We start from the raw sequence: 72,089 nt of genomic DNA, 5'->3' as shown, positions 1-72,089 counted from the left end.
GTCCCTGTTGCTCTGTCATTTGAACCTCAGGCTCTCCGTCCCCCACCTTCATACCCAAGTGGGGCCAGTTCTGTGGTGGATGTCTCACAGCTAACCCTCTCCCCCAGTGGTCTCCACTGTTTGCATCTCCACTGTGGTCTGTTTGTCAGTGGAGCCGGTGGTTGTGCACACGTCCATCCAACCAAGGGGCACTGGCACCTCTCCCATGCCAGGCGCTGCTTTGGATTCAGCAGTAGGATAGCAGAAGCCCCTGTCGCCTGGACAAGGCAGGAGAACGCACACAGGAGCATTTTCTGCATGGAGAGAACCTGCAGGCTGGCTCTGCCCCTCGCTAAGCAGCTGGCTCTGGGCAATTGTGTCAGCATCCTTACCTAGCAAAAAATTTAAAAAAAAAATTGAAGCCTTTCTACAACCCAGGATTGTAGGAGACAAAACGAGGGGCAAAACTAGCCCTCGACTTGATCATGATTCCAGGCTCATTAGTGGTTCTGGGACACCAGAGGTGGCAGGACAGCAGGGTCCGGCTTCCCAGCGCCGGATCTGAGGACAGGCGCGCCTGGGGAGCCTCCCGGCGAAGTGCTCGCAGCACCGGAGCGCTCTCAACCGCTCAGGTGGGAGCAGCTGCCAGGTCTTATCTCAAGGGCCATGTGCTTGGCACTAGGTCTGGTTCATAGGAACCGCCGAGCACTCTGGACAGGGGCGTTTACAGACCCAGAAAATCCTCCACACTCTTTTGGATTTTTTTCTTCTCTCTGGAGAAAAGCAGGAGTTAAGAGATTTATGGGGCCCCAGCCAGGCCCTCTCCCCGCTCTCCTGGCGATCCCATCGGCTCTGGCTCAGTCCTCATCCCTGCCACCGTCCACAGCCAAAGGGCAAGGCTCACAGGGGAAGGCAGCCAGAGCTGCCCGGCCAGTTCTCTGGAGAGAAAGAAGGCGCTCCCCGAATGGCCAGAAATCATCGGCGGGCTCTAAAGCCACAAGCAGTGGTGATAGCACCCCGGAGCTTTGGACAAGCGCTCCAGCCATCCAGGATCCCCCCTGGCCTGAACCAGCCTAGCCCGGCCCCTGCCCTGGGGGTGCTCGAGTTGGCTTCTCCTGTTCCTTAAGGAATCCCCCACTTGCCGCCCCAGCTTAGAACATCATCAGGCCCGATTTGCCTATTCCCAACCTCTGGAAAGAGCTTAGAAATTAGACAAAAGATTTTGAGCAGCATTTGAGTTTGCTTCTGAACAGCAGAGGTATTGCCATCCGGGACCTGCAACCTTGAGGCAACCACAGGCAAGTCTGGAGAACAGAGGAGGGCATCCTTTTATGGAGGGGCGGTGGGAGGTGGGAGGGCTTGTTGGGAACAAATTTCACTGGAAGAAAATGAGGCCTTGAAGTGGCTGCTTCTCACTGGCTGCGGAGCTGCTGGGCAGAGAGGAAAGCGCACCTGTCCCTTTGGCGTCCCATGGATGGTGGTGCGTGATGCTCTCTCTTCACCACTTGTCCACTCTCCAGCCAACAAGGTTTCCTTTATCCGCTCTCACAGGGCCAAATACACACAGGTGCCACGTCAGCCTGTGAGTCCTACCTCCCCTTGCAGATGCCTGCAGAGGCACAATGTCAGGCAACACAGAAGCTCCCACCACGAAAGACCCACATGGGACTTCCCTGACTGTGACAGCAAACATGCTCATACGTCTGGCCCTGCTCTCATCCATCACTGCTATGCTGTAACTCACTTTTTCCTCACAAACACCCAACGGGGGATGTGTTGTTACTGTGATGTGGGAAAGGAAGCACAGATGGTTCTGGTTGGTCTCGTCCAGTGTCACTAGCAAGTACAGAGTGGGGATCCCTCTGCGGTCCCTCATTTCCCATCCAGAACCCTGTCCCCTGCTCTGCAGGACGATGAGTCCCAGGGCCCTCACCTTAGACTCCAGTGAGTATGGGTCTGACGGCTTCCGAGGGCTTGCAGGATCCCCTTGCTAAGGCTGTGGGATGAAAGGACTTGGGCTGAGCATGAGCATTTTTCTCTGGTTAGACTGTCCATTCTTCTCTTTCAGCACATACCCCGTTTCTGTCTTTCCTCTTCCTTTCCAGACCCCCAGGAGCCAGAAATGAACACACAGTCTTTGCACCGATGTAAATAACCATTGGTTCTATTGAACTCATCTGCTCAGGCTGTTGGTTGAAATCACAGCTCTGGAGTGCTCACCAAGCCCCCCTCAGCCATCAGGAGGTCTAGCTGCTTCCCTATCCAGCACGTTTGCTGTGCTCCCTTCCAGAAGGACCCACACTACAGAAGCTGTGTGTTCATTTTCTTGGTAGCCTTAAAACCCAATGTCTACCTATCTTGTCCTCGCTAACAATCACTTTCTCTCCTCTTCCCTCCCCCATCACCCCAAAAAGCTATCTCCTTCCTCCCAACCTGGCAGACCGCGTGGCCCCATCATTCTGTCCTGGGACCTTAGGTTTGAAGGCAGATAGAAACAGCAGGTACAGCCCGTAGCCATCACCCTTGGAGCCTGCCAGCCTCCCCCTCCCCCCTTCTCTACCTTGAACTGGAGCTCCCCTCACTTCTAATCGCTGTAACAATAACAGCTCAATGGACCAGGCACTTGTTATGTGCTAGGTATTTCTAGAAGCCTCTGCAAGTATTCTTTTGTTCATCCTCATAACCACCTCCAAGAAACAGGCACAGATAGAGGTGAATAATCTGCACAAGATCATACAGCTGGTAAGAAGAGATAGACTCTGGGGTCTCATGTGAAGCTTGCGTGGCAGATCTTTTGTCTTCTGGTTGAGTTGCGTTTTGTTTTCTGGGCTTTGCTGTGTTCTGTTTACATCTCTCCCTTATCTCCAGTACCCCCAGTATTGCTCATGATTTGATGCTTTATTATAGTTAGTGGCCTTAACCTTACTTTCTCTTCTTTCTCTTTCCCCCCGCATCCACTTAGTAGTCAAGTCCTGTGGATTCATTCATTTCAGAAGTATTTAGTGAGAACCTACGATGTGCCAAGCATGTAGTAGGTGAACATGATAGATGGAGTCCCATGCAAGTGGCTCTTTCAGGCCAGTTGTTCTGCGTCTAACCCCCAAATCTCCCACCCTCTGCCTAGGCCCTCATTCATACTGATTTCCACGCTCATCTGTGGAATTGCTCACTACCCCTCCCTGCTGAGCATTTTATGTCCCTCTGCTCATGACTGACAAATCTCACATAAGCCTACTTCAGATCAGGTTTCTGCTAGTGGCCTTTGCCTGGAGCTCAGACTCCAGTATTACCCACAAGATAACATGCCAGATCCGCAGTCTGGAGCTCTGGGCTCATCTAGGCTTGTTGGTTTCTACTTGCCCAAACATAATCCCCACTGCACTCCTGGGTTCAGGGACAGGATGGCATTTCTCAGTGGGCGACCCCTCTGAGCGCTGCATCAAGTCACTTCATGTGCCCCAATGAGAGTATATTATACTCTCCCCCCACCTTCCACATCAAAACCTCCAATGGTGGGATCCAGGAGCCTGGCTCTGAACCAGTTCCCTGGTGATTGGCATGCACTCCGCAGTCTGATACCCACTGGCCTAGGGGACAGCCCCTGGGCCCCACAGCCTGGCTTGCTTGCCAGGCCCAGGTTCACTCTATTGCATACACTGGGACCCACATGCCAACCCTTCCACCAAAACTCCATCTCCAAATCCTGTCCATCCTTCAAGGTACACCTCAGTCCCGCCTAGATTCCTACCACCCCTCATCCCAGTTGAAATCTTTCCTCTTTTGCTGTAAGAATATTCATAGGATTTGAGAGTTTCTTTGCATTTTCTACTTTCTAGCTTATGTTATTGTTATGTAATGTATGTGCCAGTCTTCTCTCTGTGATGAGATTGTAAACATTTCAAAGTGCTATTTCTTAATCAACTGACCAGGGTGTCTAAACACTGCAGCCAAAGCAATCCTTTAAAAATGTCTCAGTATGCCATTCTTCTGCTCAAAATCCTCCAATGGCTCCTCACGGCATTGGGAGTAAAAGCCACGTTCTTGTGATGCCCCATTAGGCCTTATATGGTTTGGTCCCCTTTATCTTTGTGACCTTCCTGATCACCACTCAACACATTGCCTCCTTGCCAGTCCACCAGCGTGCTTCTGCCTCAGGGCCTTTGCACTGGCTGTTGGATCTACCTAATGCCCTAATACCATATAGCACCTGGCCTACCACCTTACCTCCTTTTAGAATTTGTTCAACTGGCATTTTCTCAACAATACCTAACTTGTCTACCCTCTTTAAACCTGCAACTCATTCCTACACTCCTGTCTCCCTGCTGTACTTCATATCTTGTCCATAATAATAAGCATCATTGACTTATTATAAGTGGATTTATTATTATGTACTGTTTCTTTCTTCACTCCCCACTGTACTATAAGCTCCATGTGAATCTTCATTTTGTTCCCTGCCACATCCCATGCACTGAAACAGTGCCTAGCATAGAAAAGGTGCTCAATCCATATTTGGGGAATGAATGAATAAGTGAGTGGAAGAATGAGCTGTACATCTTCAGCCCCAGTTTAATGCTTTGCTCATCATAGGTGTTAAATTACTGGTTACTAATGAGAAGACCCCAGCATAGATCCAGTGAACTTTCTGGTGGCAGCTGCTCTGGACCCACTGGCACAGATTTGGACCTCATTCTTTCGGCTTGCATTTTTAGGACCAAACAAGAATCCTGGACAGACCCTCTGTGCGGTATAATAATAACAAACATGCTTCTCCCTGATTATATCGCAGAGGGTCCATCCGGGATTCTGGGGAAGAAGGCATGTTCAGGGCTCACCTGGCACCCTGTCCTCATGTCCATCCAAGCCAGCAGGTGGGGTGTTTCCTCTCTACTTGTCCCCACTCTGGGAAAAGTTCTCACTGCTGACCAGGGCCCTAGCTTTCAAACTTCAGTCTGATCTGGCTTCACATCTTGCTCTAATCTTAGCAACCATACCTCTTCGTGGCTGGTTTCAACTTCTAGGCCCATTCAGCAGCTGCCTTCTGCTGTGCTGTCCCCAGAGCCCATTTCCAGGCATTAGTTCCAGTCTTCCAGGCCTGCTCCTGCCCTTCTCTCTTCTTCCCAGTATCTGACCTCTGATTCCATTTCCCTGGCAATTGTTGTCTGAAACACCAAGACCCATAGCTCAATAGCTCCCAAAGAGAACCACCAGTCTGATTTGCAGTAGGCTCCCTGCACTGGACACCGTAGCTGCCTATCTCATCCCAGACCACGGAAAGAACAGGGCTCCTGGGCTCTGCATTGCCCACAGCTTAGCCTGTATCCAGGCCCTGCCTTTCTTCCTCCATTTATAATAATCAATCGACCACTAATCTGCTTTCCAGACTCACACTTCCTTGGTATCCTTACCTTCCTGGTGTGCTCCTGAATCTAGAATCCCAGCCTTAGCCTGTCCTGTGGATTCCAGACTTCTGTAAGTTGGGTCTCAATTTTATTCTGATTCTATTGTTATTCAACACCCACATGCATTTGGATCCTGGGAAGCTGGAGGGAGGTATGGAGGCAGAAAATGGAGTTGCAGGCCTGGGTGGGGCCTGCTCAGTGCTTTCCAGGACAAGAATCAGGACCAAGAACAAATAGAGTTTTGTGTGCTATTGGTAGGAATATAAATCAGCACAGCAACTCTGGGAAACAGTATATAGAGTTTCCTCAAAAAATTAAAAATAGAATTATCGTATGATCCAGTAATTCTGCTACAGGGTATTTACCCAAAGAAAATAAAAACACTAATTCAAAAAAAAATGCAACCCTATGTTTATTGCAGCATTATTTACAGTAACTATATGGAAGCAACACAGTGTCCGTGCATCGACAAAAGGATAAAGAAGATGTGGTGTGTGTGTGTGTGTGTGTGTGTATAATGGAATATCACTCAGCCATAAAAAAAGAGTGAGATTTGCCATTTGTAACAACATGAACAGATCTAGAAGGTATAAGGCTGAGTGAAACAAGTCAGAGAAAGACAAATACCATATGATTCCACTCATATATGGAATTTAAGAAACAAAACAAAGAAAAGAAAAAGACAAAAAAAACCAGACTCTTAAATACAGAGAACAAACTAATTGTTATCAGAGGGGAGGTGGGTGGAGGAATGGGTGAAGTGGATGAAAGTGTTAAGAATACACTGTGAGGGACAACGTGGTGGTGCAGTCAGTTGAGTGTCCGTCTTTTGGTTTTAGCTCAGGTCATGATCTCAGGGTCATGGGGTCGATCCCGGCATTGGGCTCTGCACTCACTGTGGTGTCTGCTTAAGATTCTCTCTCCCTCTCCCTCTGCCCCTCCTGCTTGTGCTCACTCGCTCACTCTCAAATAAATTAATTTTTTAAAAACTTTTTAAAAGGACTACACTTATTGTGATGAGCACTGAATAATGTATAGAATTGGCAAGTCACTGTGTTATACACCTGAAACTAATATATCACTCTGTATTAATTATACTTCTATAAAAAAAAGAAAGAAAACTGGGGATTTACCCCAAAGATAAAGATGCAGTGAAACGCCGGGACTCCTGCACCCCGATGTTCATAGCAGCCATGTCCACAATAGCCAAACTGTGGAAGGAGCCTCGGTGTCCATCGAAAGATGATGGATAAAGAAGATGTGGTTTATGCATACAATGGAATATTCCTCAGCCATTAGAAACGACAAATACCCACCATTTGCTTCAAAGTGGATGGAACTGGAGGGTATTATACTGAGAGAAGTAAGTCAATCGGAGAAGGACGAACATTATATGGTCTCATTCATTCGGGGAATATAAAAAATAGTGAAAGGTATTAAAAGGGAAAGGAGAGAAAATGAGTGAGAAATATCAGAGAGGGTGACATAAGAGACTCCTAACTCTGGGAAATGAACAAGGGGTAGTGGAAGGAAAGGTGGGCAGGGGGGTTGGGGTGCCTGGGTGACGGGCACTGAGGTGGGCACTTGACCGGATGAGCACTGGGTATTATGCTATATGTTGGAAAATCAAACTCCAATTTAAAAATATACAAAAAAGAAAAAAGAAGAAGAACAAATGGAGTTTCAGGGTATAATATGAGCCACATCTTTTCAGTCCTGTCCTAACAGGTTAGAAAGGATGAGAGTGGGCCTATACCTGAAGTAGTGAAGGTAACTGTCAGCATCTTCTGAATCTGATGTCATTAGACCAGAAAGCTATAAGTCTTCACCTGCCTCTGGCCAACTTTCCTTGGGCTTTGCTAAAGAAGGGAAAGGGGACATAAAGTGTCAGCATTGGTGGGGAGAGGCAGAGAGTGGCCTGGGCTCCCAGAGTCAGAGTGCTATCTGCATGTATGAGCTTCCTGTTTGCCGCTCTAACAAAATACCACAAACTTAGTAGCTTACAACAACAAAATTTGTCATCTTATAAGTGTAGAGATCAGAATTCTCACCGGCCAGTCTAGATGTTGGCAGAGCTGGTTCCTTCTGGAAGCTCCAAGGGGAAAATTGTGTTGTTGTTGTTGTTGTTGTTGTTGTTGTTGTTGTTGTTGTTTTCAGCTTCTAGTGACAATCTGTAATCCTTGGCCAAAGCACCCTGCTCCAACCTCTGGTCCATTAGCACATTGCCTTGTCCTCTGATTCTGACTGTTACCTCCTGCCTCCTTCTTATAGGGACCCTTGTGATCACATCAGGCCCACCTGGATAATCCAGCATCATCCCTCCATCTCAAGATCCCTAACCAATCACATGTACAAAGCTCCTCTGGCTGTGTCAGGTAACATTTGCAGGTTCAGGGATTAGGCCATGGACATATTTGAGAGACCATCATTCAGCTTCCCACAGTCCCTGTGGGGTCAAGGCCCACCTCATCATATAGCTGGGCCCACTCATCCTTCCCTAGGTTTATCTAGGAAATTCATGTCAAGGTGAACCCCCGGGTTGGAGAGGAAGTGAAGTCCCCTGGGAATCTATCAATAAAGGGATCCATGAGAGAGACAAGTGGCCATCCCAGCCCTCCTGCTCAGGTCTAGGAACATCTCACATGTCACTTGGCCCTCCCACTTCGGAAAACCTCTGGAAGGATCTTCTCTGGTCCATGTCCTCCCCTGGCTGCTATGTGATCCTGATGGAAGAGGAGGCCAGAATTCAAACCCGGGCAATCTGGCTGCCCAACTCCAGCACTGGGCCATCCCACCTTTCCTGCTCAGGACTTAACACCAAAAGATCATTCTGTGTGTGGTTGGGAAAGAGGAATGACTAGGAACACAGAGGATTCTTAGGGCAGTGAAAATGCCTAGCATGATACTATCTGATGGATACATGTCCTTGTACATTTGTCCAAACCCACAGAATGTACAACACTGAGCCTGAACCTATGGGTGACAAGCACATGTCCATGGTGGATCATTGATGGTAACAAATGTCCCGCTTTGGTGGGGGCTGTTGATAATGGGGAGGCTGGGCATGTGCAAGACCAGGAGGTAAGTGAGAAACCTCTGCGCCTTCCTCTTAATTTTGCTGTGAACCTAAAACTTCTTGAAAAACATAGGAACATAAACTTAAAAAAAAAAAAAGTCAGGGCAACTGGGTGGCTCAGTGGTTGAGCGTCTGTCTTCGGCTCAGATTGTGATCCTGGGGTCCTGGGATCAAGTCCCGCATCAGGCTCCCCGCAGGGAGCCTGCTTCTCCCTCTGCCTGTGTCTCTGCCTCTCTCTGTGTATCTCTTGTGAATAAATAAAATCTTGAAGAAAAAAGAAAGTAAAGTAGACACCAATGAAATGAGGCAGCCTTCAGTTCCTAAGTAATTACCCAAGAGAAGTGAAAGTGCACATCTATAGAAATACTTGTACCTGAGCGTTCTTAGCAACTTAGCAACTCGTATGTGTCTGTACTTTTTCACAATAGCCAAACAACGAAAACAGCCCAAATGCTCATGTCACAGGAAAAGATCAACAAACCGCAGTATATTCAGATAATGGAATATTACTCAGAAGTAAAAAGAAATGGACTATTGTAATGCAGTAATATATATATATATATATATATATATATATATACAATCTCAAAAATCATTCTGGCGGGAGGGTGGATGGTGAGGGGGAGCAAGAGAACAGAGAAGTGAATCAAGAGGATCTTGTAGCTTCAAGGTAAAAGACGTGGGTGGCAGGCCTGCAATGGGAGCAGCAAAAACAGAGAAAAATGAATGGTCTTAAGGTAGACTTGAGATCTGGAAGAAATTCGGCAGATTCCTCGGTTTTGAGCCTGAGCAATAGAGTAGATGATGCCTTTCCTAAGAGAGGACCAGGGTCCCTGGGGCTGGTCCCGGAGCCCCAGTATCCTGGCCCCTGGGTAGCCCCTGAGGCCACACCAGCCCTCAGCCCCATTCTCGAGAAGGCCCAGCACCCGGACGCCAAGGTTAGCCTGTGTTGGCGGGCCTATGCCAAGAACCACAAAAGCCTCATTTTATTTAAAACACAGGGCTTGGCCGAATTCCCTACCTAGACAGAGACAAGCCCATTACTTCATCTTGTGAGCTGCATTACAGCCTCTGTTTCCGTGTATCTATTAGCCAGGCCTCTGAGCCGAAAATCCAGCCAGTCCATCAATCACTCCTCCCGATGCCCACAGACCCGGCAGCAGAGGCCAGGATCCCAGCTGACATCTGACATCCGTCGACGTTGGCGCATGGGACCGAACCCCCAAGACTTTCCTGCTGGCGCGGAAGGGGGCCTCGCTGCTTTATATTTTTAATTAAAAGCAGATTTTTATCAAACTCCCCCCAAATCTATTGGGGGAACTGTAATTTTGCTTCCAATCTTCCTATTTAATACTCCCCTAATGCCCATAAAAAGCTTTGGAGTTTCAGCTCATGATTTGAATCTTTACAGATAATTAGCTGGTAGGATGACTTGGAGAGAGAAGCAGGTATATATTTTCACAACTTGGTCGGGAGTGGGTGGGTAAGCTGTGGGAAAAGCGTCCCCAGGCAGTCTTGGCACATCTCCGCTCCTGAAACATAAACATGCAATTCATTTAAAGGCACATTCATTTAGGTTCCTTAATTGTGGCCATAAAAACTGCTTTCCCCTCTTACTTCTGCGGCTCCTTATTATAATGCCACTTGGCTCTCCCTGCTTCGACATCCCCCTGCACGACCCTCAGTATTTCACCCACCCTGCCCCTTGCCCCCTCCACTCACCCCTTGCTCCCTGTGGCCCCTTAGCAGTGGACAGGCCTTTCCTGTGTCTCCCTGCCCTCCTGCTCCTCCAGCCCCCTGCTCCTCCCTCATCTCCGTTTCTCTCCCACACCACCCAGCGACGATCACCTTCTGCTGACCGCCATCTCTGTGGGTCAGGAACTATGCTTTCACACATGTACTTACAAGCCTTACCACAATCACATGAAATGGTAGTGCTACACACACACACACACACACAACCACACATGTACTCACACCACACACACACACACACACACACAATGTGCGCATATATTTCTTTGACATTTGAAGAATTTGAGGCTCCTAGAAGTGGCATGGGCCCCTGTTTTCTCTTTATCTTTTGTCCCTTTCCACTCCTCTCTCTCATATTCTTGATAAATAGATGATAGATAGATAGATAGATGATAGATAGATAGATAGATAGATAGACACAGAGATACATAAATAGACATATGCACAGACAGGTACACAGATGGACAGACTGACAGAAGGGTGAATATGAGGATAGTTAGTAAAAACAAGACAGGTATAGACACACAGACATAGACATAGATGATGTAGAGATAGATGATGGATGGATAGATCTATTAGACTAGATAGATGATAGATAAATGGATGGGTGGATGGATGGATATATCTATTGGTGGATGGATGGATGGATGGATGGATGGATGGATGGATGCATGCATGCATAGAGAGATAGAGAAAGAGAGAAGGTAGGACAACAGCAACTGGGAAAATTAACCCAATACTTCATTTCCCCTTTCATACATCTTCCCATGCAACCTTCTCAGTCACATTTCTCCTTCCACTTGCCAGCCCTCTGCTCTTCTGCTAGCTCAGTGAAAACTCCATGAGGTAAATGGTAAAGTCTGGAAACAACAAGAAAGTAACTAAGAGGCTGCGTGGCTGCCCAGGTGTGAATCGGGACACACGAGACAGTGGGTGTGAAGGCTCTATCTTGACACACAGTAATTGAATAGAGTCAAGGTCCCAGGGAAGGTGCTTACCCCGTGGTTTCCCACCTTACTGTGCATTTGAATCACCCAGATGGCTTCTCAAAACACAGTTTGTTGATTCTGATTCAGTAAGTAGGGCTTGAGAACTCACATTTCCCACAAGTTCCCAGCTGGTCCAGGGACCTCACTTGGAGAAGCTTTGCTGCAAAGCAATGATCAGAGGTTAACGTGGCTATTACAGTGATGTTAAATCATGTCTCTTTTAATTAAACCATGTAATCTGGCATATTTGAAAATGAAGGAAACAACAGTGGTTTGATTGTTTTCAAGGGTGGGTCAAAATGTCAGAGGATAACTGACTTGAAACGATCAACTGAACACCCCGCCCCATGACACTATCTGTAACTCTCATCCCCGCTTACTGTGGTCCTACCCATCTGCGTCCTTGTCCTGCACAATGAAAACAAAACCTTGCCTGTCTCATTTTCCACTGGAACTCTGAGGCCTAAAACTCTGTCTGAAATTCTGGATGTGTGTGTGTGTGTGTGTGTGTGTGTGTGTGTGTGTGTCCCTGTGTGTATCTGTGTACCTGTGTATGTATGAGTGCTGCGTCTGGCGAATGAGCCAGTGAATGGATAGGTTGCCCTATAGAGACTGCCATGAAATGGGCAGGAGAGTGGGCACAGAGCCCGCCCACCCGGGCTGGAGGCCCAGCTTCACCATGTGTACCAGCTCAGAGTCCTGAGCAGGAAATCTCTGAAATATCATGCTCCTTCCCTAACAAGTCCTCCTTCCCCAGGCAGAGTCCTGAGCAGCTCGCACAGCCTCTGGAAGTACACTTAGCTCCTCAACTGAGGCATCTGACTTCCCCAGCCCTGTTCTCGTCGCTGGCACCAGCTCAGAAGAGACCCAGTGAAGGGGAAAGTCCTTCCATCAGTACTAAAAATAATCGCATTGATCTCCTTCTTACTGTGGCATCCTTCCCCCCACTTCGGGTTTTTCTTGCTCTTCTTATTTAACATACCCTCCTCTGGGCTTTACACTTGGTACGAGATCCTTCTGGCTTTGATAAGAGATCGTATGACCCTCCCTGCGATGTCACATTCACAACTGTTCCCCTCAACCAGGACCTAACTTGCACGGCCCGATGCAAAATGAAAATGAGGGCTCTTTTGTTTAAAAAATTCTTAGGAATTTTAAGACAGGGACAGTGGAGCATTAAACCACCATACAGAACCCTGTAAGTGTGGGATCCTGAGCTACACGACACAGTTTGTACAGAACCCAAGTTTCTAGTAGATAGAGCCCCTCACCCACTCCAGAGGAGTTCTGTCCTCGCTTGACATTTTGTCTGTGGGATTATGAGTGATCCCTGAGTTCGCATCCCTCCTGGGCGTTCGTCAACTCCAAGGCAAATATTCTATGCCCTCTACTCCGGTGGGGTCCCTGTAAAGTAATTTCTCACGTGGCCTTCCCTGACCCAAAAGAACACTCAAACAGGTGGGTAAAAGAAACCCCTTAGGGAACTGCTTGCACCCCTTTCCTTCCCCCATCCCAATCGCTGACTCCTAGCAGAAAGCAGGAGTATTCTCTCAGCAGAGCAGTGAGCACTGTGCAATGAACTTGCATGGAGTTGCACGCAGGTGCCTGCAAGGATGGGCATTTCCTCTTGGAGTGAAGGAAGCAGTGAAGTCTTAGGAACCACACCCTGATTCTAAAAATGGGTCAGCTCATTATTGGCAGGCGTTCTCAGAGGCCTCGAGGGCAAAATAAGTCAAATACAAAACGGCTATTAACTTCCTCAAGTTTCGAACCAGCTGGGGAAATTAGAAAAACTAACATAAAAATAGAGCTTGCAACCCTGACAGTGACTTAACTGAAAAGCATAAAGAGGACATCAGTCACAGGGGAAGGGTCCTTTCCCTGGCACAGCATCTCTCTAGCGGGACTGAATTTAGAACTCCGCTGGGGCAAGGTTAAAGGAAATTAAAGGAGTTTTTGGAATTTGGGCTGTGTTTTAAAATCACGGCAGGAGCTTTTAAACCAAAACTAAAGCAAAACAGCCCAGGCGCTATGGAGGGCAATTCAATAAGAATTCCTTCTGGAGGAAAAGTTACTTTTGTAACTTTTTATGTAGAATATTTTAAGAATATACAACATAGAACTCTATGCTCAAGGCTCATCCAATATCAATAATTAATGGGTCAGGACCAATCTTGCTTCCCCGCCCTCACCTCTTCCCACCTCCCTCCTCAAAATACAATTTTTTTGAAGCAAAACACCAGATGTCAAACTTCAGAATGTATCTCTGAAAGACTCTTTTTTTTTCTAAGATTTTTATTTATTTATTTATGAGAGACACACAGAGAGAGAGAGAGAAAGAGAGAGAGGCAGAGACACAGGCAGAGGGAGAAGCAGGCTCCATGCAGGGACCCCAGTGCGGGACTCGATCCCAAGACTCAGGATCACGACCTGAGCCGAAGGCAGACTTTCAACCACTGAGCCGCCCAGGAGTCCCAAGAGATATTGTGGTTTTAAAACATAACCACAATATCCTATCACACCAAAAAAAAAAATAAAAATAAGTAAATAAACTCTCTGTAATAGTAATTCTTCAAATGATTCCTCAAATAATTTTTCAAAATCTGATTCTCCCTGTTTGATATATTTCTTTACCATTGACTTCATTCATTCATTCATTCATTCATTCGTAAGGGGATAGTTTATTGAATACACCACAAGGGAGCAGTGGGCAGGACAGCAAAGGAGAGGCTGTCTGCACGCTCCTAAATTCTTTTAATCTGTAAGTTCCTGCTCTCCTTTTTATTAAGCGATTTCCTTTTTACTTTTTCAAATGAAGAAATGAAGACAGGCATCCTGTGGAGTTTCTCACTGGAAAACATACTGTCCTCTCCTTTCTTAAATTAACGTAGAGGACCACACTTTTACCCTGTTTTCTCTTTAGATAAGCTCTATGCCCAGCGGAGGGCTTGAGCTCAGAACTCCAAGATCAAGAGTCACATGCTGTACTGATTGAGGCGGCCACGTGCCGCCCCCAATATTTTTAGCTTTTTTCACTAACTCCTGGAGTTTGCTTCCTCCTGCAATGTAGAGAGGCTCACTCCCTCCCCCGGGTGCCTGGTACTCTATCATGAGGATGTGCCACAGCTCCTTCTGGGTTATTTCTAGTTTGTCGCTATTACAAATAGAGCTGACGTGTAGAGCCTTCTGTGTATGACTTCTCATAGTTTCAGACTCCTTAGTAGATCCAGGGTTGAGAACTTCTGATCTAGAGAGAAAAGCAGATGGTTAAGAGACCTAAGTTTGGGTCCCAGCTCTTATCTCACCTTCCTCCTTGTAAGATCTAGATCATAGTATCTGGAAAATATCTGGATAATAAGCTACCTCATAGAGGGTGGACAGGGTTTAATGAGATAATGTATGCAAGGTAATCTATCCTCAGCACAGTTTAAGAGGCTCGTGTTGCTGTTATTGTTGCTGTGAATCTTTAAATTTCTTATTTAGCCTCCCTGTTGGGTTCCTCGGCTATCCTGACCATCTCAGATGTCGGCACAACAAAATCACATTGTCGCTGCAAAATTTCTTGCAACAGCTATGATCTCTGAGAATGCAGAAAACGGTACTGTCTGCATCACCAGGATCACAGAGGGGGGCCCCACGGGAGATAAGGAGCTTCAGGGTGGTGGCACCCTCACCCCGGGAGCTGTCCCTACAGGGCTTCTTGCCTCAACTGAGTCAGTAGGACAACCTGTCAATTCACTCAAACCACTAATTTAATTGATTTTTTATTTTCTACTAAATTGACAGACTGAGTAAATGGACCAGATTGATTGGCTGTTTTGATACCATTTAGATCCAGCTTGAGTGGAGCTAATCATGAAGAGGGAAATAATTATTATTGACATTGCTGCAGTGATCAGACACCCTGCGAACAAGGACCAACAGAGGAGCGCTGGGACCCTTCCTGTGTCAACCTCTTCACGTTCCACCCGGTCCAGGCTCGGAGGACAAACCCTGCCCAATGCACTGTACTGCGTTACAGAGGAGACCAAAATAGGGGGCAGATGGGCAGGAGGGAGGTGCTTTGGAAAGGATCGATCAATACTTACATGTGCATGATTATCCAATTCTGCATGAATAGAAGAGCTAACAGATCTGAGGGGACACAGACACTCCCCACGACAGGGTGAATAATGGCCCCCATAGTCCCGGGGACCAGTGAGTGTTATTTAACTGGAGGTGTGATTAAATTAAGGATCCTTAGATGAGGAGATTTTACTGGACTATGTGGGTAGGCTTAATGTACCCAGCACTGTCCCCATAGGAAGGAGGCCAGGAGGGGATTTGGCCATGGACGAACAGTAGGACAGATGAGGATGGAAGCAAGAGGTAGCAGGGCCGTGAGAAGGCCCACCCACACTGCAGGCAGACTCCAGAAGCTGGAAAAGGCAAGAACATGGATTTTCCTCTAGAACCTCCGGAAGGAGCCAGCCCAGCCGATGCCTCGCCTTTAGCCCAGTGACACCAATTTCCAACTTCTGGCCTCCAGAACTGTGAGAGCGTGAATGGGTGCTGCTTGAAGCCACCAAGTTAGTGGTGTTTTCTGACAGCAGCCACAGAGAACCAACACACTCCCACCAGTGGTCTGCTGGCTGCAGTCCTCAGTGGGACACTGCAGGGCAGGAGGGGAGGCGGAATGACCAGCAGGGGTCCAAAGCCATGCTGTTTTCTTTTCTTTTTTTTTTTTAAAGATATTATTTATTTATTTTAGAGAGAGAGCGAGAGAGATCACGAGCTGGGAGGAGAGGGAGAGGGTGGGATTGTGACCTGGGCCAAAGCCAGATGCTTCACTGACTGAGCCCCCCAGGTGCCCCTGCCGTTCTGTTATCAATGTGGGTTCCATGTAAGATTACATTGAGGGAAAAGAGATTCTTCTGACCTGGGGGGAGACAGCAATCTGAAATTGAAAAAGTTGATATTTGTGCATCCAACATGCGGAAAACTCTTGGATCGGTGCCTGGCACACCGTGAATGTACCATGACTGTTTCGCGGCAGTGGCCGAGGCGGTTATTTCCTGCTCCGACTCCTTCATGGCACAGATGATAATACAGCTCCGAGCAGCTGGGTGACTTGCCCATTGGCAATCGGCTCTTAGATGCGGAGCTGATACTAGAACCCTGGTCTGTGTAACCACAGTGTCTCCTGCAGCACCCCCCCCTTGGGGTTTCTCCCAAATAGTTAATGCCACCAGCTGACTGTGCCTTACGTGAAAATTAAACTTGCTGCATAAAAGCTGTTTTTCTCCTATGCCTTGTGTCTGTATACAGAGCCACTGCCAAATTCCAAGGAGGGCTGAGCACTCCGGGAGCTCCCAGTGTTGCCCATCCCTTTGGTGGGCTCCAGGGCCAACAGGTGATCTCGGATGAGCAAAGGGAGAGCTGCTTCTGGTCCTAGCGCCCCCCCAACCCTGTACCCAGCAGCCAGAGAGGAGAACGCGGTCTGCCTGCAGAGCAGATTGCTGCGGAGATGGGAGCAGCCAGGCCGGGGCTGGTGAGGCGGTGGCAGGGACAGCTGCCGGCCCATTAGGAGCACCCCAGTGCAGTCTGGGCCCCACCACAGCTGCTCACAGCTGGGACGCCCCTGAGCAGCGCAGCAGAGGCAACAGTCTCCGGCCTCTGGAGCGGGGGGCTCTCGCCGCTCAGTCACCTGCTCTGATGTCCTGCTGAGGAGGTGTCCTGTGGGCCAAGCACCAAGCATGAGGAGGAGGATCTTTCAGCCCAGCCAGTGCTTCTCTGTCATCGCACCGCGGAGCATAAGGGAGAAAGAAAGCACAGGTGCGTCAGGAAGACACAGCCCGGTGTCATCCCACTCCCAGGGCGCTCGTGGCTTCACCTAGAGACGCATGGCCTCTTCTTGAAATAAAGCTCCTCACCTGCGATCAGGGTTCTCAACTAGCCGGTCCCTACTCACCGCGCAAGCCTTCCTTCTACTTGTCCATTCTGCCAAACGGGATGGGTTACTCACTGGCCCCCAAACATGCCATCCCACTGGAACACAAGCTTCATGACGGAGGTGACTTCGAGTGTCCTTTCATTGCTGTGTCCCATTCACTGTGGGCCTGGCTCACAGTGGGCCCTAGAAATATCTGTGGAGGAATGAGCACCACTCATTCGGTGCCTGCTAGGATGTCCCTAAGGCTAAAACTCAAGACAAATCTACGTAATGCCCTCAAGGACATCTTCTACCAGTTAAAACATAAAATATCAGTATTTGCTGACTATAAGAATACCCTATATAACATTGGGTTAATAACATGTTTGTAGTTGTCACATCGGGTATCAACTATACTTCAATAAAATAAGCTCACAGGGTAGATGTGAAAATCAAATGAGATACTCTGTATAAAGCACTGAGCCCAGTCACTGACAGAGTACAGCCCGGTCGCTGTTAGCTATTATTATATTGCTGTTTTTACAAAGATTACTAAAACAGCATTCAACGCAGGAGACAAGTCAACAACTTCAATCCAAAATGAGAGGTGTTGTCACAAAAAGGTATGGACAAGGCTCTGTGTGTTCTCAGCCTCTCTCTCTCTCTCTCTCTCTCTCTCTCTCTCTTATTTATTATTTGACAGCGAGAGACAGAGACAGAGAGAGAGACAGAGAGAGAGAGAGCAGGGCGAGGGGCAGAGAGAAAGAGAGAATCCCCAGCAAACCCCTGCCAAGTGTCGAGCCCCACACCGGGCTTGATCCCATGACCTGAGATCACAACCTGAGCCAAAATCGAAAGCTGAACACTCAACTGACTGAGCCACCCAGGTGCCCCAGACTCACACTCTTAACATGTATCTAGAACCACAGCCTTGTCACACCGTGTCCATCAGCCCCATTCTAGTCCAGGCTGCCCACGTTTCTCACTTACGTGATTTCAGTGGCCCTCCCAACTCTTCTCTCTGCCCACCCCAGCACCCCCAGTCTATTCTTAACCCAAGAGCCAGGGGTTCTGCTAGAACTTCAGTCGGCTCAGATTGCTCCTTTGTTGAAAATCTTCCAGTGGCTGGCAATCTTTCTCCAAGTAAAAACCAGTTATTACTGCCTATGGCAGTGGTTAATTTTATGTGTCAACTGGGCCACAGGATGCCCAGATAGCATTTTGAGTATGTCTGTGAGGGTGTGTCCGGATGAGATTAACATTTAATCAGTAGACTGAGTCAAGCAGATAGCCCTCCTTAATGTGGGTGGGCCTTGTCTAATCTGTCGAAGACCTGAACAGCCCCAAAAGGCTGACCAAGAAGGAACTCTACTTGCCTAAATTCGAGCTGGTACATTGGCCTTTTTCTGCCTTGAGACTCAAACTAAACCACTGGCTTGGGCCTCAAGCCTCCTGGCTTTCTGACTGGAACTGCATCGCCAGCTCTCCTGGGTCTCCAGCTTGCAGATGGCAAATTGTGGGACTCCTCAGCTCCATAACTGTGTGAGGTAATTCCTCACAATTCTTTTAATTATATATAAATACATATAACATATACTTATATGTTAATATTATATATACTAACCTCTTCCAATATAAACATGGATTTATATCCTATTGATTCTGTTTCTTTGGAGGACCCTGCCTAATACACCTAGAGAGCCATGGGTGGTCTGCCGCCTGCCCCAACTCTGACACTGTCCTCTATACTACCATCCTTCTACTTCCCCCTCCTCCTCGGTTTTTCTCCAGCCATGTTGGACTTGCTGTTCCCCGAACATGAGAAGCCCTCTGCCTAGAATGCTCTTCCCTCCAGGATATAAGGGCCTCATGTCTTCTTTCTAGTCTCTATCCAAATGTTATATGACTATGAAGTTTTTCCAAACCTACTTACTTGTGTATGTACACACACACACAAACACAGTCTTTTTACTTTATTTCCTCTAAATTGCTTTAATGTTCTCTATAGCACTTATCAATATCTGACGTGCTACATGTTTACTCATTTGTTTAATACCAATCCATCCATCTTTTCCAACTAGAATACAAATTTCTTGAGAGTAGCAACTTTGTCTCACTCATGGCTCTGTTCCTATCACCTAGACTGGCACCCAGCACTGGTACCTAGTCATGCTTTATTGTCTATTTGTTGACTGGATTAATGAGTAGATTAAAATTTCAAGCTCCACTGTAGAAGGAGAGAAAGGTATTCTACATCGGTGGCAATAGAGGATATATAGAAGGTTGGTAGAAGATCGGGGTTTTGCTGAGCGCTGCTTGGGAACCAGACAACAAAGGATTCAGGGGTTTGCCCTCCAACAGGGACCTGGAGGACAGTCATCCATGCTGCTGATTAAAGGCTGATCTTTATGCTTTAACAGCCTGCAGAGCAAAGAGCATGTTTGACATCCTCGCCTATAAATTAGGGAGCCCAACCAGGATATAAGCTTGAGGTGAGCTGAGTGAGTAGCCCCATGAAGGGCCAAGATTGTCCTCAGAAAACAGCTCTGGGCCTGCTCCAATACCAAGATAAATTAGAGGCAGAAGCCCTAAAGTTCAATGCCAATGAGAACAGCTGCAATATTTTTAGTTGGAAATAGCCCACCAGAGTCATAAAATCTCAATGAAGAAATCAAACATAGAAGGCCTAGTTTTAAGCAATGTGACATCCTGGTAAAATCTCCAAGAGAAGCTGCTGGTGAAATATTGCCCCAAGTAAGTAAATGAGTTGTCTCACAAAAAATGGTTGTCAGAAGAAAGAAGTTGAGAAAGCTAAAGTTACAATGTACTTTGTGGACAGAAAGGAAAAACAGGTGCTGGAACTGGAGAGCGCTGGCCTGGCTGTGCTAGAGGAGTAACCAACCGGGGGACCCAGCGCGCGCTAATCATCGTCACCCATGAAATGAGGTATTAATTGCTCTACCCTATTCCATAGGGTAATAAGAGTCCAATGAGAAAAGTTTGCAGAAAAGACTTAAAGAATTATGAGCCCCATTTAAGTGTGAAATAAATAGCAGTGGTCTATCAGCAAGGAGTTTTAAACGAGATGTTCCACAGATGGAAGTTAGGTGGACAAGGATTCCTGCAATGGATTAACTACTACTAGGGAAGCAAGAGTAACTTAATACTACATCTATGACACAGCTCGCATCATGAAAGGGCTTCCTTCCTTCCCGTCTTTGCTACCCATCCCAGTCTTGTGTCAATCAACATCACATTGTCAAACTAGACATGGACAACAAGACACCTCCTAGAGTCCTGCTGGCAGTTGTAATCAGCAACCACTGATTATAAATATCATACATGTTCAAAATGACGTGTGTTCCAGGATATTTATCACAGCCTTGTTTATAACAACAGAAAAAGATCTATTACGGTTCAGTGTTGATTTAAAAACACAAGATACCTCAAAGAATGAAATTCTATGCCACAATTCCTAAGCTCTAAGAAGCTCTTTCTATACTGATATGACATCATTGCCAAAATACATGAAGTTTAAAAAAAAAAGGAACAGAATGGTGTGTGTGTAGTTTGCTACTATTTATATAAGAAAGGGAGAGGAAAAGAAGATACATGTGTGGGGGTTTTTGCTTGGATCCACAGAATATCTCTGAACATATACCCATGAAACAAAGAATGCTGTTGCCTCCAGGGAGAAGGACTAGACATGAATGAATTAATGAATGAATGAACGAACAGGAGACAGGTCGAGCGATAGATTATTCATTATATATCCCTAATGCCTTTTGAGTTTTGTCCCACATGAATGCATTTCCTAAAAATTTAAATTAAAAATAAAAGGCCAATGTAAAATACACGAGATGTGCTCATTGAAGAAAATTTCAAAGCAGCAAAATATACAGAGAAAATAAGTATGACTCCATAGTCTCATAACTGGAAATGCTTATTATTAATGCCTGATATATTTCTTTCCAGCTGGGTTTTTTTTTGCATATTTTGCATAACTTTGATCACTTGGCCTATAGATTTATATCCTATCCTAACATCATATCATAAGCATTTTCCCATAACACTAAAATGTTTAATGGATGATTTCTACTCCATCTGATGCAAGTAGCATGATTTAACTAGTACCCTCAAACATTTAAGCAGTGTTCAATTTGTGGTAATCATTTTTGGGCATTGATCTCTGTGGCTCTGATCATATCTGCAAGCTGAATTCCTAAAAATAGATTTACTGGCTGGAAGGATATGAATTTTTTTTCAGTTCCTTCATACAGATTGCCAGAGTCCCTCCAGACACTTGTACCAATTTACACCCTAGCAGCAATATACGAGAGCGCCCTTACACGATGACCCAGGGCTGGCTGATGTTACGGCAGGATGCCAATTCTAGCCATTCATTCTCCAGCTTTGGATCGGAAACCAATAGAAAGAACAAGCTTTCTGAGAGCCTGCCTGCAGGCATAAATTATACAAGTTTGCTGATTTCTAAAACATCTTCTCTGGATTCCTGAGGAAGGTATCCAGAATTGATAGATATTCATAAAGAATGACACTGTTCCAAGTATTTTTGGAAACACTTGCTGAAAGAAAACACTATTTCATAAGGCAACTTTCTCTACCTACAACCAACCACTCCCAGCTTTAAATGAAGCCACACAACTGTGCCTCAAAAGGATACCAACAGTACATGGATTTCAAGTGGTTTGAGAAGCCAGACTCCTGGTATGAACATGGCTACACCAATAAGGATCCATCTCCTGCTTCTCATTTTACATCTTCCCTCACTAAAAATCACACAAAAGCCAAAGGAGCATTTAATCTGCACAAAATGTAGTTTCTACAGAATTCAGAGATGGATATAACCCAGATTCCAAAGGGCATACAAAGGACACCCAGACTGGGGGTGCTTGGGTGGCTCAGTGGTTGAGTGTCTGCCTTTGACTTAGATCACGATCCCGGGGTCCTTGGTTTGAGTCCTGCATCAGGCTCCCTGTGAGGATCCTGATTCTCCCTCTGCCTATGTCTCTACCTCTCTCTGTGTGTCTCTCATGAATAAATAAATAAAATCTTTTTTTTAAAAACCCCCAGATTGGCTGAGGTTGGGCTGTGAATTGGGGGAAGGGAAGAGCAGAAGAAATAGGGGTGACAGGAATGCCCAGTGGGATAAATTTCAGAAAGTACCACCTAATTGACATGCTCAGAAGGTAAGGGCTATTTACAGGGACCAAGTGAACAGAACTGGTGACTTGGGCCCTCTGGGGCCCAACTGTCCCACTGCAGCAGACAGGAGAGAAGACGCACAGAGAATCACGGGCTGAGCCATGGCCAGTGGGAGTCCGTCTCCAAGGAACAGAGAGGCCGTCTGGACCCCTCCCCACACAGGATCTTCTAGCAAATAGTCGGCCCAGAAAACCCAACCCATTCTGTGGTGAATTACATGAATGAACAGCAACAACAAAAGCATTATTATTACCAGTCATTCCTGGAATATAGATAATAATACAGTTGCCCCTTGAGCAACATGGGTTTGAACAGCTTGGGTCCATTTATATGAGGTTTTTTTTTTTCCAATAAATTCAGCACAGTACACTCTAAATGTATTTTCTCTTCCTTATGATTTTCTTAATAACATTTTCTTCTCTCTAGCTGACTTTATTGTAAGAATACAGTATAGAATACATGTAGCACACAAAATATGCGTTCATCAATTGTTTATGTTATCAGTAAGGCTTCTGGTCAATAGTAGGCTTTCAGTACTTAAGTTTTTGAAGAGCCAAAAGTTACAAATGGATTTTTGACTGCCTAATCCCTCCATTGTTCAGTGGTTAATGTAGTAGTCATAGTATATATAACATCAGATAGATTATAAGTAGATAACAACGGCTATAATAATAATATAAAAAACTGGTTTGGGGTGCCTGGGTGGCTCAATCGATTAAGCATCTGCCTTTGGCTCAGGTCATGATCTCAGGGTCCTAGTATCAAGCTCCCCCATCTGGCTCCCTGCTCAGCAAGGAATCTGCTTCTCCTTCTGCCTCTGCCCCTCCCCTTGTTTGTGCTCTCTCTCTATATATATATCAAATAAATAAATAAAATATTTTTAAAATAATAATAATGTAAATAAATGGTTCAGCACCAACAGAGACTCTATAAGAAAAAATATGGTCAAAGGGCAGAAAAATCACTGATTTTCAAAAAATTCTCAATGAAATGTGGCTGGCAAAACTCAGGAAAGAATTAGAAAAAAATAGAACAAACATCACAGAAGCCTGATCACAGGAGTGAAGTGAACACAAAATAAAGAGGTACAAAAGGGAGAAGATGCTGCAAAAAACGTAAAAAGGGACATGATGGATTTGCCAAACTTGAATAAAGCCACAAAATGAAACAAGGAGTCGCAGCACCCAAGAGATATGAGCACAGATATAAAAGACAGGAGAGCCAATATTAGACTCCCTTAAAAAAAAAAAATAAAGTGAGCCAGAACAAGGAAGGAGAACAAATATTTAACAATACAACTCAAGAAAACTCTTCTGAAATAAAAGGCTTGACACTGCTAGCTGAAAAGGAATACTGTGGTCAGGGAAATCAACCCAGACGAGTCAACACTGACACATCTCCTTGGCAAAGCCATTGGACTTTAAAGGTAACTTTGATCTGGTGTTTAAAAGTTTGATTACAAGAGAGAGAAAAAAAAAACAGGTTGACTTCAGATTTCTCCCCGGCAAGGGTGTCGTCCACCCTTGACGACACCAGAGAGCTACCGAAAGCTCCCCAGGGAATCTCTGTCTCAGCCAAGAATTTTCTATTTATCCAAATAGTCCTCCAAGTATAATGACTGCAGACAAACAGTTGTGACCCTGCACACACCCCAGGATCACTGGCCTGCAGCCCTTTTTGAGGAAACTTCTAGAGGTAAATTGCAATCATGTGAGCTATGTCTGAGGTGCCAGAGCAAAAGAATTGGCTGAGTCTTACATACACACAGCTCCGAGCAAAAAAATGAAACACACACAGATTTGGATGACAGAGGAGAATATGAGTGTCATAAGCCCTGACGATCTAGGAACGATACAGGAACAAAAAAGTGGACAAGAGAAGACAAAGACAAAAGGCGGTGGATTAGGAAACATAATGTTACTGACCAAATTTAGGAGAAGTCTGAATTAAGGAGAAGAAAGGAAGGACAAAGGGACAGAAACACATTAGGTTTATTACATACTGGGAAATCATTAGAGACTGTAGAAAAATCGGGGCTAAGAGAATTATATAAAGCTATAATTAATTTTATGAAGGTAACAACTAGAACAAAAATACCAACCCTTCTAAATATCAGAACTACACACACACACACACACACAGCAAAGATCACAGAGTAAAATACTTAAGAAGGAGCAATTATAAATACTTGAGAAGAAGGACACATAAAATATGAAAAACTAAACCCAAACGGACCTATCTGTATGTAAATGAGTTTCAATCATTCTTGAGAGTAAAAGTTTTTCAGGTCATAGCACAAAGAAAATCCAAACTCCAAGCTGAAAAGAGGCAGATGTAAAACAAAGTAATTAAAAAAAAAAAAAAAAAGCCTGGGGGCTCCTGGGCTACTCAGTCAGTCAAGTGTCTGACTTTTGATAGTGGCTCAGGTCATGATCTCAGGGTAGTGAGATCGAGCCCAGCCCTGCGTGGGGCGTGGAACATGCTTAAGATTTTCCCTCCCCTTCTGCTCCTCCTCCCTCCTCACATTTACTTTCTCTCTCTCCCTCTCTTTAAAAAAAGAAAAAGAAAAAAGAAAAGCCTGGACAAAGGTATACCAAGCAAAGGCAAACAAAATGAAAGCCAGGTTTGTGATCTTAATATTAGACAAAGTGGAATTGAGGCCAAAAAGCATTACATGATTTAATGCTAAAGAGTGCAATTCACAATTAAAATATAACAGTTATGAATATGTATATATCCAATTACCTAGCAGCAATATTCCTAAAGCAGAAGTTACTCAGACATATAGAAAAGGAAGCAAAAACCTGCCAGCAGCAGAAGACTTTAACTCAATTCTCTCAGTCCGTGATAGAGTAAGTCAGCAAAACATACGGTAAATCGTTGGTCCTTTACACCCAGCCATGCCAACTCTGGGGTGTATCCTTCAGATATCCTTATGCCCACACAAAATGACATGGGCACAGGCCATTTAATTCAGCAATATTTACAAAGGTGTGACTCTCCTTCTCACCAATAAGGGACTAGTTAAATATTATGGTATAACAACTCAATGAGCTGTACCATAAAGAAAAAAGGGACGAGGGTCTCTATGTATTGATAGAAAGAACTCCAACTCCACTATAGGTTTAAGGGAAATAGAAAAATCACAACGTACTGAAAAGTGTGTGTGATATACTACCTGTGGTGTAAAAGAGAAATAAGAAGAGAATTTCACATTTGCTTTTATATATACATGAAGGGACTCTAAAAGGAGACCCAAGAAACTAGTACTAGTGGTTAGCTATGTGTGGTAGAGGGGAGGGGAGGGGAGGAAGTGAGCCAGGGAAAGGGGGGCACTTTTTACTGCAAACCACACACATACACACACACAGAGACACGTGCACGCGCGCGTGCACGCGCGCGCACACATACACATGCACACATACACATGCACACATACATACGCACACACATAGGCATCTGGCTATGAACATGACTGCATTACCCCTTTATTTAAAGGCCACAAAATCCTGTGTGCAAAAGGGCTCTCGGCATAGTTTCTATCTGCTAATAGATAAAAAGTAAAATCAATGTCAATGTAACCCTCTGCTTTGTTTATAAATACTTATCATTCCCCTCTGAAACGTGAGCGGGCCCAATTAAACAAGCTGTAGCAAAAAAGCCTGTGGCGTCCCCTTAACCCTGTCCCTAGAAAGCCAAGTCTTATTCTCGAGGCCTCTAATCCGGGCTGTACAATTTGGCTATGATTTGAACGGTAGCTAGCTCCAATTGAGATGTGCCGTCACTATAAAATACACTCCAAAGTTCAGAGGCTTTGGATTGGAAAAAAGAGTATAAAACACCTCGTTAATTTTTGACATTGATTACATGTTCAAATAATAATATTCTAGATATATTGGGTTAAATAAAGTATGTTATTTCAATTACTTTCACCTGTTTCTTTTTACTTTCTTAACTGGGCTGCTGGAACATTCACCATCACAAACGTGGTTCAGTGGGTGGCACTGCTTTTGTGGGGGAAACGTAAGCAAACAGGCTAGATGAGATCATGCTGCATAACAAGCAACCCTAGAAATCACACTGACTACGACAATGCTCATTTCTTAGTCCTAATACAGGAGCAATGTGAATCAGCAGGGGACTCTGCTTCTGCATCGGGTGAGGTACCCAGGCTGACAGAGGTGCCATCCCAACACATACGCTCCTAGTCACAGCAACGGTGAGAAGGGAGCTCAGTGAATCACACACTGACTCTCAAAGTTTCCTCCTGGAAGTAACACGCATCACCAGTGCTCATATTTCATTGGTCAAAGCGAAGCCCATGAAAATGTCTGATTTCATGGTGAGCGGAGAGGTGTGATCTTCTTACATGATGAGAAGAAAAAGACAGAAATACCTGATGACAGAAATACCTAATGAACCGCACACGTGACCAGTCATCTCACTGTATGTCCTATGCAAGGCTAAAGATGATGTCTACTCAGCCACAGGTGTTGATCCCAAATGACTTGATCCTGTTTTTTAGAGTTGACTTCCATTCAGAAAGAAAATAATTTGGGGGAATGCACAATGACATGAAGCCCTCCTAAGTCCTCTCATTTGACCTGCTAACACTTAAATACTTCCAGTAACTGGGGTGTCCACTCAATCAGAAAGAGATCCAATGCCATGTTTGGCAGCCTGTTTTTACAAATTTATGCTGAGCCGAATCTGCTTTGTGCTTTGGACGCTAATTCAGAGCCATGCAGTATATATTTCATCCACCTGTCACCAAAGAGCTTTCAAATATGTGGTGACATCTACCACTTCAGAAGCTCTCCGGGCTATCTCAACTGTTCCTTGTAAAATGGTGTCATATCTTCCCACTACCTTGGTTCTTGTACTAGAAGGCCCCCATCTCAGATAGGACATTGTGCATTCAGGTCCACTGCCATGTGCTTTGTCTGGGCCTAGCCACATCACATGCAAATAGAAGCTTTTTATGCGATTGCAGAGGTCTGCTCAGATCACATGATCTTCCCCTCTGTCAAAAGCATTGGACACATCTACACTGGGGCTACCTTCAGCCTGGGCCCCAGAGTGATAAAATGCACGGAGCAGAGACCCACAGACCCACAGCAGCACACCTAACACATAAGCGAGAAATCACTATTTGCTTCCGGATGCCACTGAGGTTTGAGTCTGTTTATTGCATGGGCAAAGCTTCCCAATACAAAAATAATCCCAGAGTGGCTGTGTTAAGAAAGGTTGGATTTTTACTATATGTCCCACTGGAAGGAGATTTTCTCCAAATGATACTTTGAACCGCAGTGCAATACCTAATTTTATTTATTTATTTTATGAATATTTATTTTATGAATATTTATATAGCAGTGACTATATGCCAAGAACTATTCTAAGCACTTTATGAAATTCATTTACTCAAGCTTCAGAGAACCCTATCAGGTGAGTTCTCTTATTATCCTCATTCACAGATGAGAAAATTGAGATAGAGAGAAGTCCAGATCACAAAGCAGGTAGGCACCAGAGTCAGAGTTCAGACCCAGGCTGTCTGGCCCCAGAGTCCATGTCCTTAACCACTACATTACGCGATTATCATAACCGTTAATATTTATTGAGTTAATTTACACTAAGCACATTCAATCTTACTTGATTCCCATAATAACCCCAGGAAGCTGAGAGAACTGAGGCTCAGAGATACAAAGTTACTGACCCAAGGTTACCGAGTGACCTTGATGGCAGTAAAGCCCATACTCTGCGGAGAAAACTCTTTTTCTGTAAAGAAGAAACTTCCGAATACTAATGGAGGCAATCAGATGAATTCTTTCTGTTCAAACCTGGCTGGGGGCACAGAAGAATCCACCAAATCTTACTACCTCTACATTTCCAAGAATTCTCTTTATGTGTATCACCGTCACTGTCACAGATAAATGTGGCTGTTGCTGGCTGTCTACCCAGGGGAGGCACTGTGCTAGGCTCCCTTGCCCCCATTAAGACTGGAGGAATAGGCTGGTGCTAATTAGGCCTGACCTGGTGACAGATGAAATAAACAAACACCGCCGTGGTTGGGGAGGCATCCAGCACCCCGGTCAGGTGGCTCTGGTTTTCACAAGATTGCACAGCAGCCAGCTGCCCCAGACGGTAGCAGGGACAGAAAACACAAGATTCCCATCCTCCTCCTATTATTATCTCCAGGGAGGGCCTCGGCATTAACAGAGCCGTGTGAAATGGACAATTCACACATCTTCCGAGTTTCCCAACAACATCGGTCCCCGCTGTTGCCACAGCCACCTCCAAGTCTTCTAGCAACAAGAAGAGTATTAGACACAGACCAGCAGGGAAGCTCATGCAAACAGGCGGTGTGCATGTGTGTGCATGCATGCACCACACACACACACACACACACACACACACTCCCTACAGTCCTTTATCCGCTCCCCAGAAATGGCAAGGGATATGGAAAAACAAGGAAAAAGGCAAACATTCGAGGAAGGGCTCCTCTTTCACTGGTGGGGGCTTCAGAAGAGCAGGTGACGTCTGCAGCCCAAGGTGACAAGTCAACAGCTCAGAGAAATCTCCCTTCTCCAGACTCTTTCGTCAGGGTCAGACAGACCGCTTCTGAAACCAGGTGGCACAAGGCCTTCCGAGACCTTGACCAGTACACTCACCACCTGCAGACAGAAGAGAGCCTGGGAGAACTAAGGCCCACCTTGATGCCTGCCCTCCTGGAGCCTCCTGGTCTCACATGAAGGCTCAGCCCCTCCCAAAACTCTGAGCTACTCTTGCCTTTAATTAGGGAAAATTAAGGAACTCTGGTCCCATACTCTGAGCGTTCAGACTTCAGACAGTTCTGCCCTGATGATGTACCCTAATTCCTAAAACTGAGTATTTTTCCCCATTGGCACCTATATTAGAGTTCTCCAGAGAAACAGAACAAATAGGATGCACACATACGTATCTATACGGAGAGATCCGTGATGAGGAACTAGCTTATATGGTTATGGAGGCTAAGTCCACCATCTGCCACCTGCAGGCTGAGGAACCAGGAAAGCCGATCGCATGGTTCTAGTCAGAGAACTGGGAACACGGACCATGTAAGTCGAGGTTCAAAGACAGGAGAAAACCAATGTTGCAATCGGGCAGACAGGAAGGAAGCAAAAAGGGTGAGTTCCTCCTTCCTTCACCTTTTGGTTCTTTATGCAAGCCCTCAAAGGATTAGATGATGCCCAGCCACATTGGGGAAGGCAATCTATCTTGCTGAGTCCACCAACTCAAATGCTAATCTCATCCAGAAACATCCTTACAGACACACCCAGAAATAATATTTGATCTGGGCATCCTTCACCCCATCAAGGTGGCATATCATATTAACCATGACAACACTTATACCCCAGCCTCTGGCCCCCAGACACTGTTGGATAAACTGCACCACCAGTTCCTCCAGGTTGGAGACCCACTGTGTTTTTGCCAAGCTCTCCTCTCAAGGCCAAGTTCCTCGTCATAGAAATCCACCTGATTACTTCTTGCTGAATCACTGGTTGCCTGCCAGTCATTGTCATTTTATTGGGTCCTGGGGAAGCACATTTCATACTGTAATAAAACTTTGAGGTTACATGTCCCCCACCAAACCCTAGAGTCTCTAGAGCAAGGGCCATGTAGGTTCTGGGTCTTATTCATCTATGTATCCCTAACACCCAGCCTCCCCGGACGCCTCCAGCAATTAGTTACTGAATGAGCCCCCTTCACCAGCCATGGCAGTCCGGCATTCCCAGCTGGGTGGCCAAGATGCAAAAGGTTGGAAGGTTGAGGTTGGCTCAGGAGAGTTACCATCAGAAGGCAAAAGACACACCTGCCTCACAAAGCCCAGCTGAAAGAGACTATAAGTTTTGCCATTTCTGTCACCGTTGCTATGGGAATAGAATGCCTCATATGTGGCGCATCCATGTAAGTGGAATATTTCTTACAAGCATCATCCTGAGTAGAATTTCCACCCCTGGGCAGCATCTGATGCCGTTATAATTATAGGCCCTTAAATCTCAAAAAGGGGGGACACATCTCCCCCCCCCACTCTTCTGCTCTCTCCTTTTCCCCCTCAGTCTGGTCCCCTCATCTCTGTCTCCCTTCCTCTCCAGCCTAAATGCTCAGATAACTAACTGGCTTCTCTGAATCTTCTTTCATAAAGATCAGCATCTGATCTGTGCAGAGGAGGTAACAAAATCACCACCAGGTCTGGGGGACATTGCAGGCAGTTTTATCTGCTCCGTAACAACAACGGAGGCGATGCTAACATAGCTGCCCTCACTAGCTACGGCCTGGGTGGTGGACAGGTGCAGAGAAGGGAGGAAGCAAACAGTCACGGAGCAGCTACTTGGCGCTACTCTTTCCAGCGGTGTATTTTCTTATTCACGTAGCAAGTCCAGGCAAGAAGTATTACTGCCTCCATTTTTATGGATGAAGCAACTGAGCCCTAAAGATCTCAGGTAACAAGGTATAAAGAAAGCCAAGACTTGAATTTAACTTAGAGTCTTTGTGTCCCCATCGGGTACTCTTTCCACGAAGCTTGAGTTGCCTCCCACAAGTAATGAGGGAGGAATATCCCCACCAATACTTTCCCCTCCCATTCCCCTTCCATTCCATCTTCGGATCTTCAAATTCGGTGCCTTCGGTTTAACCTCTGGCCTCCCTCCTTCCTTCCCTCTGTATTGCTGGGATAGCCAAGGGTTGGGAAGGCAGAAAGTGAGGGGGAAAGGATTGGCCACACCATGTTATGGGTTCCCTGGTCCTCATTTATTGGCTGGTGTGAGGTCATGTTTCCAACCCACCTGCCGTGTCTGGGAGGTTTTGATGGACACTCTGTACTATTTGGGGGTCCCTGCCTCCCCAGCCCCATTCTCTTGTTCTGGTCCCTGTTTCTGCTCTGCCCTATCTAAAGGCTAAGATTCTCAAAGTGTAGTCCCAAGGCAGCAGCCTCAGCATCACAGAAGAACTTGTTAAAAAGACACATTTTCGGGGCGCCTGCGTGGCTCAGTCGGTGAAGCATCCTACTCTTGGTCTTAGCCCAGGTCATGATCTCAGAGGTCATGGGATCAAGCCCCATGTGGGGTTCTCCACTCAGCAAGGGATCTGCTTGTCGCTCTCCCTCTGCTCTTCCTCCTGCTTGCTCTCTCCCTCTCTTTCAAATAAATAAATAAAATCTTTTTAAAAAGATTTTTTAGACCCTACCCTGGACCCAGTGAATCAGAAGCCCTGGAGGAGGGGCTTACCCCCCAGCAAACTGTCTTTTAACAAGTGCTCTAAGGGTACCTGGGTGGCTCAGTGGTTGAGCGCCTGCCTTAGGCTCAGGGCCTGATCCTGGGGTCCTGGGATCGAGTCCCACATCGGGCTCCCCACAGGGAGCCTGCTTCTCCCTCTGCCTGTGTCTCTGCCTCTCTCTCTCTCTCTTTCTGTGTCTCTCATGAATGAATAAATAAAATCTTAAAGAAAATAAATAACAAGCACTCCAGGTGATCCCCCAGCACTCCCAGGTTTGTGAGCCCCTGATTTTAAAGGCTGTTGTCCTGCCCAAAGAGCACAGCCCTCCTTTCAGCCCTCCCTCCACCCCTTTATTTCCCACAGGACCCAGTTTGAGAGGGGTGGCATTTCGGTGGCAGGTGAGATTTAAACACTGCTAAAACTGACATTTTTCCTCATTTCCGGTTCTGTCAGATACCTGATTGCAATTTTATAATACTCCAGAGGCCCCACCCTCGGCAAATACCGATTCAAAGTAAGAACAGATTATTTTAAAATGGTTGTTGGCACATTGATGGCACTGGCCGGTTTTTACTGACTAATTAATCCTTATTTGACCTGAATTAGTGCCTAATCCATGTAAAATGATGGAGATTTGCTGGAATGCAGTAAATTTGAGAATTAAAAACGAAGGCATGGAGGAGTGGATTCAGCATCAGACCATCGTGAGGATTAAAGTGCTTCTTCAACTGGTACATTATTTGAAGTTTGATTTTTCCTGCTTTCTCCTCCTCACACACCTCCTTCAAAGAAGAAAAAAAAAATTACCAGAAGACACAAGCATATTGTCTCCCCTTCTCCCAAATAAAGGTAAACTGACAGCGCTTTCAATGAAAGGCTCTGCATGATTGGAATTAAATGTCAAATACGATTTTCTGTTGGCAATTCAAAGTGTTGGTGTCAAAACCATAACTGACAGTACGACTGCAGATTAGGATCTGTCTGGAATGGCAGCATCACACTGCGGGAAGGTTTATGATTTAGTAGATTAACACAGTTCTCTTCACGCTACCACTTAAGAGATAATTTGTTCAAGCAGGAGCCGATTAGATTGTGGCTGCCCACGAGCAGGACCCCCTCCCCGAGGCTCTGTCAGGCATCTGATGGCACACCCTGCCCCCCGTGGGGTCTGCCATCATTACGGGTGACAGGCAGCAGAGGTGAGTGGCCACAGCTGCCAGCAGCCCGGCTGTCAGGAGCCACCAGTGACGTCTGCTGGCGATATCTCAGGGAAAATGGAGTTCCTATTGATCCAACCAATATGAAATGGCCTTCCAGGTTGGAGATTTGATTTATTTAGCTTCTGTGCCTCAGGTGGGATGGAGGGAGGGGTGGGGGAGGAGGGGCCTGCTTCCTGGCAGGTCACTGATTCATGCACTCCACCACTAGGTTTCTTGCAGCTCTAGAAAAGACATGGAGTTCAGAGCCCAGAGAGGTTAGGAGAATGGCCCAAGATCACAGAGCTTGGGAGGAGAGGGAAGCGTAGTTCATATCGCTTGAGACTCACAAAGTGAGAGACACCGTCTCAGGCATTTTTATCTCCAATGCCTTGAGTAATAGTCACAAAGACTTTGATGTTCTTAGGAACCCCCTAGGTTAGGGGTGTAAGTAATGTGCATAGGCCACAGCAGGTGCACGGCAGACACGGGTTAGGGCTAGGTATCTAATTCCCCACCGGTGCTCTCTGCAACATCTCGCAAAGTATCCCTAGAATAAATATTCCAACTGAAAAGGGGATAAAGGGGCTTTGGAAACTGTGCTTCCATCTTGCACGCATTGCATGTCATTTCTGCCGAGCGACAGTCCATAGGACCCAGATAATAAAATAAATAAAATGGATGTTCTGTGTCTTGACCGGCCATAAATTGTAACCAGTCCTCTGCAAGCCTGATTTAAGAGTTTCATCTCGCACAGACCATGTTTGCTCTTCCTTTTTTTCCCCCCTTTTGTCCCCACTTCTAGGCAAGAAGGAAAAACAGTGGAAGCCGTCAGTTCAGAGCAGCATTTATATTATCCAACAATGGCAGGATGTGACAGCATAGGAGCCTCACAAGATGATGTTGAGACTCTGGTTTTAGAATGTTTACTCTCTTCTGGGTGAACTCTGACATCCAAATGCATTAATGCAGTGCCATTTGCAACTCTCATGCCAATCTCTATCCTTGTACGTATCAGAATTTTAATGCCTGCTTCCCTGTTTGAGTTATGGTAATTTATTGTAATAGTGTATTTTGACCTTTTCAGTATTTTGTATTTTTATTGGATAGCTGTTTCACCTCTTCCCTGGAGGGTTAGCCAGGCTGAAAATGAGAGAGAATGGTAAGACCAACCAATCAAAATACAGAATATTAAAAAGGTCAACACACAAGAGCAAACTACTAATTTGGCAAACACAAACATGAAAAGAATGAAAGCTCCAAACAGCATGGTGGCCAGAGCAAGAACGAGTGGTCAGGAGAAAGCTAAAGCCGTCCTCTCAACTTACAGCAGAGCAGTTAGTTCAACCACTGAATGTCAACTAGGCCATCTTCAGAACCAAAAAAGGGTAGAAAATCAGGGCAAACTCCAAACAGTGTAAATTGTACTACTCTTTCTGTCTCTACTGGTCAATGCAAATGGCAAAGCAATGTGATGGGGTCTTAAAGTCCGAGCCCAGAGATGCCAGGGCACTTGCAAATATAACACACAAGAGCCAAAGGATGCACCAACTATAACATTTAACCCTCCACCTGCAGGGAGATGAATGTGTCAGGAGTCTGGAACTGAGGTTATCTATTTTTCTTTTGAAACTTTCTAGGAAGGCAATTCTTCAGTCTCCCTAATTGATTCTTTCCAGTTGAACTATATATTAATTAAATAATAATAATAATAATATCTTGACAATCAAGATTAATACAAACATTAAAAATCATAATTTTATGTTATTTATTTTAACATAAATTTCATGTTAAAATTGTTAAAGCAATTTTATGTTATGTTCTGTTTTAACATAAAATTCATTTAACATCAATTTAACATCAATTTAACATGAATTACCCTTCACAATCCCTTGGAAACAGCATGGAAAGCCTAACTTTTGCAAAATATTCAGAGGACCTAAGATAAGTACTTCTCTAAATTCTTTTAAATTCCAATCTTTTCTGCTTTCTGCTTGATCTTCATTTTCTATGATTCAGTTGGTTGATTTCCTATCATTGAATTGTAGCTCATGAGATCCTTGTTTGTTGAGGTTTTCAAGCAATATGAGCCATTCTACTACATACATCACTTTCGTCAACTTCATGAAATCCTGTGTTGCTTACACATTGTGCAATTTCCATTTGCTTTTGATTCACACTCTGCTGCCAAAACATCTGAAAATCATCTGCAAAACTGGCCAAATAGTGATGTCATACAGGTTTGTGTTGAGCAGAGTTATATTTGAGTCGGGTCTAATTTTTAAAGTCTGCCAGCGAATATTTAATGACTGTACATTCCCTCTGTGAATTTTTAGCTACAGGTACTCTGATAATGAAAACTCAAGCACATGGACCTCAGACTTACCTAGGTGCAAACCAGAATATTTCCAATATAAAACATTCCATAACAGGTATTAAAAAGGGATTGTTGGAAGTATATCCAATTATTAACACTTTGTTGTCTGACTCTTATGAATGGCTGCCCAAGCAAGTTACATTGTAGGATAAGAAGTTGGGGCTAGAACCACATTGTAGATTTGCAACGACCATTCATTAAGAGTATTTCATATGTACCATACTCAGATTACACTTCTAAATTTAAAAACACTTAAAAATATGGCACATGATCCCTGTTTTCAAAAAAACGATCCTTTATTAAACATTTACTATGTACCCCAAACTGTACTTTGCATTTTATATGCATTATATTATTTAACTCTTATCATAGCCCAAGAGAAAGATAACAATACCTACAAGTTATAGGTACTGAAATAAGACCCAGACATTGAGCAACTTACCTGAGATGAAATATGTAATTAGTGGCAGAGGCAGAGCTCAATTCTGACTCCAGGCCCACACTTCTATGCACTCCATCACAGGACATAGAAAAGGCATCCAGAAGAATTAAGCTATGTGGTGAGACTGTAGTATCTTTATTCCCGTCTTTGTCCACATTTTCTAAATTAAAAGTGACTGCTTTTTAGAATCAGAGGGGGAAAAAAACTAGTTTTTATTAGAAGAAGTTAAGGTTAGAGACTGGAAATCACCTTATTGTTTGTGGCTAAAGGAAAAAACTTTGCAGAGACAAGGGGAAGAAAGTCTGGCCGAGTTTCAGCTTCAGGGAAGATTCCCAGCTGGCAAGGAGCCTTCAGATGGAGGGTATGGCACGTCCTGTAAGTTCCTCTGACAAGGACACTGCCCACTCCACCTACTGAGGAACTTGAAAGAAATGACAATATGTGGTGGAAAAGAACATTGATCATAGTCAGAGACAAGGCCACCCACCACAACCTATGAAGGCCTATCTGCCTCCCTGTCCCCTCATCCCCTGGGTCCCACCTACTGCTCAGTCCTCTCCTCTGCTGTGAGGCCAACTCTGGCTCAAGCCAGAGCACTGAGCACCATGGGAGAATGACTACCATCTCCAAGACCTCAATTCCCCAAAGGGGGCTCCATCTTCCCACAGGCCTCCCGGAGACTGCCCAAGGCTGCCCCAGCTTACCTGGACCCCCTGAAGGCACCCGTGGTCTAGCCCTGCTCAAGCTGCACTCCACAGCACAGCCAGCCACAACAGTGAGCTTTCTGGAGCTCAGTGACACTGCCAACCCAACGCCTGAGCCATCCCCGGTACCAGCCACCACCTCCCATCAGACAAGCTCTCCATTCAATATCAGCCTATTCCCGACTGCTTCACTCAGGCTTCACACTGGGTGTTACAGGGAGCTGAGATTCTGATCTCCTAGCTGCCACAGTGTCAGGTGAGCCCTGGACCCTTCTTTGTCTCAAGCAAGTTGAGTGTACGAGATAAACAGGACCACCCTGCAAATGTCAGGGCATGCAAAATTTGAGGAGCACTGACTTTGAACCACCCTGGTGGGTTTTCTTTGTGCCCATACACCATCTCCTTCCAACCTGGTTCATTTTAGACCTCCTGACCTCTTGCTTCATCCCTGGTATCTAAAAAATTATAAACAATGGCATTGTTTGTTTACTGTCTGTCAGTCATTCTTCTGAATGCTTTACATTTATATAGCTATGACAGGAATTATCACTTCTCTGGGCCTCTTCTGCTGCTCTGGACCCCTGAAAAACGGGGACAGTGGCAATTTCTCTGAGACCCCTTACAGTCTTCTTGGGAGCTCCAGGGATTACTGCAGCCTCCTCTCCCTACATGGCTTGAGGGTATGGGCACCTTTCAAGAAAACAGTCTAGAAACGGAAAGGAACACTTTCTCCAGGATGTTGTCTTCAAATCCTTAACCCAAAAGAAATTGTTGGAATTTCTAGTAGAAGTGAGATTATAGGAGGAAGAACAGACATCTTGCTGGAAGAAGCAGGTTGGTAATGAAATGGAACCCTAGACTGGTAGATGGAATTGTGGAAGATGAGCCAGTTGGAAAATGAAGTTCAACAGTAATAAATCAGCTTCAGGAAATTGTAATCACAGACCCAGGTCCAGAAACATGATGGTGTGCAGTAGAAAAGAACACTGACCAGAGTCAGAGACAGAGACAAGGCCACCCACCACATCCTATGGAGGCCTATCTGCCTGCCTGTCCCCTCATCCCCTGGACCCCACCTGCTAACCAACAGCTAATATATAGTATTTATTCAAGGAAGATGATTCCAGAATAAGGAATGAGAGTTACTGTAACACATACCATTTCTTGGAGCTCCCAGTACCCCTAAAACAAGAGCCATTCTTCTTTTTCAATATATGCCTGCTGTTCACAATCTCTTGGGTTATCATCAAATGGTTTCCATTTACTTCAAATGACATTTTTTCTGCCTTGAGGCTTTACCTATCAGCACTCGGTGTTGATATCCATTGCTGTGGTGTCACAACAGCTACCAAACCATGCACAGGGGTGACAAGCACAGCCTGTCATCCTCACCCAAAAGTAGCTCAGCATACACCCTTTGCAAACATTGGTTTAAAAAATTTTTCAATAAAAAATAAGATAAATATCAAGTCTTATCTCTGGTGAATCATGGATTCTCCCCCTACCACACACACACACACACACACACACACACACACACAAACACACACACACACCTTTTTCCAGGCTAAATCATTTGTGATCATTATTTCTTTACCTTGACTCTTCTGGTAATAGATCATCAAATCAACTTTTGTTCTAGGGATTTTTTTTCAGCTAGTTGACACCTCCAGGCCCAGAGGTACTGAGCTTGACAGTAAGGATCTTTTTCTTTATATTAATATAGCACCTTACTCTAGAGAGAGTTAAGCATTTGCAAATACCAACTAATTATTTATCACAGGTATTTCAGGGAATTAGACAGCTCCAAGTTACAGAAAAAAGTAAAATCAATAACTGTTTCTTACGTGATTACTGTCCATGCAATGCTTATGCATTTCCATGCATTAGTCATACTCCAATTATGGTCTAAAGTAACTACTGACAAACCAAGAGCTAGTAGTATAATTATAGGAGGTTTTACAAACAGTATGTGGAAGAAGACTAATAGATTGAGGGTCAGAAGCCCAGGGGGGTCTGTGAGCTTATACCATGAATCTCAGTTTTCTCATTTGTAAAATGAGAAAGTTGTTGCTCTCTTAAGTCAGCAATACTGAGCTTATTCTAAGTCATGTGGGCACTCTGCTCCACAAGCAGGCCTACATCAGGAGTGAGGGAGACAGATGAACATTTCCTTTATGCAGAGAGTTGGTTGCTATCTTTCTCTTGCCCCTCTAAATCAAGGCCAATTCCTGTCTTTACTTCTCTAGGAAGATTTCTCTGACTCCTCTGGAATGCAGTGAACTTGCCCCAAATGAACCCTGATACTATTTTTTTAAAGATTTTATTTATTTATTTATTTAAGAGAGAAAGGGAGAAAGAGAGAGCACGAGCAGGGGAGAGGCAGAGGGAGAGGGAGAAGCTGACTCCTCACTGAGCAGGGAGCCCAATGTGGGCCTCAATCCTAAGACCTGAGCCAAAGTCAGACAGTTAACCAACTGAGCCACCCAGGTGCCCCAATCTTGATACTACCTTAATACTGTATACCAGCAGGGATCATATACTGCTGTGTATTTTTCTTGTTGTTCTTTATAGCTTGTCCAGCAAACTAAATTGTAAGCACTTAATGGAAGTGCTTAGGTTTTCAAATCCTAATTTCCCCTAAAACAGAGCATAAACCCAGAAGGGAAGGAATCCTTTGTTATATTTTTTAATCCTTTGTTATTTTACCTGTTTATGTCACTAGTAATGAATTAGGAAAGAGGCCCTTTATGAATATCTAGGGTCCCAGAACATATAATTATGTCAATAGGCTCTCACTTCCACCAGGCAACTTATATGTAAGCCAAGACTTAATTTTAGTCTTATTTTCCCCATTCTTTTGTCTCTTTCCTGCTCTTTCCCTCTGCTTCCCTCTAAGTGTGCCAGCATTACCACCATGATGTCCTTTTCTTTGAAATTCCTCCTTAAAACATCCCTGCATGAATAAGCAAGGGGCAAATGGTGTTACCAAACTGATAGGAAATCTCAGACCAAGACTTCAAACTGCCATGGAAGAGAAAATCATCACACATTAAAAATAGAACTTGGAGAGAAAAGAACATGAACCTTCTTGCTTCTCCCCAGGGTGAAGAGCTATAACTCCTCCTCATCAAGAAGATGGCAGACCACTGGGTATTTCTGAGGACTATGTCTTACTCCAGACCTAATAAATAGAAAAGTGAGAAGGGACAAAAGGGATGAGTTCTACCTATTTTCTCAGTAAAGAATACCTAGAGAATTCTGCTTCTGGCAATATGGTGCCCCAAAATACTCTGAAATAGCCTTCTACCACAAAATAGTCAAATGATGGAAGAATTACAATGAAAGTAAATGCATTCCTGGGCTCACAAGAAAATAAGTAAAATCCTCAAGGGCAAAAAAAAAAGGTTTTATAAACATCACATCACACATCCAAGCAAACACCAAAGTTGAGTTGCCTTGGGAAAATGTCGATTCCAAGAATCTAGAATTTTGGAAATGAACATCCACTCCTAAGAGCATAGGAGACTGAGCTTGGCATCCAAGCAATGCAGGAAAGGAGAAGCTAAGAACCCTACATTAACCAGAGTATCCCAGGGACCACACTCTTAATCAAAGGAAGGGCCAAGAAGGAAAAGGATATAAACATGTTAACACATTACACAAGTTAGATAGAACATATAAATGTTGTTCTCTAGAACACATGCACTATTTACAAAAAAATAGATATGTACCAGTCCACAAACAACTCTAAAAATATTTTCAAGAATTGGGTATCGTGCATACCATATTCTCTTGCTACAGTACAATTGAGATAGAAATCAATTTTTAAATTAACTTAAAATAACAATTAATTTGTAAATTTGAAAACATACTTCTCCATAACTCATGAATCAAAATTAAAATGATAGAAATGTTTAAATATTTATAATTAAATAGAATGAAAATACTATGTATCAAAACTTGTGGCATACAGATAAAGGAATATGTAGAAGGAAATCTATATTCTTTTTTTAAAAGATTTCTCTATCTATCTGAAAGACAGAGAGTGTGCAAGGGGTAGGGACAAAGGGAGAGAGAGCCTCAAGCAGACTCCATGCTGAGTGCAGAGCCTGATGCAGGGCTCAATCCCATGATACTGAGATCACGACCTGAGCCAAAACCAAGAGACAGATGCTTAACCAACTGTGCTACCCAGGCACCCTGGAAATCTAAACGCTTAAATTCTGACCTTGAAAAGGCAAGGCTAAAAATTAGTGTATTAAATTTCCAACTTCAGAACTTGGATGGTGTGGAAGGTAGGCAGACAAGAATATAAATCTAAAAAGAGTGAAAGAAAAGGATGACAAAAAAATAGACATTAATGCAATAGAAAACAAAGATAAGTAAAAGGAACGAACAAATCCAAGAGTTGATTGTTTGAAAGGATCAATAAAATACACAAATTTCTGATGAGGTGTAATGAGGCAGAAAGAGAGAAGTCACAAAGAAATAATAGAAGAAATTTTCTAAATGACATAACTAAGGATAGAACAGGAGATAAAAAGATAATACAAGAGTATTATGAAAAACTAAATTGGGATCATTCCAGAAAAGCTAAACGAATTCAATACTTAAAATCCTATTTATGTTCATCTTCCCCACTTCATTCATTCAAATCAATTCAGAGCAATTAAAATCTTACTGTAATGTCACATAGCCACCTGATTCCTTTCCTTCTGGATCCACTCAACCTTGGCCAAAGTAAGTGCATTTGAGGTCTAGGTTTCTTTTTCAGCATTTTCACAGACGGAGAAATTGCCCACAGGAACATTAACACCTTCAAAATGTGATTATTCCAATCTCTCGAATGTCTGATCTTTCCAGAATTTCAGGGAATCATAAGGAAACAAAATAGCATGAGGTCTGTTTCCAGAATATTGAGGAAAATCACTTAATACCCAAACCAAATATGACCATGAGAGTAATTTATAATCTTAACATCAGTTCCCAACCAGATATGTCTCCTAAACCCAATATCTCATATAATCTAGATCCATGCTGCTATCACCCATCGTAAGTAAGGAGCTCATATTCGTTCAACATAAACAACAACAATAAACCAAAGGAATGTAAAGGAGTAACAAAAGAATTCCCACATGGTTCAGCTTTTCCAGCATGGCAATCAAGCCATGCCAGGTGGTCAAAGTCCACCACCTACAAAGTTAACACTCGTTTAAAGAAAGAATCTCATCGAGACACCAGATTTGCGCTAAGAAAACACCTCTTGGAAAGTGAATAAAGGACCAGTCCACCATGTCCTTCCTCAAGACTTTCTTTTAAACTCACTCAATAAAACTTATTTCCCTCAACAATTTGTGTATGACTCCCTCTGTTCTGTCCCAACCCTGAACACTTGGCACCTGAACAGGGCTCCGCCTGGTAACATAGTGGCTAATCTCCATCAAAACCGGTGGCCTCGCATCCTCCCCTAATCCCGGGAACATGCCAGACCCCTCCTTCTGTATTTCTCCAATTCTGAAGGCTCTCATTTGTGCAACATTTCAATTTCTATGGTGACTGCATCTTCCTTCCATTCTAGAATGCCTTAGCTTTGTCCCATATTGTTTGCCTCCAAGGAGAGCACCCCCCTTCGTTTCCAAATTTCCCCAGCTGGAGTAACTACCCACTTAAAAATTTTCTGAATGTCAGCTGCCTCTGGGAAATTTCCCAAACTGGCTCCCAGTAATGTCATAAGGTCCAAAATCCCGTAACTCTTGTCTTCTTTCAACATTTGAATTCCCCAAGTCTTGACAGCTCAAACTCTACTTTCCCAGCACACAGGTTCAGATGCATTTTTAAGCCTTTGACCTGCCCTTAGATGAGCATCTTGGTCCTTCCCAGCCCCTTCTGAGCTAAGACATTTTTGACTTCTCAATGTTGATCTTCTGTTCCTCTTCCCAGAGATTCCTCCAGAGCTAAAAGACTGAAAACTTTTAAGTTGATCCCATTTCTTCCTGAGTTACCTCCCAAGATCTGAGCACTTTCTGTTCACATACCAGTTTCTAAATAATCCCACTCACTTATCTCCTTCTCCACCTCCAGTGAGTGCACTTGATGCTTAGCAGTGGGAAATTGCTTGATTGTCGCTTGTTTGCTTCATTCTTAACCACTCACATTTGGATAACTCCATTAAGTTGTTCCCCTGACTCAATCTAAGAAGATTACACACCACCTGCATACAGAACCCTCATCCCCATTCAACTTAATCTGTTCTTGGATAAACTCCACCAACTCCCAATGCTTAAACCCATCCACTATGTATTTCTAGGGAATATCCTTGCTGAATGGGGTAAAAATCCAAAATGAAAACAAATGCAAAACTCAACAACAAGACAATAAGGTGAAATTAGAGTCTATTAATACTGAGTCATGCCACAATCCAGATAGTAAAGGAGTTTTACACCCGAAGTCTGCTTATTTTAAAGTGAGCTTTTTCAAGAGACCAGAAGTTTCCATCCCTGCCAAGCTCAGATTCTTACTAATCAAAATCAAGGCACAAACTCTCTCTCTGAGTTTTGCTAATGAAAACCAGAGCTTCTCTTAACAATACAAGTTTCTTCAGGAGGCTAAACCCAAACCCCCAACTTCTGTGCATAAACTCACCTCTGCCAGAGAACAAATGTTCATTATTATAAAGAGTAAATGGACCAGATCCGGAATGCTTGGCCAGCACTGACCATGGCTGCCCTCATCCCCGTCCCTGCTGTATTCCCAAGGGAGTCCAAGGCTGAAGCTTTGGCTTTGGATCCCTACCTGGCCAGAAGCCTGGTGAGCTAGGCTGAGCCCCACATGGGATTAAAAGGATCCTCTGGTCTCTTTACCTTAAGATGTCTCTTGGAGCTCTTGAGGAGCTTGTTAGACTGTTCTGTGTCCCCTTCCCAGGGGTCCCTCCCTGACCCCAATCAGGTGAGCTACTTCTCAGCCTGGCCTTCTCAGAGCCTGTCTCATCATACTATCTGCTTCACCTTCTCTGTGGAAGAGAGAGAGAGAGAGAGACAGATCCAATCCTGGGAGGAGAACTTGAATCCAATTTCGCTCCTCCATTGAGTCCTTGAGGTCCCCAATCTGTCTTCAACCTCCTCCTGCCTCAAGTCCCAAATCACTCCAGCAACAATTTGTGTAGCCAACCTACACAGTCCTCACTTCAAGCATCAAACAGCAAAAATAATGGAATAAAACCTTTGACAGTCTTCCCCTCTCAGAAGTTCAAAGGAAATAAGGATGAGATTATGGCCACTAGAATCTGTCCAGCTGATTATTGGTGCCAGTGGTGACAGGCTGCTGTTTACTGATTCATGGAGTGATAAGTAGAAAAGGAGAGAGTCTGCAGAGAGCAGAGCTATATATATTCCTGGAGCTGTGTTCTCCCAATGTAGCCACTTGAATCAAGCCATATGCACTGTGGGCTGACTTTGATTCTCGTAACAACTGTTTAAAAGCGGACAGGGGCAAGGCTTCCAGATTTGTTGACTCGTGTTGTTCTTGGGGAAACAGGGGGAGGGAGGGTTCTGTTTCCAGCACTTCCCATGGGAGGCTGTTTCCAAAGGAACACAAATCATTCATTGGAGGCAGGATATGTTAGTAGTAGTTTTGGGTTAGCAGCAACATATGCCAGGGCCTTCCGAGAGGTGTGGGCTTAAACAGAAGGAATTTTTTTTTTTTAACTTATATTCGCCAAAAACGAATTCCTCTTCCTGGCATATTATAAGAACTAACAGTACTCAGATGTAATTATAACATATTCTGAAAGATTTATAATGTCCCATGAGTGCAAGAAGAATTTTTAACAGAGAAATTCTGGAATAAGACCCTGACATGGATAAGATAAGCAATGCTAGAAGCTTGGACTCTAGTGATGATTTTTTCCTTCACAGAATCATATATTCATACACTCATTCAACAGGTTTTATGTGCCAGAGCTGCACTAGGTTCCCAGGATGGGGTGAGGACAAGGTCCTTCCTCACAGTACAGGGGTGCTTCTGCAGACAGGAATGCCCTTCTGAGGGCTCCACATGCATATAAACCACCTCATCCCCATTCTAACTATTCAGTCCAAAAAAAGATCCATTTTTCTTGTGGCCAAAAGACCGCTGGTTCATTCCTATTCTAGAACCACCCAAAACTACAGATCATCACATTTCAAAGTTAGCAGAGGATCCCTGGTTGACCGATTGCCCTGCTGGTTGAGTCCTCTCCTCTGACAGACCCAGCAAGGCAGCAGCAACCTGAGCCTCCCTCATTATGTCCAGTGACAGGAAGCTTGCTACTCTATTAGAAGCTCTTCTCAAGAGTCCTGGGACTCTCAGCACACTTGAGTTGAGCTCAGTTCCACCCCCTTGCTACTTCAGATCGTTGGGTTCTACCCTTTGGAGCCATGCAGACCAAGACCAATCCCTCTTCCCCAAGACCCTAAACATGGATACAGGGAGCCCTCCACCCTGGCCAAGGACCAGCAGCTCTTTGATCCATTCACCACATAACAAACACCAGCCACTGAGGCTTGCTGTGTGTCATAGCACTTGCCAGAGACATTACCTCTGTTTTTGCCATTTAACCCTCATAAACATGCTATGAGGAGTTCATGCCCGTTTCATAGATGGGAATACTGAGGCTCAGAGAGGTTAGGTATTTTACCCAGAAGTACGCAGCTAGTACGGTAGAACATGGGCTTGAATCCATGGTTTTCTGACTCTGAAATTCATATCATGTGCTCTTTCTCCTGGTCGCTCTCTTACACTTCAACTTCAGTTTGTCCATATATTATAGGTCTGTCCATCAATCTTTCATGTTCCTTCTTCCTCTAAAAGCACACCCAACAAGGGTGCCTGGGTGGCTCAGTCAGTTAAGCATCTAACTTATAATTTCGGCTTAGGTCACAGCCTCAGAGTTGTGAGATCGAGGCCTACATTGGGCTCTGCACTCAGTGGGGAGTTGGATTGAGATTTTCTCTCTCCCTTTCCCTCTGCCCCTTTCCCTGCCCATGTGCTCTCTCTCTTTCAAATAAATAAGTAAATAAATAAATCCTTTTTTAAAATTAAAAAGTAAAATCACACCCATGCTTGTCTTGGCATATCTACCTCAGTTTTAATTATTCCCTTATAGCATTAAGTTATTGGTAGGTAAGGGACTAGTAGAATTATAAAATGGATATCTATAATAACCCAACTGTGTCCCACAGGAGTAGAATAAGGACTTGCACTTGAACTATTCAACAGCCTTCTATTCTGCCCAACAAAAGTTGGAATGTTCCCAATACAAAACACCAAACTAGGTAAAAGGAATACAAAGAAGATCGCAAAAATGGCCATCCCATCAAGGGATACAGGGCAGTAAATGAGTAGTCATGAGACATGAGAGTGGGTCTCTGTATGAAGAGACTTGTGGTCCTGGTAGAGGGAGGAATAAGTCCTGCCAGGTGCTGGAATACAGAAGTAGAAGTTAGGAAGGACTTTGCAGAGAGACATTCTCCATTCTCTCTCAAGGGATGGAACTTTTTAACAAAGAGGTCAAGGGTTGAGAGGGAGGGAGTCCAGGCTCATTCCAGAATAAGCAAAGCCATTATGAAGTGGCCTGGTGTCTTCCAGGAACACAGAATTTTCTGGTAACACCAATGTACCAGATATACTAGGGGGAGGTAGGATAGACTAGGAGGTCAAAAATAAGCTTTTGGGATGAGATAGATACACTAAGCCTTGACATTTGGACCTTGTGGGGAGTCATCAAGAATATTTCTGTGATACAATGAGATACCACCTCACACCAGCGAGAATGGGGAAAATTAACAAGGCAGGAAACCACAAATGTTGGAGAGGATGAGGAAAAAAGGGAACCCTCCTGCGCTGTTGGTGGGAATGTGAAATGGTGCAGCCACTCTGGAAAACTGTGTGGAGGTTCCTCAAAGAGTTAAAAAATAGACCTGCCCTACGACCCAGCAATTGCACTGCTGGGGATTTACCCCAAAGACACAGATGCAATGAAACGCCGGGACACCTGCACCCCGATGTTTCTAGCAGCAATGTCCACGATAGCCAAACTGTGGAAGGAGCCTCGGTGTCCATCGAAAGATGAATGGATAAAGAAGGTGTGGTTCATGTATACAATGGAATATTACTCAGCCGTTAGAAAGGATGAATACCCACCATTTGCTTCTACATGGATGGAACTGGAGGGTATTATGCTGAGTGAAGTAAGTCCATCGGAGAAGGACAAACAGTGTATGTTCTCATTCATTTGGGGAATATAAATAATAGTGAAAGGGAATAGAAGGGAAGGGAGAAGAATTGGGTAGGAAATATCAGAAGGGGAGACAGAACATGAAGACTCCTAACTCTGGGAAACGAACTAGGGGTGGTGGAAGGGGAGGAGGGCGGGGGGTGGGGAGTGAATGGGTGATGGGCACTGAGGGGGGCACTTTTTGGGATGAGCACTGTATGTTGGCAAATTGAACACCAATAAAAAATAAATTTATTATTAAAAAAAAATATTCCTGTGATAGAAGCCAATCTATGGGGCAGCCCGGGTGGCTCAGTGGTTTAGCGCCGCCTTCAGCCCAGGGTGTGGTCCTAGAGACCCGGGATTGAGTTCTGCATCAGGCTCCCTGCATGGAGCCTGCTTCTCCCTCTGCCTGTGTCTCTGCTTCTCTCTCTCTCTCTCTGTGTATCTCATAAATAAATAAATAAAATCTTTAAAAAAAAAAAAAAAGAAGCCTATCTATGTCTTACAAAGATATATCTGACAACATGGTTGCAAATTCTAGAACCCTTGTGCTCGCAATAACACCAGCCAAGATCACACTTACTCTTTTTCAGCCGTATTACATCGTTTATTCTCAACTAACACTCCCTTTCACATATGGTGCCGTCAGGCCATGTCTTTCTAGTCATGAGCAGTTGAACCTGTGTTTGGGATCTTACATTTATCCCAATGCATTGATCTGCTTAAATTTGGCTCTCTCCCCCTCTCATTTACACCCTTCAGGATATTGATCTTTATCTCCATCATGCTTACTAAGCTTCCAGCCTCAAGTTGTATATGAATTTAATAAACTTCTTTCCAAATATTCATGCAAATCACAGATTAAAAGGGAAAAAATCATAGGCAAGGGCAAAGCTCCAAAGCATGTCACTAGACACTTCTCATTGGATTAACATTTACTTTTAAATCAGTCCCTTTAAAAATAAAAGCTCTTTAATCAGTAGCTATTCCACTCACTTGTCCTTTTCCTTGCCAAACGCCTTGCTGACTGTCAGCATTCTGGATGAAGTTAATCGCGCAGAACTTGCTCGTGGTGAGCCCACGCTGGCTGTTAGGTCTGTGGTTTCCTTTTCTAGGTGCTCACATGCCAGGCCTTTCATCTTCCATGAGGCACTCCTGAAGCCTCTTTTGTTGCAGACCTCATCTCCTTACTTGGTTGGAAATCCGACCTCCATTTACTTCTCTCCAATTTTCCAAACCACTTAAGTTCTCCATGGTTCAGAGAGACCACCCATAGCCATTTGGGTGATCTAATTTGACAGGTTTCTTTCAGTAACATGGTATATAATTTTCCAGCCTAGAATGCCACAAATGTCTATTTCATTGTCTATAAAATCGAGACTGGAATAGCAGTGCCGTATAGAGTGCTTTGCTAATTAAATGGCATCATGCACATAAAGAACCACTGTCTGGCATATAGGAAACATTGCCCCAAAGAGTGTAGCAAGCCACCACATGGTTTCCTCCTGACAGCACCTCCAGTTCAATTGGCCTAAAAACCCACCTCTTCTAAAATCTGCATTTGCTTCTAAATTTCCTAATTCTATACATGATGTCTATTCTGACAATCACTCAAGCTTGACACTCAGAAACATCTTTGATCATCACTTGCCTTCTCCCCCACATCAATCATAGACTTTACCCCCACAGTGCCTCAGACAGCAGCCTTTATTTCCATCCCATGGCCACTATTATGGACTGAATGTTTATGTCTCCTCCAAGTACATCCATTGAAGCCCTAACCCCCAATGCCACTTGTTTGGTGATAGATCCCATGAGAAGATAATAAAGGATCAATGAGGTCATAAAGGTGGGGCCCTAATCCAATAGGGCTATTGTCCGTAAAAGAAGAGGAAGAGACACCAGAGATCTCTCTCTCCACCATGTGAGGACACAGTGAGCACACAGCCATCTACAAGGCAGAAGATAGTCTTTGCCAACAATCAAACTGGCCAATACCTTTGGCCAGTCTTGGACTTGCCAGCCTTCAGAACTGTGAGTAATACATTTTGGTTGTTTAAGCCACTCTGGCTGTGGCTTTTTATAGCAGCCCAAGCAGACTAAGACAGCCACCAGGTTACTTCAGGTCTTCCCTACTGTTTGTACCAACAGCCTCCCGATTCTTGGCCCAACTCCTACCGTTCTCCACTCCAAATCATCTCATCCACTGCTGCCAGCTGACATTTCTTAAATTCTGCCCCTATATCACTGGTAACTTCCTACTGTTTACCAAATTGAGTATAAATTCACCACTACTTTCAAGATAGTCCAGGTAAACTTCACATATAAACCCTCTTTATGATCCAAATCTAACCCTAAAAACTCCTACCCCCATTCCTGTTCCAGCCAAATGAAACTTCTCATTATTTCTAAGAAACAGCTTCCATCATTTGCATTTTCTGATTGATCTCTACACTCAAACAGAAAGACTAGCTGACATAATAATGACATAATCAAGTAGAAGTTTATTACTCTCATAGAACAAATCCAGTGAGACTTGGGAAGTTGCTGCTCTTGGTTTAGTGGCTCTATAATGCCACAGAGACCAGGAACTCTTTATTGTTGCCCTACCTCAAGGTTAAAATATGGCTACCACAGCTCCAGACACTGAATCTATGTTCAGTGCATGAATACAGGAGAAGAAGAGAATGGACAAGGCAGTCAGGCCAGTCCCCTTTACTAGAAAAAGTCAAAATATTCCCAAAGTCCCCATAGATTCTCAAGGTAACTCATTGACCAGAGTTGGCCCTTACCTGCAAAGGAGGCTAGCAAAGTAAATTATTTCATCTGAGCTAGGTATACACAACAACACTCACAACAAAACTGGGATGCAATTAGCAAAAATAAGAGTGGGCAGTTGATAACTGGGTGAGTGACCATTGTAGCCACAGTACCTGGCACTCAGCTGAGATGGGAGAAATTTTATCTTTATTTCTCTTCAAACATCAACCAAAATTTCCTGCACACAGTTTGTGTTCAATACAGACAGACAGACTTGTTGTATTACCAGTTCATGATTGCCTACAAGTGGTTCTGCAATCAGGAAGTATTTGCTGGTCTCTGTTAGGTATATTGGAAGAAAACAAGAGTTAAAGAAATTATACTTGCCCTCAAGTTAGAGATACAAAGTGACTGCTGCTAAAATACTTCCCCAAAACACAGTCATTTTGGGGTCCATTTCACATACCGGCACCAACACTCACCTTTGCTCGGTGATACCTTTCTTCGTGGGTTAGTATATAGAATAATCTTCAACCAGAGCTTGGTCAAATTGCTCTGACATCTGCATTTTTCTGACTTGATTGAACAAGAGTTTCCTATAGATAGGTTGAGAAAACTTTGTTCTAAAGCAATATAATGAAACATTGCTACATAAAGAATGTTAAAAATCAGGAGGCAGCCCTTAGATACAATGCTACAGAGTAACAATGTATAAGTAAATATTTAAATTAATCCAGATGATCAAAGAGTGCACAGTGTACATATTTTAATCACTGGTAAGATATGGTCTGTGCAGGGGTGTTTATATATAGATAGTGATGGGTCTGGAATAAAATTAGGATAAAACTTGGGCAGCCCCTGTGGCCCAGCGGTTTAGCACTGCCTGCAGCCCAGGGTGTGATCCTGGAGATCCAAGATCCAGTCCCACATCAGGCTCCCTGCATGGAGCCTGCTTCTCCCTCTGCCTGTGTCTCTGCCTCTCTCTCTCTCTCTGTCTGTCATGAATAAATAAATAAAATCTTAAAAAAAAAAAAGAAAGGAAAGAAAGAAAGAAAGAAAGAAAGAAAGAAAGAAAGAAAGAAAGAAAAGAAAGAAAGAAAGAAAGAAAGAAAGAAAGAAAGAAAGAAAGAAAGAAAGAAAGAAAGATTAAAAATAAAAACAAAGAGAGGTTTTTAAAAAATATTTACCCAAATCTTCATAGTGGTGATCTCTGGGCACTGCACTATAATTGGCTTTCTGGTTTTGCTTGTCGGTATTATCCAGATTTTCTCAAATGAATCTGCTTTGCTTTTATAATTAAAAGAAAAAAAGGGGTGTTTTTGTTTTTCTTAACTTTGGGGAGTTTTAGGAGGCAAGCCAGCCTTCAGGTGCCTCAAGTGATGATCCAAATTCTATTAGATGAGACAAGGGCTGGTGAACTTGCGTGGCCACAAATTTGAGAGAGCCTCTGTTTATGACCTCAAACCATTTGCAGTGCAGGAATGAGACACGAATCTTTATTTGCAGCTTTAGAAACACAAGGAGCAAGATATAAAGACAGTTTGAACCTGGAAGTAGGTGGTGCACAACAGAAACTAATTTTCTATAGAGGTTTACTTATGCATTTCATATCTTCAGAGATTCCCATTCACTGCAAAGTGTGACCGGAAAACAATGAAAGTGTTCAGCAGGGAGGAAGGATCTTCAATGCTGTGAATGCTGCCACCTGTACTTTGAGCCTCCTTGAATAAACAAACGCTGGAAAGCTCATTGCTCTTCTTCTTTTGTTTTAGTAATGGAAAACCTTTACACAGGATGGACTCACATCAATTTGATGACAATGACCATGACATTCAAGTGATTCCTATTTTACATGCAGTGCTGAGCTGAGTGCCTGCTTTATCTTACTATTCACATGACAAAGCAGCTGCTTATCAGTTACAACTGGAGCAGAAAAGGCTGGGAAGTCTAGGCAGCCTGAGCTAATGGTACTATTGCTGCCGGATCTGGTGTTGCTTCCCAAATTAACCCCTGGAAATCTCAGCAAAATCATGACCTGCCCTGCAGAAGACTGGTTTCAACAAGTTATTCTTTCCATTTATGAGGTGCTATAATTAAGGCTCACATCATATGTTAGTTACTATAAAATAATAGTACTGAATTAAAGGCATACTATTACTTTTTATATAAAAAAAAAAAGACATGGAAAGGAGTTCAAAGCTATACTTCTGACCCAAGGATATACAATGAGAGAGCCCAAGTAGTAAGAAAAAAAGACCTTGAAGTTATAAAACACTACAGGTCATCTAAGTTTCTGGCTGCATTAGACATGTTCTGAGCTTGAAGGGGAAAGAATACAGGATTGGATTTTCTTCTAGGTTGTCCTACCTGGATCCTAAGTCAGGGAGGAGGAAGGGATTCAAGAGAGCTGCTCAACCCAAAAATGAATTCAGTGCTTTGGGCTGTGCCTCTTTGGAAAGTGAATTTCCAGGAGGATGAGGGTCTAATGCTATAGAAAGGCCAACTTTCCGAGAAAAGGTCAACTATAAAAAGGTTGTTGTCAACTCAGCACGACCAGCCTTTTGGAATGTCTCCTCACCTAAGTATCACATTAGAAAAGCATTTCCCAGAATCCTTTTCCCCATACAGTGCTGAGTTAGAATTTCCCAAGGAAATCCAATTATGTGGAGGGAGATTTGGAAGCCCATCGTTTTCTGGGGGCAGATGAAGCAACACACAAAGTCAGAGAAGAGATCCATGGAAGCTTCCCAGAGAACTCTTTTGAACTCCGCATCTTTATATACAGCAGGCTAAAATTATTGATGATAGATTACCATACACTTAAGTTCCCTGTATCTTCTGATAGCTAAATAAATCCCTAAATCCTACAATAAAATTATTTGTACCTGGAGCACAGAGCATTTTCTTGGGCAGTAAAGCTATTCTGTATGATACTATAGTGGTGCATACATGTCATAATACATTTGCCAAAACCTATAGATTGTCCAACACTAAAAGTGTCCCCCTAATGTAAATCATGGACTTTGAGTGACAGTGATGGGTCAATGTAGAGTTACCGGCTATAACAAATGTACCACTCTGGTGTTGGATATGGGAGACTCTGGGGGTGGAGTATAGGAAGTATATGGGAACCCACTGTACTTTCTGCTCAGTTTTGCTTTGAACCAAAACTGCTCTTTAAAAAAAAATCTATTTTAAAAAAATTCCTTGTACACAGAGTGCGTGGACTAGCTTCTGCTTTCCAAACCAAACCTGATGAACCCATGGATTTGCTAATTGAAGTATATTGGAAATTTTAGAAAGAACAATTTGAAGACCATAATAAAGGTGGAAACCAGATTGTGAATACAAATCTGAAGCATAAATCCTTTCTAAAGAGCATCTAATCAGAGTTGTTACTATATCCCCTCCAACCTTGAAAAATTGCATTTTTTTTTGTTTTACTATTTTACAGTTCTGATATTTTCCCCTTTATTACATCATGTTATGTTAGGCTATGTGATGATGTTCTGTTTTATGTTATTTCTGGGGTTCCTCTCTCTTTCCATGCCCTCCACATTCAAATCTTGCCAAGAATACATGAGGGCTCCCAGCATAGGTCCTGGCACAGAACAGTGGCTCACTTCCTGTGTTATTAACCATCTATGCTGTACCTGTTCTTAAAGATAATCCCTGCCTTCAAGGAATTTGTAATCTTTTAAAGACAATACTTGGATAACAGAAGAATAAGAGAAATTTTAATAGTTTAACATAGCAATTAAAGAAACATCCCAAGGTCACGTGTGGTTAACTGCCAAAGAGAGAATGCGGGTAGGACAACAGGAGTTAAGAGGTGGCACCAGCACTCTTGAATATTCATCATCTTGGAAAACCTTGAGCACTTTGGAAGACCAGACAGTAGGACTGAGCCAAGGAATGGGAAAACTGCTTTTCCTTCTCAACATCTCTCTCCAGAATCTTTTATATCCAGAAGGATTCTCCAGGTTGAACGGAGCCAGATATCTAAGTGGATTAATTGTCATTTATAACAACATTTTGAACCATGAAGCAGGGGTTACCTCTCATCATTCACTCTCCACTAAATTGTGCAACTGTAATAAACAAATAAATGAAACCTACCTCCCTGCCAAGGATGTGCTGCTGTCATCCATCCGCCACGGTCATCAATTAAAGGATTAAATAATGAATGAGCTGGCAAAGTTCAACTATAATCTTCAGACCCAAACTCCAAAGACGCTCCATGAACAGCAGTGTGGAATTTATGGATTTCATTTTCTTCCACCTCACTCTATGAGGGCACATGGCCGTAAGCACCCCCCTGCTCTGTTGCAAGCACACACACACACACACAAACACGATCACAGGCACATTTGCACAATTGTGTTCCTCCCACACACACTCTCCCATGGCTTCTCTTGCCATTTGCGTGGCTTTTTCATTTAGGTAATGAACTTATTAATCATGGAAGGAAATGTATTTATCTTGGAGGGAAGTTTCTTTAATCCTTTAGTTTAGACCCGGAGAGCTCTGGTAACCTTGGCCAGCCATCCCTACCTGGAGTGAAGCCAGGAGAGGAAGGCGGACACTCAAAACATCAAGGAAGCATCTCTCAGTTTGACATGTGGGACAGTCACTTGGAAGAGAGGCTGTGGCGCAAAGGGGCTTCCAGCTGCCCTGGAACACCAACCTGGGATGCATATTCTCTAAAGGCCGGTAAAGCTTAAGTATGCATGAGTTCAGCAAAGATTTAAAGACACGAAGCCCATTTATAATGCAATACTGAGAGCTTGTTAGAGATATTGATTAATCATAGTAGTAATTTACATTTATAAATCCTTTACAGTGGGATAGGCACTGTGCCAAATACTTGCCACGGATTATCTCATTTAAGCCTCACAATAACCCAGTAATGTAAACACAGTGATCAACCTGGTCTTTGAAATGAGAAAATCTGGTACTCAGGGAAGTTAAATAACCAAAATCACAGAGCTGGTCTGTGAAGAATTGAGATCCAAAACAATGGATTCCAGAGCCCATTCCATATCGTAGCCCCATGCCTGACTGCCTGCATTGTTTTCGCCTTCCTAAACTTTTGAGATTCATTGTATAGAGGAAAACACCCATTACTATATTCTCCACAAACTCTTCCTTCATAACATAATGAGAAGCAGACATGTATATGCAGGCACGTGTACACATGCACACATATAAATGTGTGCACATACATGCATGGATACACACATCCATGTGTAGCAAAGGAGGGTGATTACATCTGGACACAAATACACATGCATATGCACACAGACATACAGCCAAAGAAGGTGACCAAGGGCAATACAGAGTGCACCCTTAACTCTCTATGCCTACTGGGCAGGACAATCAGATTGATTCAAGCTTTCAAGCACAGTCTCTTGAAACATTCCTGCTACACCCCAAAGCATGAGAGGAGTATCCCAGACTTGTTACTGCCCTAACACTAGACAGATAACATCATCTGGGAGTGCTTTGCATTTTAGGAAACAGAAAGTTCCTGATACAACACACACAGAACTACATATAGACCAAAAGTGGGCAAAGAGTGTCCATCAGAACCCACAAATGAGTGATCAGCCATCAGCAGGCTCTCTCAGAACTCACCCAAGGGAATAATGATTAGGTCTTGTGCTTGGCAAACATACTGCAAGGGCCTGAGTAAAGATAAAGTGTTTCCACTGAGGCCATGTCAATGCTGTTGCATACCCCCAGCCCATGCCCTTCCACTCCAGCACCAGGACAAATAGGATCATCCGACCGATCCATCCCCTTCCCTGTCCCCCCTGACAGCTATCCTCCTGAGACATCAATCCTTCCTGATTGCTATTGTCGGCAGCACTGGCTGAGGCTGGTCCCAGGCAGAGGGGTATAAAAGGGAGCTCTATGCCTTCTTAGGAATGATCATGGCTCCCAAAGTCCTGGGGCAACTGTGGTCCCCATAGCTCCTTGCAGAATTTGCCTTTGTCTTCCAAAGGCACATGTGGCATCTGGAAACAGTCCTATGCCTTAAAAGCCCCATCTGCTCCCTGATGGAAGCTGCCTGTGTGAAGGCTACCCATCCCTCTGTTGTTTTATAAAGAGCAGAGCCTCCTTCTCTCGTCTCTAAATAAACTTCTCTCCTAAACACAAACACTGACATCCAAATGTCTGGTTTCACTGAGGCTCTTATCTCAATTTACTCGCTAGGGGAACCAAGTCCAGTGTGGTGTTTTATCAAAGTCCCTGCACCTCCCAGAGGCATCACTTCAAAAGAGCAAAGCTGCAGCCTCCCTCACCGCTCATGGCCTGGCTGAGGTCAAGAGGACCAAGGAGAGCAGTCTGCCCCTCGAGGAAGTTACACAGTCTGAAGGGGAGGAGACCACAGGACAACTTGGCATTTGTGCCAATGCTAATCATGCAGCTGGGTTGCTGAGCAGAGCTGGGCTTGGTCATAAGGTCATAAAGGCAGGAATAAATATTCCTTCCAATGTTGTGATTCAACAGTTAAAAAAAGTCATTTTTTTTTGTTGTTTTGTTTTGTTTTTTAAATGATAGGTCTCTGTGCTGGATGGATTCTTGAGGCCAGAGAGTTTGGGACACTCTTCCTTAAAGCAGAAGGCTGGCTAGGAACATGCTTGACTGGAAACAAGAAAAAGAACACCCAAGATTCAGATATCCTGGGTCCATCTAGGCTCTGCCAGGAAGTCCTGTGCCAACTCCAACTCTGACCCACAGGGATATCTCCGCTCTGTGCTGTGACCTCTCACCAGTCCTTGGTTTGCTAACGATGCTCAGTATCTCCTCTCTACTCACATTCTCATTTTAGAGGATAACCTCCTGACCCCATCCCCACCCAGAGCCTGCAAGGGTCTTGCATGCCACATCCAGGACTGGTTATCTGCCCCAAACCTCTCTCTGGATCACAGCTAGTTCAACTGCACTCTTCAAGAGATTTCACCTTAAAGCTCCAGAGCTGTGGATAGGCAATTGATACAAGACACTAAGACAGTAGTCATGGATTCAAGCTAAATTCATTAGCTTTGCGGCTCTGGGCAATTACTTTAACTACTCTATGCAGTTGAATGCCTTGAGAGTCTCTGATAACCTTACAATAGAGACCCTCTTTCACAAATTAGCGTGTGTCCGAGTTTCTGTTCCTGGTGAGTATATGATGCTCAGCTAGGTCTCAGAGTCTCCTCCACTATCGGTGCCACATGGAATTAGTTCTGCTTCCTATCAACTGGGGCCAACCCCTCCATAGCCCCTTCAACAGACCACATGCAGGACAGGCTGTCTGTGAGGCTCTGATGCCCTGTGACTCCTCTTTTGCACAAGTCCACTCTCACTACTCTGCCCATAGCCTCTCCCTTCCTATCTGTACTTCCTAGTAGGACAAATTTGAACATAGCAAGTGAATAGAAGAAGGAAAGCAGCTGGCTTTATGTCACTGTACATTCTGGATCATTTCTGTGGGAATCTCCTACAGCAAGGGCAGTAAGAAAAGCCCACAGAGCTCTGAGATTGGCAGTGGGTCCTCAATGCTGGTATCCATTCCTCCAGGTCTTACTGCAACTTATAAGTCTATTACATGGCTCCCAGTCTGCACAATTAGCCCCAAGACAGTAACTCAAGCTCAAGACACACAATGCCAAGACAGTGTTGTCGCTAGGGTAATGACCTCACTATGTCCTTCCAGCCACTGCCAAAAACCACTATCCCAGGAACACAAAGTCATCCTGGGCATCTATAACAATCTTAGATTGGAAGAAGACCAGTATAGAAAAAAACTCTTGCTCATAAGCTACTAAATACTAAGGATTTCCAGATATGTTTCCCCGTGTAATCCTTGCAACAACCTTCCAATGTTGGTGTGTGCTCTGGTAGGGATACATTACAAATGATCCTCTAGATTAGTGTATGAAATAACAATTGGATTTTGCTCATGATTTTTTGAGTTAGGAATCTGGAAAGAGCTTGGCTGGGAAGTGCTCATTTGGGACCTTTTACACAGTTGGGTCAGGTGTCAGATGCACTTTAGTCAGGAGGGCTTGACTAGACTGGATGTCCTACATTGTTCACACAGATGGCTGTTACTTTACGCTGCTGTCAGCTGGTTGCTCAACAGGGTCTGTGGACATGGTCCCTCCAATGTAGCCAGACGTTTCATGTGGTGGTTGACTTCCCCAGAATAAGTGTCTCAAGATACCAGGCAGAGGCTAAAGCCACCCTAGCCACAGAAGCCACTCAGCATCACTCCTGCCCTATTTTTTGGCTGAAACAGTCACAAGATTCACCCAGATTTGAAGAGAGGAGACATACACACCTATCTCGCAATGGGAGAAGTATCAGAGAATTTGGGGCCAGTTTTTAACTGCCACTATATGGTTGTCCCCAGTGTGAAGTTGGGGGAATTCAAGGAAGATGGCTAAATTGTCAAAAATCGTATTCCTAAGAATTAATGGAATGGAAATTCCAACCAAGCCTTGCCTGATCCAAACCAAGCGTCCCTTTGGCAAAGTCACAACTGTCCAGTAAGCTGTGCAGTCCTACTTTCTTTGCCTTGCCAATCCAAGGGGGAGAGAGGTCTATACATGCATTCTATCTTCAGAAACTCTATAGAAATTTTAGAAACCCCTCTTCTTTTCTTTTTTTTTTCTTTTTTTCTCTTTTTAATGTAATCACCAACTGACCATCTGGTTGCCTTGCCTCCCTGAGTTATTCCAAACCAACAATTAAATTCTACCACCCCCACCTCCATGTTGCCCCCCACCCAGGGCTGTAGAACTGAAGACATTAGGAAGTGATGTCACCAGGCTGAGGGCCAGAACAGAAGGGAGCTCTCCAACTTGTCACCACTCTGCCTGGAAATAGTATCTTCCTAAGGATGAAGCCATATTGTTTCTTGCTCTGAAAGGATGGATGTAGCTATTGAACTAGAAGCTCTAATGTGTGCAAGATTCTAGAGTTTGAGAGCTGAAGGAGCACTATGACTCCTCCAATTGTTCATTTTGAAGATACTCAGAGATATTTCCTGCTTGTCCACCTGGAATGATAAGCACAGACGTTATGAGTATCAAACATGAACACCTACATCATCTGAACTGCTCATTGGAAAGAGTTCTCATTTCCAAATGATCCTTCAGGTAATCATAACAGATTATAGACTTAATTGCATCCTGTCCATAGATACTGAATGTTTCAACTGAGTGGCTTCTGTTGCCAATTTTTCCCCCTCAAGGATGAAGGAGTCCCTGCCCTCGCATGCTATAAGAACAGCCTTCGGCCAGTCCAATGACCAGGTGGTACTGAAAATGCTTTCTAGATACCAGGTAAGCCCTGGTTTTGCAGTCCTGTAGTCCTGGACTTGAATCCTACTTCTGCCACTACTTCAGCCCACTACTCATCCTCTTCAAGTCTCAAGTAGTTGACAATCAGATGTAGACTAGAAAAGCATTTTCCTTATTTGGGTTGTTGTAAGATCATGCCCAGTGAGACTAAGTGATATAATGCCTAACACCTGATAAGCACCAAATAAATGTTAGCTGCTGCTATGATACCAGAACTCCAGAACTAACTAGGAAATTTCAGGGTGATGCTGAAGCACAGGCTGGAAGGAAAGATTTCAGGGGCCTCACAGAAGTTTGAGGCAGGCAAGGAAACAAACCCCATGAGACCAAATAAGGGAAAGAAGATGCAGAAAATCAGGCAGGATCTGGCATTTGGAAGATTAAAGTCAACAGAAACCACAAATAAGCAAAAATCTTCTACTACTATGTCAGAGGCTCTGTGTCTCACAGAAACTATTCTGAAATGTTGGACAACCCAACATCCACATCCAGAAAGAAAAACTTGTGAGGTCAAATAATATATGATGTCTTTAATCTGGATGGATAGTGACATTAAGAAGTAACATTTATTGGGGTGCCTGGGTGACTCAGTTGGTTGAATGTCCAAATCTTGGCTTCAACTCAGGTCATGATCTCAGGGTCATGTGTCAGGCTCCACGCTCAGCATGGAGTCTGCTTAGGAGACTCTCTCCCTCTCCTTCTGCCCTTTGTCCCTGCTTGTGTTCTTTCTCTCTCTCTCTCTCTCTAATAAATAAATCAATCTTTTAAAAAAAGGAGTAGGGGCATCTTGGTGGCTCAGTGGTTGAGCGTCTGCCTTTGGCTCAGGTCATGATCCCAGGGTCCTGGGATTGAGTCCCACATTGGGATCCCAGTAGGGAGCCTGTTTCTCCCTCTGCCTATGTCTGTGCTTCTCTATGTCTCTCATGAATAAATAAATAAATAAATAAAATCTTTTTTTAAAGTAATACTTATTGAGCATCTACTATGTGAAAAATCTGGTACAGATACTTCTGCATACATTAGATCATGGATTCCTCATGTTATACTGAAGAATTAGAATCCTTGCCCCTATTTGTTTAAAGGTAAAGAAAGCAAGGCTCAGAAAAGTTAGTGTATTCAAGGTCATGGAGTTAGGATGCAGATGAGCTGGAAGCTGAAACCCAGCTAACTCAAAAATTTGTATTTTTTTCACTCTATCTTGAAGTTTTAGAGAAGACCAGCATGTATTGAAGGTCTCTGAGAGACGTTGGCTCCTCTGTAGTGAGAAAGCATAAGAGAGTTGTCCAAAGTTTCCTTGTCACAACTCCTTATTTTTTCCTTTCAAATTCCATTGATCATCATCTCCTTATTTTTTCCTTTAAAATTCTATTGTCAGATTCCAGTTGTCATTTCCTGCCAAAGAAGCAAAAACATGAAGATTTGACTTTGAATCTGCATTTTCCTGACCTTTGCATTTACTTCCTCTGTAATCTTACTTTTGCACTTCCATTCAAGCACATGAAGGAGTTGCTAGACCTTTGCTTAAGCAGTTTGTTCTCCTGAGAAAGCACTGTATTGTCAGCACCTAAAACAGAGGCCCTGCTCAATTGAGAAAGAAGGCTGCCAATTGTGCAAGAGATTTTAACAAATGGAACGCAATTACAGATTGTTCTTCCAGATTTTAACTTGCATGAAATAAAATATACACTAAAGTTACCCACTGAAGAGTGAAAGTTAGATCATGGGAATGACGAAGAAGTAGCCTAACACATGGTATTTTTAGTGCTGTGCTGAGAAGCCAGTGGTGATTTTCTGTTTCAAAAAGCAGCATTGTTCTATATTACATTCAGAACTGTGGTTTGTCCCATGGAATGTAGCTGAACATTTTGTCCCCTGTACCTAAGACGCTTGATGACAGTGTTTGCGTGCACTTCTTATCCAGCCCCATATATGGCACCAATCTGGAATTATTCTTTGAAGGGGATTTGAGCTTAGCATTGCATGGGAAATGCCTGTGTCAAGAATTCAGTAACATGTTAGTACACTGTGTCAAAGCAACTATGCTAGTGAAACACTTCATATTGCACCATCAGAGAATAATAGCATTACACACATATCAGCATATGCCATCTAATCGAGTTTTCAGAAAATACTGTGATCAATTTACCGGCAGTCATTGTTTTTCTTTTCTTATGTGAAAGATTGGAGTTTCTGGCATTCTGGATCAGCTATTAAAACTTTCTTTTCTTCCTGCGTTTTCCCCAAAGAAACTGAAAGAAAAAATATCTGCTTCGGGTATGATCATATAGTTCCAGAAAGAAGCTTGCTTGTCTACCCCAAGTATTGCCTTCTTCAAATAATGAAATGGAAGCCGAAGGAGTATAAACAATGTGCACAAATTTGCCTAGATAGGGAGTGGTGGAAACAAGTTTATTGCTGACTTATAGACAGGTGTGGATAAAGTAAGTATTCAGTTAAGGCAGGGCATAATTCCAAGGGCAGAAAAATGAAAGTTAAGGGGATATCTGGTTTTTAAGTAAGAAGATACATGAAAAAGCATATGGTACACATAAGTGCTTAATAAATATTTGTTTATTTAAAAAAATAAAAGAATAAAATAAATCAAATTAATGAAATGCGAAAAAAATATTTCATCTGGTTTGTATCTGGTTTAAATTACATAGAAAAAAATACATAGTTTCTCATATTTAAAAATAAACCTTTTTAAGTAAAGGCAAGGAAAGTACTATGCTCTTGGGGATAGGACAAGAATCTCTAATTTTATGCCAACTCAACATACAAAATCTCAGATTGATATTTTATGAAGCAACATCTAGTGATATATAATTATCTGAAAGTTCACATTTGTAAAAATCCTAAATGTCTAAATAACAAATTATAAAAACTATCAATAACATGCAATATTGAAGCATCTTATGTATCTTCTGAGACAAATTATATCTTGGCACTTGCTGCAAGAGAAAAATCTCTTATAGAAGTCAACAGACTTTGGGTTGGGTCCTATATTAGCCAATAACCAGCTCTGTGGCCATGGGAGAGTCATTTAACTTTTCTGGGTCTCATTCAGTTTCTTCAACTGTAAAATAAAAATGATCGGTGATGTGATCATCATGGTCCTTTCTTGATCAAAAGTGCATGATTTTTTTTTTCCCCAAAGGACTGAGAAGAAGAATATAGACAGTGATAGATATGACCATAGCCCCAAGGGTTGCTAGAAGCCTTGCTTAAAGGAAGAAGCCACCATCCAGGGGTCCCACTGAGAACAAGAGACATCCTGGGAATCCAACTCTTTGCCATTCTCCTTCCACTATCTTTCTTACCTCCTCTACCCCTTTGGGGAATTCAATACATTGTAGGAGTTCAAAGGCAATCTCGATTTGAAATCTCTGCTCTGCTTTTACAGTCTGAGGTCTTTCCCAAGGACCTCTGGCTTTCCCCTACCTAACGCATTGTCTCTCTACATTCGTAACTTGTAATTTCTGGAATGTCTCAGCATAAACACCTTTCAGAAAAGGCACGTGCAATTTTGCAAGGGAAGGAAAGTGGGAAATAAGATTCCAAAGTCAAAACTTCAACTTAGAAAATATTGTAAATGTTAAGGGAAAAACTGAAAATTTAGCTGGAACGTGACAGTAGGTAGTAGCCAAGATAGGATAACTATGCCCTACCAGTAACTGGGGATGGGGATGTTCTGTTTTGCATTTTAGGAGGTCCCAGAGCTTCACATCAGCATTTGACTTGTAACCAGTCTTCCAGGTTAGGAATTTGGGTGACTATGAAAACAGAGTTTCAGCTTCTTAAAAGGATGTGTATTTTGGGTGGATTGGCTCTAATTTCCTTTCCCTGACTCTTAAGTGGGTTGTCCATTATTTCCTCCCAATATATTCTTTCTCCCATCACGTCAACTCTCCCAACCACTATTCAGTGCTTTGACATTTATTGCTAATAAAAATAATACTACTTATCATCTGAAAGTTAGTAGTATAGTTTGAAAGTTTTATGTACATTTATTTTTCCTTGGATTTATGTCACTCTCTCCTCTAAGCAAAGAATAAATAAATAAGAGCACTTTATCAAATTTATAACCTACTCAAATTCAGAGATTTCTGAATAGGAAACAGACCAGGGACACTTAGCCAAGATTAACTTAACTAGAAAACCAAAACCTTGCATATGGTGCTTTGAAGAAAGATGTGAGTCTTTAAAGGTTGTGTCCACACATGAAACGTGAAGTGGATAACTAGGACAAAACTACCTCTGTAACAGAGGACTTCTAGCTTTACCTTTTCCCAGAAATGCTCAGGTAACAAAGGCAAAGGAGGTTTCCTGGTCTCAATTATATCCTAATAATTGTTTCAATTCTCTGCTTCCTTCTGAGTGTGAAGATCCAGGCTAAAAGGCTTTAAAAAACAGGCTGAGAAGGTTTCCCAGACATGAAATAGATTTTACAAAAGAAACTTCTGGCAAGTTTAATGTAAGTAAATCAGAAACATATGGACTATGTTTCCCTCAAAATACCCATGGGCTTGAAAGCCCAGAAAACACATAAAAGTAAAGGGAAACTGTTTTCCAAAGCTAAGCTTATTTGAGAAACTGCATGCTATAACAGGAAGCCTGGCTCAGCTCCCCGAAGCAGGGATGGAGCCAGTGGCCAGGCAGCCCACCAGCCCCTACCCCAGTGCTTATGCTTATAGTCCTCATTTCTAAGGATGATGTGATTGATAGCACTGTGACCTGTGCCTGTGGGTGTGACTGAGAAAACCATTGCTTAGTGCTTCCCATACTGAAGACATGACTTCATAGCTCCTTTGCAACCATCTGTAGTGAATGTTTACACAGCCTGTTTCTGTTCTTGAGGGCTTCTCATGCTAAATGATCAGGCTGGTGGTAAGTGTACATTTACTGAACACTTTAGTATGTGCCCCATGGGGAAGGATAACAAAGAAATGGACAATCATGCCAGTTCTAAGACATGAATTATGGACTCATACTTGGAAGAGACTTTAAGATTCCTGAGTTCCTCTCTCCACCCTGTATGGCAATTTGGGCTACCACTTGCAGTCCAGATAGCAGGAAGAAAACAAAACAAAACAAACAGCTTGCATTTGGAGAGTGAGAGAACCTGATATCAGGTCCCAGCAAAGCCATGACCACAGACTTGTCATCTGACCACTCAGAGTCTTCGTTTCCATCAATTAAATGGGAATGATAGTCAAACCACTTGAGGGGTAATCTAGGACACCTCTATAAGGATTATGCCTTTTCCTCGCCTAGCCTCTAGATAAATAGAAAAACCGACAAAGCAAAGAGGAAGTTGGAGACCAGAATTTTCATCTTTATTCCTGAAAGAAGCCAGGTTGGAAAACAGAGTAGAGTGATTGATAAATGGGACTGCCACCTGAACCCCAGAATGTGGCAGATGAGCTGCTCAGTCCAAGGCCACGCTGGGCTGGGGCAAGTCTCCACACATTGAGGGGAGGTCAAATTATGGCTCAGGGCTTGAGAAGTAGAGGAAATCTCAGATTCTCAATAGTTAGTTCACTCCCAAAAGGAAATAGGAGGGCTATGCTGAACTCAGCATGTCCAGGCCATTCTTTCCAGACTGCCAATCAGGTAGATCCCTCTGCTCCCATGAAGAGGAGTTGATGAATGGGCAGGGAACAGCCAAAGGTGACTCATGAGATGTGTTCTCTTCACCAAAATGGAAACACCAGGAGAAGATGCTAAGCAAGGTAAAGCATGTGAAAGCCCTCATGCAAACTATAAGATATTGTGTGCATTCTGCTTTTGCTCAATTCTACATTTGTTAAACATCTATACTTGCTCACTTGCTCAGTTCTGTCAAATTTAGTTTGAACATTGTTCCTTTACTTAAGATTACAGTCTAACAGGAGAAACAGACATGGAAGCCAAAACTGACAATACACAATAAGTGTGCTATGATATTGAAGTCTGCATAAAGTGTAACAAAAATGCAGAGAAGGGACATCTAATTGAATAGACAGAGAAGTGAGCCTTCTTTGTGGAAATGGAATTTGAGAGCTATGTCTAAAGAACAGAAAGGAACCAAGTGGTAAGAAAAATCAAGACTTGGGGAGATTTTCAAGGTAGAGAGAAGTCCAGAATAAGCCACAAAGGAAAAGGGTAGGACATTTCAGAGAACTGAGTCATTATGCATGATTATAGGAGAAATCATCCTTATATTATGGAGAATCATCAGAAAAGAGTATTACAACCAAAAACAATAAAGGAAGCTCTACACAATCGTGTAAGAGTAAGCCTACTCAAGGTCTGAGAATGACCTACAGAAGGTGAAGGAACACTAGATCATTGTTTGAATGTAGCCAAGTACAAAGATAGAAGACTGAACAAGGAGATAGATTTTTCAACTAATTTAAGTGAATTTAAAACTAATTAGAATTTTAAAATTCTAATTTTTGTTTTATGTAAAACAGAAATGGGATTATTCGACAAAGGGAGTGTGTAAAAAGATAAGAAATAACAAGGGTTGACAAGGATGTGGAGAAAAAGAACCCTCATACACTGTTGGTAGGAACGCAAATTGATGCAACCACTCTGGAGAGCAGTATGGTGGTTCCTAAAAAAATTAAAAGTAGAAATACCACATGAGCCAGTAAATTCACTGCTAGGTGTTTACAAAGAACACAAAACACTAATTTGAAAAGATATATGCACTGCTATGGTTATTACAGCATTTTTACAATAGCCAGGATATGGAAGCAACCCGAGTGTCCATCAATAGGAGAGTGGATAAAGATGTGAGATATATATAAAATGGACTATTACTCAGCCATAAAAAAGAATGAGATCCTGCCATTTCAGTGATATGGATGGACCTAGAGGCTCTGTGAAATAAGTCTCACAGAGAAAGGCAAATACCATCTGATTTCACTTATATATAGAATAAAAAAACCTAAAAAACAAAGAAATAAGTGAACAGAAAGCAAAAACAGACTCATTAATACAGAGAACAAACTGGTGGTTGCCAGAGGGGAGGGTACAGGGGGGATGGGCAAAATGGGCTAAAGGAGTGGGAAATACAGGCTTCCAGTTTCAAAATGAATAAGTCATGGGGGGCAAAATATACAGCATAGAGAATATAGTCAATGATATTATACTAGCATTGTATGGTGATAGATGGTAGCTACACTCGTGCATAAGGTATAAACATGTTGAATCACTATGTTGTACACCTGAAACTAATGTGACAGTGTGTGTCAACTATACTTTAAAAAAATTAGAGGGCCTAATTTAATTAAAATATATGACATCTGAAAACATTATTGATCAAAATAAAGAAAGGGGTATGTGTTTATATGTATATGTTAAAGTGGAGACAAGAAGGATGAATCCTAAAATATTAACAGTGGCTATATCTGGCTAATGGAATCACTAATTATTATTTTTTACTAATCCTTATTTTCTATCACAAACACTTATAAATTTTTTAATAAAATAACTAATAAAACTGACCTGATCACAAGAAGTTGTCTATGTAAATTACTCGTCAAATGGTGCCAAGCATTAGGTTCTTTTGTATAATATTGCTGGCTTTCCAGCAATCCATAATCAGGTCATATGGTCCCAGGTTGTATGGGTGTGGCTCCTGCTTCTCTATACGACAACTGAGATCTTCCAAACTATCTGTAGTGAACATTAGGTGAATACAGTGGTACAGGAGCTCCCTCATTACCACTGGCAGGATTTATCCAGCTGCAAGCTCAGGAAAGAGGTCAAGTTACCTCATTCATTCATTCACTAGCATTTACTGAGATAGACTCTGTCCTCGGTGCTGAGAGCAGAACTGCAAAATAGCCTCAACTTGGACCCGTGTAATACACCAAAGAGGCACACATGGATGGCTCAGTGGTTGAACGCCTGCCTTTGGCTCGGGGCGTGATCCGGGGTCCTGGGATCGAGTCCCGCATCTGGCTCCCTGCAGGGAGTCTGCTTCTCCCTCTGCCTGCGTCTCTGCCTCTCTCTGTGTGTCTCTCATGAATAAATAAATAAAATCTTTAAAAAAAAAAAAACACACCAAAGAAAAGAGCTATGGAACATCCATGTTTCACACCTACAGAGAAGACTGCATGTCATTGTACCTTCCTGCGGATACCATAGTCTTATTTAATTTCCTTTGTGTTTCCACAGTTAAACGTCTTATCAGACCAATATGTCCTTTTTCAGATATACGAATTTTTTCCTTTTATTTCACATAAATACTATATATACAAAGCAAACTTACACATTCCTATTTGCTTCTTTCACTTAAAAACAACTTGAAGATGACATTATGTCAGTAAATACTTGATTTTGCACATGAACAAGCATAAACTCTTCTCTAGAAGTAAAATATACATTTGGGATTTTGATAGAAATTACTAAATTGATCTCCAAAAATGTTCCAATTGCTCTCCCCCACCCCCAGTGCCTGCTGTCCATTACCCTTCCTAACCCAACGTGGCATCAAACTCTTGATCTTGGCCCAACCAATAGGTAAAAAAGTGATAGCTCACTTTTGTTTTCATCTGCATTTTTATTGTGAGTCCAGAATATACTTGAACAGGATTAAAGAACCATTTTGCTAAAAGCCTGTTTATGGCTACTACACACAATCTCTTTAAGAGACGAGGACTACAAACTCTCCAAGGGGGGAAAAATGCAACAGCAGGCAGTATAAATCTGTTCTCAACCACTGCTGTGAAGCAATTGACTGTCTTTCCACCTATAACCTGAGCATTCAAAAGCTGCTTTCTGGACTGCAGCAGAGAAATCACAGAGGGGAGAGAAACCACCGTGCACGTGCTTGCTCTATGCCGGGCCTCAAGCTCTATATACACTCTCATTTAATCCTCCTAATGTTTTTAATCCATGAGGCTCAGAGAGGTTAAGTACCTGCCCAAACTCACATAGATTATGAATGGCTGAGGAGGAGCGGAAGCCAGGTCTTAACTCCAATGCCCATACCTGGTGCCCTACACTACACTGTCTCCTGCTCTGCTCGGGTGTTTGAAGCTCATTCTCCTGCATCCTGGGATTCACATGCTAAGAGGCCATCTTTTGACTATTATCATGACCTCCTAAGCAGAAATGTACTATGGTATCACCTATCTATGGAGCCCAAACAGGCCTTGATAAGATTTCTCATGCTTCCAGCTTCCCCAAAGATTCTTGACACTCAACACTGAGTTAACTTGTAGAACTATAGTACACACCTAGTTACTATACCAGAAATCATTCAGAGATTTAAATACTATTAATAAGCCCCCCCCTCAAAAAAAATGACTAGGAGTTGGTCTATATGTTGTAGAGCTGAGCCACTTAACCCAGCAAGGTAGCCCAGATGATTTCTTATTGGCATGCTGACGAGTCACCTTGAGAATGGATACAACAGGGACACCTGAGTGGCCCAGCCAGTTTAGCATCCAAGTCTTGATTTTGGCTCAGGTCATGATCTCAAAGTCCTGAGATCAAGCCCTGTGTGGGGCTCCATGCTGAGTGTAGAGCCTGCTTCAGATTCTCTCTTCCCCCCACCTTCTGCCTCTGCCCACTCATTTGTGCACTCTCTCTTAAAAAATTAAATTAAAAAAACAATAGTAATAATTCCAGCCTTTGAAGTTTCCTAACTCCACATCAGAGTTCCTAATGGAAATATGATACAGAACAATCGGAGGATAGCCTCTTCCTCAGAAGCTGGATAATAGCTAGAGATTTAGTTCGGGCAAAACAATCCCTTCCCACAGTATAAGGGGTCAAGTCCATCAGAGGAAAACTTTTGCCTTGAGAGAAAATATATTTCAAAATATCTACAAAGTGTGCTTCCAAGCAACCCGCTCTGATGTATGATGCTCCCCTGGGGGAACCAGTCAGGGTGTGGTTTGGGATGATGCATTGCTGGCCATGACGAGATCACTTCAGAAAGTGGGAAAATAAGCATTTGGAAACCTTTCTAGCAATTTGGCAGAGTAATTTCATGTCTGTTAAATCTAATAATAAAAAAAAAATTGGGGCTTGTAAAAAAAAATTACTGGAAGCCATTAACATGAAGAAGTGTTTTGACATGTGACAAGTGCTCACATGACAGGGTCGCAATTACTCGGGAGAAGGAAGCCCAGGTGTCCTACCACCTCACGAGAATTTGTAGGGTCCCCTCCATGGTGAGAGCCACATGATACAGGGCACCCAAGTGGCAGATCAGTAGTACCATGTGCCGCAAGTCCTTTGGCAAAAGCTGAAACCACCACCAGGACTCCCATCACACAACTGTGGCCATTGGAAGTTGTATTTAAAAGGTGCAAAGTGGCTTCTTTGGAGAGAAACTTCTATTCACTCTTTTGAGAAAACACCTCTGAGAAAATAATTAAAGAGTTATGTCACATACATCAGAAGTCTGTACCCAGGACAGGGGGTAGCCAAAATCCAGAGAGCTGTCAAGAATTCCCAAGGATATACTAAGTAAAAGAAGCCAGATGCAAAAAGATAAACATGTATGATTCCACTTATATGAGGTACTCACCAGGAAGCTTTTGCACAGCAAAGGATACAGTCAACAAAACTCAAAGACAACCTACAGAATGGGAGAAGATATTTGCAAATGACATATCAGATAAAGGGCTAGTTTCCAAGATCTATAAAGAACTTATTAAACTCAACACCAAAGAAACAAACAATCCAATCATGAAATGGGCAAAAGACATGAACAGAAATCTCACAGAGGAAGACATAGACATGGCCAACATGCATATGAGAAAATGTTCTGCATCACTTGCCATCAGGGAAATACAAATCAAAACTACAATGAGATCCCACCTCACACCAGCGAGAATGGGGAAAATTAACAAGGCAGGAAACAACAAATGTTGGAGAGGATGCGGAGAAAAGGGAACCCTCTTACACTGTTGGTGGGAATGTGAACTGGTGCAGCCACTCTGGAAAACTGTGTGGAGGTTCCTCAAACAGTTAAAAATATACCTGCCCTACGACCCAGCAATTGCACTGTTGGGGATTTACCCCAAAGATACAAATGCAATGAAACGCCGGGACACCTGCACCCCGATGTTTATAGCAGCAATGGCCACGATAGCCAAACTGTGGAAGGAGCCTCGGTGTCCAACGAAAGATGAATGGATAAAGAAGATGTGGTTTATGTATACAATGGAATATTACTCAGCTATTAGAAATGACAAATACCCACCATTTGCTTCAACGTGGATGGAACTGGAGGGTATTATGCTGAGTGAAGTAAGTCAGTCGGAGAAGGACAAACATTATATGTTCTCATTCATTTGGGGAATATAAATAATAGTGAAAGGGAATATAAGGGAAGGGAGAAGAAATGTGTGGGAAATATCAGAAAGGGAGACAGAACGTAAAGACTGCTAACTCTGGGAAACGAACGAGGGGTGGTAGAAGGGGAGGAGGGCGGGGGGTGGGAGTGAATGGGTGACGGGCACTGGGTGTTATTCTGTATGTTAGTAAATTGAACACCAATAAAAAATAAATTAAAAAAAAAAGTAAATTCATAGAGAAAGAAAGGAGAGTTGAGGTTACTAGGGGCTGAGGGGACAGGTAGGTGGGGACTTAATGTTTAATGGCTACAGAGTTTCTCTTTGGGATGATGAAAATCATCATTCTGGAAACGGATAATAGCAATGATTGCATAACACTGTGAATGTATCCAATGCCACCAAATTGTACACTTAAAAATGATTAAAATTTTACCTAAAACTAATATAATACTAGCTGTTAACTATATTGGAATTAAAAATTTTAAACTTAATAAATTTTTTGAAATGGTTAAAATTCTAAGTTTTCCATATATTTTATCACAATCAATAAGAATTCCCAATGTGTTTCTGAGTACTAATTGTCTATTAAAAAGAAAAGCAAAAATGAAACAGAATAACTTCCAATAAACCAGCCTCTTTCGGAGGACTGAATGAACACCAAAACCAAATTAATTAATTAAAGCACAGAGTTCATCCCATTTGCATCGTTATTGTACTTGTAAACCAGAAATAAATACCTTTCACTCATAGACAAAGATTAGAGAGAAAAAAAAAAACATGTTATTTTAAAAAGCAGTCAAGGAGAGTTCCTGGGTGGCTCAGTCGGTTAAGTATCTGACTCTTGGTTTTGGCTCACATGGTGATCTCAGGATCATGGGATGAAGCCCCACACTGGGTTCCACACTGGTCATGGAGTCTACCCTAAGATCCTCTTTCCCTCCCCATCCTCTCTCTAAAACAATAATAATAATAATAATAAAGCAGTTCAAAATAATAAAGAATTGATTAATTGAATAATAAAGAATTTAACCTGTATTAAAGCCCTGTGATTCTCTGTGTCAACAGACACTTCTAATGTATCCCATCTTACTGAAATTTCCCCACTCCCATGCAAAATCTATCTCCTTACCTATTGTCTGAGCTGACTCAACTAATTCTATTACCAGCCTCCATGCACAAACCTACAGACACTCTGTACATAGTTAAGGAGAGTATCATTCCAAAAGATAAATTCTATTTTTCATTTAATATATATAAGTAAGAGTTCTCTTTAAGAGTCTCCAAATCAGTTCTCAACAAACTCTACTCCATAAATTTTCCTGGTTTTATATTCTCCCAGGACTCTTACATCTTTCTCCATCTCTCTGAATCATAGTTAGACTAGATGTTCTCCAAGTATCCATTCAGCAGCTTCTCCTTGTCACTATATATTTTCTCTTGGCAAGCCCATCCACTCCCTTACCTTTAGTAAACCCCATATTTCTTGCTACGATTCTCACCTATTTCTCCCCAGCCTCACATCTCCATGTCGACTACCTACTGAACAACTCCACAATGGCATCCCATCCCACAAACACTTCAAGCTTGGCACGACCAAACATTTATCATCTTACATCCTAAACCTGATCCCCTTCCCATGTTAGACACTTCTACAAATAACACCACCACCATCCTCCCAGTGACCGAAGAACGGAACCTCCTTGAACTTCAGTGATATCCCTCTGTGTTATCCACCTGCCTTCTGGTTTTCCTCCCATCTGGTACATCCCCTGATTAGATTACTCCTCAGCCCATCTGAGGTATTGGAAACCAGAACTATAGTTGATCATTCTCTGCAAAGACTAGAAGAAAGTTCCAAGGACCTCAAATCACACAAACCGGAGGTCAGTGAAGCTAGAATTTGCCTGGAATTCAATCATGGGCCCCCAGAAGCTGGAGCTGCCCTACCAATCTGCTAAACCTGAAGACATTAGCCCTAGTATTTACAGGGGCAGCAACAATTACAATATAGCCTCCCAGCATTATAAGATGGAGGTCAGCATCACCATCAGAAGATGCTGGATGAGTTGGAGATTTTGCAGGAAAGGATGCGGGCAGCTA

At 43.3% G+C, this 72,089-nt stretch overlaps 1 long non-coding RNA gene across 7 annotated transcripts; it reads right to left on the bottom strand.

Annotated features, from left to right (window-relative positions):
* Positions 1-13,647: 13,647 nt before the first annotated feature.
* On the bottom strand, positions 13,648-41,853 carry LOC102155051. 7 transcript variants are annotated; one of them, XR_005360516.1, is made up of 7 exons: positions 41,709-41,831; positions 37,465-37,651; positions 35,852-36,023; positions 35,603-35,762; positions 32,185-32,369; positions 16,885-17,323; positions 13,648-14,445 (listed from the first exon to the last, which is right to left on the bottom strand). It is a non-coding gene; the product is annotated as an uncharacterized LOC102155051 (long non-coding RNA). The 7 variants fall into 7 exon arrangements; XR_005360512.1 differs by lacking the exon at positions 37,465-37,651 and having other exon boundaries at positions 13,650-14,445; positions 16,885-16,970; positions 17,111-17,323; positions 41,709-41,853; XR_005360513.1 differs by lacking the exon at positions 37,465-37,651 and having other exon boundaries at positions 13,651-14,445; positions 16,885-16,970; positions 17,203-17,323; positions 41,709-41,853.
* Positions 41,854-72,089: the final 30,236 nt, after the last annotated feature.

The sequence above is a fragment of the Canis lupus genome, chromosome 6 (assembly GCF_011100685.1).
Source record: "Canis lupus familiaris isolate Mischka breed German Shepherd chromosome 6, alternate assembly UU_Cfam_GSD_1.0, whole genome shotgun sequence".
Classification (NCBI taxonomy): domain Eukaryota; kingdom Metazoa; phylum Chordata; class Mammalia; order Carnivora; family Canidae; genus Canis; species Canis lupus.
Note: the sequence above shows the minus strand (reverse complement) of the source record. Positions and strands in the feature narration are given on the sequence as shown.